Source organism: Amblyomma americanum, chromosome 3 (assembly GCF_052857255.1).
Source record: "Amblyomma americanum isolate KBUSLIRL-KWMA chromosome 3, ASM5285725v1, whole genome shotgun sequence".
NCBI classification, from domain to species: Eukaryota; Metazoa; Arthropoda; class Arachnida; order Ixodida; family Ixodidae; genus Amblyomma; species Amblyomma americanum.
In genome coordinates this window covers 182964517-183030886 of record NC_135499.1, presented here as the reverse complement: position 1 = coordinate 183030886, position 66370 = coordinate 182964517, and the positions used below count along the sequence as shown (strand labels likewise).

The 66370-nt window shown below is 47.7% G+C and overlaps 4 protein-coding genes and 1 non-coding gene across 9 annotated transcripts; 2 read left to right on the top strand and 3 right to left on the bottom strand.

Moving 5' to 3' along the window:
• Window positions 1-11385: 11385 nt before the first annotated feature.
• On the bottom strand, window positions 11386-22889 carry LOC144125599 (dTTP/UTP pyrophosphatase). The gene is made up of 6 exons (XM_077659111.1): window positions 22669-22889; window positions 22326-22460; window positions 21665-21768; window positions 20650-20711; window positions 19670-19766; window positions 11386-11592 (listed from the first exon to the last, which is right to left on the bottom strand). The coding sequence occupies exons 1-6, from the start codon at window positions 22756-22758 to the stop codon at window positions 11442-11444; spliced, it is 639 nt and encodes a 212-aa protein (XP_077515237.1). The 5' UTR covers window positions 22759-22889; the 3' UTR covers window positions 11386-11441.
• Window positions 22890-27480: 4591 nt separating this feature from the next.
• TRNAD-GUC (transfer RNA aspartic acid (anticodon GUC)) lies at window positions 27481-27552 on the bottom strand. The gene has a single exon. It is a non-coding gene; the product is annotated as a tRNA-Asp (tRNA).
• Window positions 27553-30551: 2999 nt separating this feature from the next.
• Window positions 30552-32509, bottom strand: LOC144125598 (protein KRTCAP2 homolog). The gene is made up of 5 exons (XM_077659110.1): window positions 32358-32509; window positions 32024-32178; window positions 31709-31772; window positions 31560-31626; window positions 30552-30712 (listed from the first exon to the last, which is right to left on the bottom strand). Exons 1-5 carry the CDS (start codon window positions 32359-32361, stop codon window positions 30595-30597), a joined length of 408 nt encoding a protein of 135 aa, XP_077515236.1. The 5' UTR covers window positions 32362-32509; the 3' UTR covers window positions 30552-30594.
• A 91-nt stretch (window positions 32510-32600) lies between these two features.
• Window positions 32601-52614, top strand: LOC144125597 (uncharacterized). 5 transcript variants are annotated; one of them, XM_077659107.1, is made up of 8 exons: window positions 32602-32739; window positions 32831-32903; window positions 33007-33125; window positions 36696-37088; window positions 39971-40216; window positions 40525-40674; window positions 43603-43704; window positions 52423-52614. In XM_077659107.1, the coding sequence occupies exons 2-8, from the start codon at window positions 32882-32884 to the stop codon at window positions 52546-52548; spliced, it is 1158 nt and encodes a 385-aa protein (XP_077515233.1). In that variant the 5' UTR covers window positions 32602-32739; window positions 32831-32881; the 3' UTR covers window positions 52549-52614. The 5 variants fall into 5 exon arrangements, 3 of the variants coding, with proteins under 3 accessions (XP_077515233.1, XP_077515232.1, XP_077515235.1); XM_077659106.1 differs by having other exon boundaries at window positions 32607-32903; XR_013313393.1 differs by having other exon boundaries at window positions 32618-32903; window positions 40525-42428; window positions 43318-43704.
• A 5442-nt stretch (window positions 52615-58056) lies between these two features.
• On the top strand, window positions 58057-60615 carry LOC144123525 (uncharacterized). Its single transcript, XM_077656342.1, has 2 exons — window positions 58057-58364; window positions 59824-60615. The coding sequence occupies exons 1-2, from the start codon at window positions 58104-58106 to the stop codon at window positions 60229-60231; spliced, it is 669 nt and encodes a 222-aa protein (XP_077512468.1). The 5' UTR covers window positions 58057-58103; the 3' UTR covers window positions 60232-60615.
• Window positions 60616-66370: the final 5755 nt, after the last annotated feature.

Here is a 66370-nt window from a genome sequence, read left to right as displayed (position 1 = left end):
CAGAAACTTCTGTTCCCTTTCTCGTTTAATCGAATAGCCATTGTAGATTATATGAATTTCGGCCGCAGCGGTGGCTCAGTGGTTATGGCGCTCGGCTGCTAACCCGAAAGACGCGAGTTCATCCCGGCCACGGCAGCCAAATTTCGATGGAGGCGAAATTCTAGAGGCCCGTGTGCTGTGCGATGTCAGCGCACGTTAAAGAACCTCAGGTGGTCGAAATTTCCGGAGCCCTTCACTACGGCGTCTCTCACAGCCTGAGTCGCTTTGGGACGTTAAACAACCATAAACCGATATGAATTTCTTTTTCGACTGTTTTATGTTTTGACTTAAATAATATTTATATTGTCTTATCTGTATTCAGTTGCAACATGTTTTCTTCTAACCACTCCGATAACAAATTTAAGTAGCTATTTACGCTAGCCTCTAAGATATTAATGTCATGAGAAGCAAAAAATGCGTTGGTGTCGCCTGCATACGTTATTATTTCTTGAGCGCCTTGTATGTTTACAGTATCATTGACGCAAAACAAGAAAAGCAAATGGCCTAGATTCGAACCTTGCGGGACACGTTTCTGAGACCGCATTGTATCGGAGGACACATCTCGGATTTTTACAGAGTGGCTTCTACCACTTCGGTAGCTACGTATTAGCTCACAAGCTACTCCATGTATACCATACCTTTGTAGTTTTATGAGCAAAATTTTGTGATCTATAGAATCAAAAGCCTTTCTTAAATCTAAAAATAAGACGATTGTGAGCATTCGTTCCTCAATATTTTCAATTATTTCGTCCTTACTGCATATAATTGCTTGCTCGGTTGATTTATTTTCCTGAAAACCATACTGACATGAAGATATTATGCCTTGCTTAACAAGAAACACTGATAGCCTTTGATAAACCACTTCAGCAAAGATTTTCGAGAACACGTTCAAAACGGATATCGGCCTGTAGTTTTTAATTTGATCCCCGCCACCACCTCTATATACGAGCGTCACGCGTGCAGTTATCAGTTTGTCAGGAAAAAATACAGGGAGAAAGTGTTAAATTGGTAATATAAGCTAGCACACTACTGATCTCAGACACGGCGTGTTAGTTGGCTTTCTCGCATTGCATATTTATACAATGTTGAACATCCGAGTATTATCATCTCCTAAATCATGTTAACTGCTTTTACGTCTGTATTTGCTGCTACAGAAATGCGAGCGACGCCATTTCATAAATGTGCAAGGCGGGAAAGTCAATTCAACCAGCTTTCAAACGGGTTTTTTGACGTGCGATATTTCGAACCGCATTACTTACTAGGAAAATTTAAAAAACTCGGCTCACTTTTGGTGTTCAAGGCCTTCGATTTCGCTATATAATCTTTATAACTCAGATGAAAAATGAGAAGTTCGCTAGGTAATTTTGGTTAATTAACCGTGCATTTATTCATCTCTCTCGCGTACTTAATGCAACAACTTATCTCTCACAGTTTCTAAAATAAAAATCTGTATATGTGAAAAAAAAAATCGCACAGTATTCTGCATACTCGATGACCCGCAATAGTTCACTTCCGAGACGTTTGGGCCAGTTCAGTACTACACAGGCATGCAAAAAGTGTCTCTGCTGTAAAACAGTTTACTATGTTCTTCATCAAATTGCATTCACGGCGTATAAGACACTCCAAACGTTGTGCCTAGCATTGAGACGATTATGTCAGTGCTCAAAGTTTCATTTAACTGAGACTACAGGCAATGGCAAGATATGTAACGAAATTGGCTTTGAAGCTAACTGTTGGTACATCTTTACATTCAACTGCTTACAGATTCTCTCCGGTCTTGCAGTTTGTTATGTCACCTAAACAGAGGTAACGGGGACTTCTGAGGCAAGGATTCAATTCAATTCAAAGCTTTTATATCCAAAGACTTGTTGGGGGTCATCAGGCGGAAGAGCTGCCATTGGCAGCTTGAGGGTGTCTGATGCCCGTACGGATTCTCATAGATTACGCTATGATCGATGCAATAAATACAAAGTAGTGCTCATTACTGCCACGTCACGTCGGCGTTGCGGAAAGAACTGAGTCAAAGCTTAACGCCACCGCTTGTTGCATTTTCTTCCTTTTCACTATCCTGTCCTCGGGGTTGTGATCAATTCCACCTACATCGGCGTTGGAGGGCGTACCGAAATTCATAAGCAAAAAATAGTTTTAACCGGTGGTTTGTCTTCAAATCGGTATGCGAAGGCACCCAAAAGGTCCGCGACACGTTTTAGCAGTGCAGGATGCCTATGCGAGTGACAAACAGTGACACTGACACCAAAGATCTTAATTTTTTATTTGAAAGTATTTTTGTAATCTGATTTAATCTCCTGACTAAGTTAGTTTATTTCATGAATGCACCCTTTGTTAGTCCCCCCCCCCCCCCCCCCACCTATTATGTGCCATGAGGTCACTCATCACCTCCACTGGCCCAAGTGTGCCAAATATGCTTGAGAACCACTGAAGCAAAGACCTGAATATTACGCAGTCGTTTATTCCTCAAAGGAAGCATGCAAGCCGCCCTGTGCTGTTCGAGAGTGATAAGTATACGTAAAACTTGTACTTGTGACCGAAAAGAGCTGCGTTTATGTTATTCTTGAACCCGCGATCGAGTATAGGCTACGCACGGCGGCTGTTATGTGCACGTCCTTAAAAACGCCATCGGTGTTCAGCAAGAAATATCGATCGCATCATCTGGTGGTCAGCAGCGCGCAGCTCCCACCTCTTTCGTGCTGCAGCACAGCAGTACACATACCGCGGAAATGGCGAGAACACGTGGACACGTATCTGCTGAGTGCGATATGAGGCGCAGGTTGGCTTCTGCAGAGCGTTAACAGCGAAGGAAAACAGTGCTGCACAGAGCAGCCTTCGCCGCAATGGGTGCCAGGGGCCGCGCAACAGGTATGCCGCAGGTTCTTCCCTCTATTGACAGCCTGCAGCGGGTATTGGCTTGTCCGTTGCGGGTGCATGAGACAAAACTAATAGATGTGCGCGGATAGTACTTTTTTCCAAACAGATTCGAATACGAGTAGGCTGGCTACGTTTGCTTCTTAACCGAATACGATGTTGGATGTGGGGTTCGAGGTCGTGGCTTGACAGAACCTCGGCAAAGTCGACGCACGTTCCAACCAATACAGGAGAGCCGTCGTGTTTAGGAGTCGGGTGATGGGCGAAAGAAGATCAAAACAAGATCAAACGGGAAAGCCTCTCTCGCCATATTCGTTGTCGAGTTTTATAAGGCTGTCATTTCATAAAGTCCCTAGACGGAGGAAGGCCTGCCGAGAAGGAAGTGTTCGTTCAAGTTCACTTTGGCGCACGATTACACACACTCGCCTTTGGACACGCTTGAGGGAGGTCTTGTTCAGCTTGAGAAAGAGGAGGATGCAATCGACGTAACGTAGACTGCGGCAGGTCAACATGTGGTGTTCTCTGTCTGCAGCTGGTGGTCCACACGTGTTTCCGACAACTGATCTTCATAACAGCCGACGCGTAAAGCAGGCATGCGAGGTCGGGGAAACCGGCGGAAACTGGTCCTTTGTCCTTAAACATGATCGCGACGTTTGGGGGCAATGCCTGCCAGCCCGCTGCGGCGCTCGGCACGCCGTAAGAGCCTCCGGAAATGAGGCCCTTTAACGCGATAGCGTTTAAAGGCCCCGTTCACCAGAAAATCCGCTTTCTGCTTTGTCGGCATTGTGGGCGAAAAATCACGAGCATGTCTCTGGCAGGTGGTTCCCACAAAGCAACCTAGGAGGCAGGTGGGCCACATAGGTCACGTGACCTTGCGGCGTCATCACAACCTGCCCACCGGTTAGTGGGCAAACTGCCGACAGTGGCAGGTGGCAGTTAAATTAATGACTGGTGGCTCCGGAATAGCAACCTGGGCGCTACAGTGTCTCAGCTGTCAAGGCGTTCTGCGGCTGGGCATGAGGTGGCCAGATTCGATACCCCACCGCAGCGACCGCATTTCGATGGAGGCGAAAAGCAAGAACGTTTCTGAACAGCAAATGCGGCGCAAGCTGAAGAATCCCAGCTGGTTTAAGTTATTCTGCTGCGGTACTGTATATCGACAGCGCACCTGAGGAAACGGACAAGGTAAGACGCTGGACGGACGCTGACAATATTTGCAGCTAATTATTCCGAAGAAGATACGAATCTTTAAGGAAAAACGCGACGTATGAACTTCGGGTGCCGCAAAATATGGTGCCTGCTTCACAAAGAAACGCCGCAGGTGTGCATACACTCGCGCACCATTTCGTAGACGACCCGGATCGTGCAGATAACGATGCCACTCTGAGCTGTACAGCACCGTGGCTTCCTGTCACATTGCAAAAATTCCATTTGCACTCATGTCTGCTTATCAGCGGAAATGCGAAAGCCTTTCTCTGCCTCTCTTTCTCCCTTCTTTTTCTTTTTTACTTTCTTTTTTGTTTTCATTTTTAATTTTTAATTTTAATTGTTATTTACTTTGTTTTAGTCATTTATTTAACATTTATTTCATTTTTTATTTATTACTTTTGTTTGTTTGTTTCTTAATTTTCTCATTTCGTTTGACAGGTGGAGCGGACACTTCTCGTACACGTTTCCTGCGGACAGGTCTTGCGCACACTCATGAGGCAAGAAAGGCTTTCGCCGTAAAAGTGCAGACAGCAATCGAACTCCGACAGCGCGAGGTACTAAACTGCTGGGCGCAGCCCAACGCACCAGAGTGGACGCTGTGGACACTCACTGTTTTGCCTCCAGAGTTTGCTTCAGTCTTGCTTACATCCGCCGTGGGTCGGTGATCTGGGTACCTAATCCTGCCGTGCCGGCCGTCAAAAGACGCCGGTACCATAGAAGCGCCACAAGCTCGAAGTCACACGTTCTCACGAACGAACTGGATCACTCCACCACCTTCCTTTTCCTGCTTGCCAAGCAACTGTGGCAGCGCAAGTTAGAGCTATTCTGCACCTGTGGTTTCGCTAGAGACTCTTTGTCACTCTTCTTTTCTTATACTCTCCTTCTGTCCGAGTATTCAGATACATTCATCTATCCTGAGTCTCATGCACTGTCCTGGTAGGCGCGACAACTCGTTTGCCCTGCCCCTACCTGGCCTCCCTCACGCTTCCGTGCTCTTCGAACGATGACTGTTCCGGGACACCCACGCTCATGAAGCTACGTCAAGCCAATCCTCAGTCGTACTTGCTCTCAACGTCTGTGTAAACACAACACGCGACAACACACCGTGCCGCGTGCTTCGCAGCGCACTTAATTGCCTGGTACGGGTGCCTTTTGCGGAAGCACCGCTAAAATGGTGCGCTGCATTTATTTTTTCCCGTTCCTTTAACGCGGAACATCCTGATGCTCTCAGTAAAAATATTCTCTGGCTCCTCATGGGTAAGTGAACGCTTGTCCGGTAGCAAAAAGAAAAAGAAAAGAACAATATTTGAGAAAACTGAATTCAAAAATTTTCGCGCCACTCGATTCAAACTAGTGACGTCCACACCGACCAAGACTCCATGACCACCGGTGTTAAGTGAAAGGCGATGTAGCATAGCTTTTGAGATCAGCGGTTCAAGAATTCGGTGTCGACGTAGAATGCGCGTCCTGCCCTGACATTAGAACTGCTCAGCGCTGGGCGCTGGGTGCGAGACCATTCTGCACGGTGTGTTTGTGACGGTTGGAGACAGCTGTTGCCCTGCTTCCACCCTTAAACTGTCTCACACCCAGCGGCCGATGCCCAACGGCGGTAATGTCAGTGAAAGACATGCGCCTGAGCGTTCGTGTTAAGCGTGCTGCCGGCTGTGCGCAGTTCACTTGAGACGTCGGGCGGTGGTGGCGACACCTATGTTTCGTTTTGAAGCGAAAGCTTCGCTACGCTAGGTAAAGCCGTTTTCGCCGTGCGTTGCCAGTTGACCTTCAAGTGAGCCAGAGGTCAAGTGTGGCACAAGCCTTATTATATGTGGTCCACCAAGGTGTCGCACCACTTGACCCTTGAACTTTGACCTTGACCTTTGACCTTTAGATTCGCCGGTAGAGGGCGGTAGAATAGACCGCAGCGTTCATTGGGTGACCAACCTCTCGCGATGAACCATTAATTTAAATGCTACCAGCCATGGTGGCAGGGTGGGCGCGCTGCTTATCCAGTGTGCGGAAGGCACTCAACATTACACACGCCAAGCCGCGTTTACTTGCCTGACACAGCGACACACCACAGCTTTCGCTCTCTAAACAGGTTCAGGAGTAGTTAAAACGCAGCTAATTTTTAGTCTTTTCCAGGAAAATGAAAATTGAAATGAAAATTGGTTTTTTGGGGAAAGAAAATTGCGCAGTATCTGTCTGGCATATCGGCGGACACCTGAACCGCGCCGTAATTGGAAAGGGATAAAGGAGGAAGTGAAGAAGAAAGGAAGAAAGAGTTGCCTTAGTGGGGGCTCCGGAATAATTTCGACTACCTGGGGATCTTTAACGTGCACTGACATCGCACAGCACACGGGCGCCTTTGCGTTTCGCCTCCATCGAAACGCAGCCGCCGCGGTCGGGTTACGAACCTGAGTACTCCGGATCAGTAGCTAGAAGCCCCGTTTTGGGTTAGAGTCATTTATTTGTCGTTAGAAGGCTGTAGTCTATCGACACATGCCAGTTTCAATTTGACTTCAGTGTCTCTTTGACCAAGCTCCCATAGAGAGGGCCATGAATTATCCAAGGCTCTCATCTACGCTTGCAAATATATGCGTGCTCCTCTCCCAGATGAAAATTCCTAATTAACCAAACTGGCTCACGGAACTATTCACAATTGATTCCAGCTGAAACCGTTGATTAATCCTGTGCACGTGTACAGTCATCCACAGAGCTGTCTAGAGCGCTCGAACTCCGTGCCGCCTGTGCTCCGCAGCGCGAAGAGCGACGCCTAGCAGCGGCGCGTGGTACGAGATTGCGCATCTGCCACCTCTGAGCATGGTCTGAGCCATAGAGTTTCTATTAACTAGAGGGAAAGCTGGCACCCCGCCTGTGGGAGTTTGCATGGAGCTTCCTCGAGACCACCTGTACCACCATGGGCGCTGTAAGCATCATGGGGCGGAGAGCTACCAACTGCAGAACTGCAACTTTTGGCCAAAAAATAATGAAAAAACAAACGTTGTTCGATAATTAAGAATGTCCTATCATTCAATATCCTCTCTATAAATCGTAACAAACAAGCAGAGAATCATTTACATGCAAATTTTGCTCAAAATAAGCAATGGCTTGCTCTCCTATTGGCCAAGCATTGCAGACCACGAGAGCCAATATTTCGTGCTTAACAGGCGCACTTTTAAAATAACTATGTTTTTGAAAAAAATGGTGTTGCTTCAACATTTTAAAAGGTTTTTGCACAGCATTTTAGCAAACAAAAACTTTTTATAGGCGTCGTGTGCTGTTGCGTTTTCGCTACTATGGCTTTTTCACATTACATTTACGCCGAAGTCGTCTGCGCGCGGAGCGCGCCGTGGATACGCAATGGGACACCTCAGTAACGCCACTCTGTGTTCCAGAAAAAACCTACGGTCTCGCACCAAGTAGCTCATCGCCCCATGATGCTTTGCGCGCCCATGGAGGTCCAGGTGCAGCGCCGCCAGCTTTCCCTCTAGTTAATAGTAAGAAACTCTATGGTCTGAGCATCAGACATTCGCTATCTCGATCCTGGCGCTGCCGCTATACGTTGCTCTGCATGCTGCGGAGCGCAGACGGCACGGAGTTCGAGCGCTCTAGACAGCTCTGTGGACGACTGTACACAGGATAAACGCCGGTGCAGAGCAGGTGCAGATTGTTGTTTGTACACGATCAGCTGTGCTGACAGAGACAAAAAAAAAATGAGCCGACACGAGAGACCGGACCACAGGAAACCGGAGACAGGACAGCGAAAAACTAACCGCATAATGCATTTCAAGCATTAATACCGGGAAAGATAACATTATATTGCGAACCGTGGATGCACAGTTGAGGCAAACAACCGTTTCCGTTTTCCGTCACCGTTATCACGAGAATAGGCCAGAAATTGCTCGTACATGTGTAGTTGCTTTGAATGCAGCTATTTTTGCGCTAGAATATAGCGTTGACCTCTGCAGTCGACGATAATGATGGTGATGATTTGATTATAATGTTCAAAGGGCAGCTTGTGTAAGAGCGCCATGACTAAAGTTTTTTTTCTGTTCAGCAGGAGCTTGACCCATTCTAACATGCATTTCACCCCAGCGAAGCCGGCCAGCATGCCAGGGGAAGACGTGTACTCACCGGAAAACAGGCGAGTACCCGGCGTGAATGTGTACCGAACCCCCTGCACTACCTGCATTCGAGGTGCTCGTCCAGACGACTAGGCCGCTACTAAAGGAGACAGTAATGGAACAGCAAGTTAATAATAATTACAATTATAAAACTGTAGTCATAAACCAAGAAAGGCCTCGTTTCTGGCTAAACGCGAAACTGCAGCTCGGCCAAGCGCCATGCTAGAAGCTATCGCCAACAAAATCTTACATAGACACAAGCCGCCAGAACGAAAACAGAACTTCAAAAATAAGATGGAGCTGGACCTGCCTGTGGAAATTCTACGAATAATATTTTGACCCCGCTGCACAAAAAAAAAAAAACATCATCCACGTTTCGCATACCTACCGAGCTCCTGAAGAAATAAATTGCGCTCGTTCAGCCAATGTTAATTCGATTGGTTTGCATTACGGCGTTTAACGTCCCATAGCTACTCAGGGTATGAGGAACGCCGCAGTGAAGGGCTCCGGAAATTTCGACCACCCAGGCATCTTTAACGTCCGCTGACATCGCACCGTACACGGGCCTATAGGAAATGCAACTGCCGAAGCCGATATCTAACCTGCGTGTTTCGGGTCAGCAGCCGAGCGTCATATAACCACTGAGGCACCGCGGCGGCTAATATTAATTCGAAGTGAGTGAATGTGCGGCTAGGCCATTCGTCTATGCTTTTATTCGTGTATATTTGGCGTTGATGACAAATCCGGGGCTATAAATACATGACAGCGAGGCAGCGATGGCGTAGAGGCACTCCATCCAGAAGGCAATAGAATGGAAGCATGGGAGAAAAAAAAGGAATTTGAGGACACCTAAAGAGGGATGAAACATAGCAAATGCTTTAAAATCAAATGTATAACACCCTCTGATCCGCACATGGTATCAAGGAGAGGCGAAAATGCAGCCAATGTCAATGCATCCTGAATTAAAACCACTGTCAGCCAGCTTCGTGTTCGTCCCTTCTTCCTTCTTTCACTCCCTCCATCTCTTCCTTCACGGCGCGGTTGAGGTGTCCATCGAGAACTGAAGTAGCTACTGCGTCTTTCCATGGCAAACCTTGACCGCTTTAAAAGCACCGTTCACCAGAAAATCCGCTGTCGGCGTTGTCGGCACTGTGAGCGAAAAATGACAAGCATGACTGGAAGTGGTGCCCAAAGAGCAACCTAGAAGGCAGATGGGCCACCTAGGCAACGTGACCTTGCGGCGTCATCACAATCTGCCCACAGGATAGTGAGAAAACTGCCCACCGTGGCAGGTAGCAGTTAATGATTGGCCGCTCGAGAAGCGCAGCCTGTGCCTTTCAAGGCCCACCGTTGGGAGCACCTGCCATCGTAGGGCGTGGCGCATCGCTTAACCGCCGCACCATTGCATCAGGAGGGGTGTGAGGGCTACCAGGGTTCTATGAATATAAAGTAGAGAATGACCGTCTGCATATATGGGAATCAACTGATTACGCTATCGCGTTATAGCTTTAGTGTCGCCTCCAATTTTTATCACTGTTTGCTACATGGTCAATCTTTTCAAATGTCGGGTTGCTCGATAAGTCGCTATGCCACGTACAGTCGCCACCTTTTGTCTTCTGAGATCCGCCAAAGGCTACCGCTACAAGCGTAAAGATTGTTCTCAAAAAGCATCAGCCTCGCGTCTCGGAACCAGTGAATTGTGGAGTTTGCAGCTCGAAAGTTGGTGCTTTGATCATGACGATGATGTGATAAACCTTATTTCCATCGATGTAGAAGGCCCCCTACTCCCCGCCCCTGGCACGCAGGCCTATAGGGGGACGGGACCTCCGCGACTATAAACTGGCGAAGATACATTGGTTCAGCCGCCAGGCGGACAGATCGTTGCCGGTCGGCGAGGTCCTCAGGGCCTCCCAGGCTTCTCTACTTTCAATAATGTCCCCAGCGCCCGGGGATCCGGGGTATTCCCAAATTATGTGATTGAGGGTCCCTCTCGCTCCGCAGGTATTACATTTATCGTCTTTCCTATCGTCTACAAGGGTGCGAAACAACCAGACTGGGTTTGCAAAATTTTCGGCCTGTAATCGTCGCCAGCCGACTGCCTCTTTTATTGTTTAAGCTTGGGTCCGGTGGTGGCAACAAACGTCTTCCTAACCTATAGTTCTCGACGATTTCCGCGTATGCTTGCAAACGTTCGTTCATCCCCTGGCGGTCGCCTCCATCTCCACGCGTGGGAAATAATGTACGAATGCGGCAATGGGCGCTCGGTGTCGTGCGTCACTCTGTACTGAGGGCGCCCACGTTAGTTTCAGTGTTAGAGCAGCGCGCTATGGCCTTGCGAGAAACTTGCGCGTGCGCCCCAGCATCTGTGAACAAACTACTCACTCCCGGCAAGGCTTTTACGAGATCATCAGAGGCCGGAGAGCACCGCGCATCGTTCTCTTCATGTCCAGCGTGCTCTTTCAAGTCCAAATATTTCTTGCTTAGTTGCGACTGTGTCTGCAAACCCCTACTTGCACCGGGTTTCAAGTAAAAGTCGATGCACACTGCGGACATAACCGCAGTTCCAAATCGCAAACCACCCGCCAGATGGCCGACCGACCTGAAAGACGTCACAGTTGGGCCGACGCAACACCCAGTCGCTTTGCAGGAAGTCTTGCAGACGACTAGCTGCACACGGTTCGTGTCTATGCAGCAGTCAGGTGACCCCCGTCCGGCGCTGCATCCCCCTAGTTCTAAATACATACCTGTTCTTATTTGAATCTTCAGGCTGAAATGATGTATCGGGCGTTGCATTGCTCCCGGATTGCACGCAAGAGTAAACAGTGAGGCCAGCATTCGGCAGCGCTTCAACTCATTACTGTAACGAAACACAGGGCCTTATAACATAAGAGTAGCAGCTGGACGTGAGAGAGCCTACACAAAGCCTCAGAATGCAGAACGATTAATTCAAAGCATGCGGCTTTTTATACTGCTTCATATTCTTACCGCTCTCAAAAAGCCACAGCTTATCAACTGCGCTGTTCACTTACAACACGAACGTAGAATACACCAGCACAATCGAGGCACAATAATTGTGCTTGACTGCATTTGCCTACAAGGAAATAATCAGCTGCGGGAGAACACAAATGAGCAATTTATGGAAAATCCTACAGTATTTTGCGCCAGTTAAAAATGCCTTAATTGAGCGCTTTATTTCACTTCACCAAGTTTAGTGTACAGGTCGCCAAGCTCTTTGCAGAACCTGTGCAGAGGGAAGCCCATAACATTGTAGAAGTCGCCCACAATCTTTTCCACAAGGCTTCCTCCTTTGCCTTGGATCGCATAGGCTCCAGCCTTGTCCCTGCACGAAAGCAGAAGCGAGTTGTAAACAATTAAAACCTTAAAATCACGGCCTGTGGAGCTATATATAGATGGCGCTCCGTTTCTTTAGACCACGAACGAAAGCGCGCAACCGACGACTAGGGTAGACATACCTCTTGTGTTGTCTTCCCTCGTCCTCGTTTGGCGCGCTCTTTTGTGGTATAAAGAAATCCAACACCTATGCCACACAAGTCACTTCCACTGCAATGGCAATACGATAAAACGCGTATTTTGTACGCACTCGCTCTTTATGCGTCAAACAAAAAAGTCAATGCCTTTTTCTCTTTTGCTTACTTCAAAAGGAGTAGAAATTGGAAAATTGGTTTTTGGAGAAAGGAAATGGCGCAGTCAAAAGGAGTACTCTGAAGGTCAAATTATGCAGGACATCTCAACTAAAATGAGCCAAGCCTTTATGAAGACGGAATGTCCTGAACGGAGAGTGAAACTAAAGATGAGGGTTAGCAGTCGTGCGACGTAGTCTCCATCATATTTTGTACTTTGGGTCCAGTTGACAAATTAGTTATTCGCTAACGTTTGAAACACTGCCTTAAGGGACAAAGCATCAATTTTAAAGTTGCACATGACCTTGAGAAAAAGCTAGCCGGATTTTTTTCAGCAAGGCTGAACATTTGTACAACTTTCTGCACCCGCCTAAAAGAAATAAATATACCTGCAAAATAGAAAAATTACCAACCACGTGATAGCGCCGGCGACTGCTGATTCACGTCATGGAGAGCGAGCGCGTATGAACATGAGCGAACGGAAGATTGCGTTTGGATTTGGGTTCATACAGAAACATCTTCGCAAGCGTAAACATCTGCTCATGTTCTAGATTCTTTTTTTTTCATCTGGTCTTGTGTGTTCAGGCTTAATTTCAAAAGAGGGGCATATCTCAAACAAGAAGTATATCAATTATGCCACGTCAAGAAGTGCGACTCACCGTCATCGCAGACGCTGTGCGCCCGACGATGATGCGGTATGCGAGCAATTTAAAACGAAAATTGGTTTTGGGGGAAAGGAAATGGCGCAGTATCTGTCTCATATATCGTTGGACAGCTGAACCGCGCCGTAAGGGAATGGATAAAGGAGGAACTGAAAGAAGAAAGGAAGAAAGAGGTGCCGTAGAAAATTTCTACCACCTGGAGATCAATTTAAAACGAAAATTGGTTTTGGGGGAAAGGAAATAGCGCAGTATCTGTCTCATATCTCGGTGGACACCCCTACGGCGCCGTAAGAGAAGGGTAGTAGTAATAGGGCCCCTAGAAATATTTCTAGGGACCCTAGTAGTAGTAAGTGGTTCTTATTAAAATAAGGGAAGGGATAAAGGAAGGAGTGAAAGAAGAAAGGAAGAGGTGCCGCAGTGGTCTCCGGAATAATTTCGACCACCTGGGAATCTTTAACGTGCACTGACATCGCACAGCACACGGGAGCCGTTTGCGTTTCGCCTCCATCGAAACGCTGCCGCCGCGGTCGGGTTCGAACCCGGGTACTCCGGATTTCCACAGTAAAAGGAATCAAGACGAGCAACGAAAGCAGAACTGGCTGAAGCGCACTCCAAGCACTGACTCCTACTCTCAGAGGTCAGTTAAAAAGAAGGCCGGAGCCGGGAAGTTTAATCCCATTCAATAGAAAAATCGGCCACACAGGACAATCTTAATTTGAAGTTTCCAAGAATGCTCGAAGCGTGTAGATCGATCTCCCGCGGTGAAAAGACGAGCTCAGAATCATCTTCAGTGCACCTTTAAGCCCCGTCGATTTCTTTCGGAGCACCATCGGTAGGTTGAAATCGTGAACATGCACTGACGGAAATGTTTTGACATGCGAGGTATAGCTCCGGCTTTAAAGAGAAGCCGCAGCTAAACTTCCTCGGTACGTGCCACACATGTTACTGGATGCACGCCGGTACCGGCTGCGGATGTAGTTACACTTCTCCGTAAAGTTCAATACACACTCCGAACTCAGTGCGCATCTGGCGACTACTGATTGCTAGCACTGCATACGTTGAATCGCGCAGGAAACACGTGTTTTTCGTTTCTCAAAAAGCACCTCTGCGGCCATGCGGTCACCGATGAAAAATGTTGCCCCCAACTGTCGTTCGCAGTTAACGCCGGTCAAGATCGCTGCCCACCGGCGGTAGAAGTACGTACTCATTAGCAGACATCATTAGTACAGAATTGTTTATGGTTTATGGGGGTTTAACGTCCCAAAGCGACTCAGGCTATGAGAGACGCCGTAGTGGAGAACTCCGGAAATTTCGACCACCTGGGGTTCTTTAACGTGCACTGACATCGCACAGCACACGGGCCTCTAGAATTTCGCCTCCATCGAAATTCGACCGCCGCGGCCGGGACCGAACCCGCGTCTTTCGGGCCAGCAGCCGAGCGCCATAGCCATTCAGCCACCGCGGCGGCCATTGGGACAGAAATGCGCACTGCAACTCGTCATAGTCTTGCTCACAGGCTTTTGAGTGCGAACCTTGATTACAAAGCAGGGCGGGAAAACGGGGACAGTAAACGCGTACAGAAACAGGACAGCTGCAGCGACAGTGCTGTCGTTTGCGTGTTTCTTTGTCGTCCCAGTTTTGTCACGCTACTTTAAATTTTCACAAGTGACCAACTTGCCCGTGCGGAGATTTTAATTAACTCGATTACCGACTCCTTCTTGACTACAGAATATAGAGGGAACGTAAGCAGGTTTTCCCGCCTTTGACCGCATAGTTGGAGCACTGCGGTGGACGAAAAATGCGACTGATGTTTTTCAGCCCATATTGTGTGTTTTACACGCGCACATGGACATGACATTATCCTGTTGCCTTGGGTGCGTGCAAAACGCAAACTGAAACTCAACATATGCCCTAAAAAAAAATGCGCGACTGATAATTGTACCAGGTGTCTCAGTTAGGTGTAACGATGATTTAGAAACAGACAGAGTGTGAGAAAAAGTGGGAAAAAAACTCAGTGTCAAGGGGGGGAAAACTCGGTGGAAGTGGGAAAAAAAAACTCAGTGTTGTTGAGAGTCATGTACGTGACCTATTCTGCAGTATTCTTTCATTCGGCAATGCTAATTATTTCGGACTGACCAACTAACTTTTTAAATATCCCCTTCGGGAAGAAAGTGTCAATCCCACAGCTGTAGATCATCCTGAAAAACAGCCAGTTGAAGAGTATGGAGCACAGTACATTATACGGTAGTTCTTTTTTTTTTATCAGTCTTAAATGAAAGCGCGCGGAACTAAAAAATCTACCACATCTGAGAAAGGAAAATCCGCTTTCCTCATATCCCGCGCCCAGCGTATACACAAAGCCCCGTCGAGCCGCCGCGGTGGTTCGGTGGTTATGGTGGCTGCTGACCCGAAAGACGCGTGTTCGATCCCGGCCGCGGCGGTCGAATTTCGATGGAGGCGAATTTCTAGAGGCCCGTGTACTGCGCGATGCCAGTGCACGTTAAAGAACCCCAGGTGGTCGGAATTTCCGGAGCCCTTCACTACGGCGTCCCTCAGAGCCTGAGTCGCTTTGGGACGTTAAACCCCCACAAACAAAACCAAGAAGCAACGCGGTATTGTGGTCTATGCCACGGGTCGCGTGCTCACCTCGCAATTTGAAGGCCCTGGGTTCAATTCCCCACACCTTCGGAAGAAATTTCATATTTGATACCACGGTGACGACGTCTGAGATTTTTGGGTCCACTACTGCTGATCAAAGCCGATGCCGGGTTTCGTTGGCGATGAGTCATCTAATACTTCCACATTAATAAAATACCCACCACCAACGCAGCCTTCTGAGTCGCATTAATTTTAGGGCCTTGCAAAACGCATTTCGGTGAAAATATTGAAGATTTCTTTTATGCTAAATGGCGAAGATAAGCCCTTGTTAAGATAGCAGAGCCAGATCACGCGACCAGAATTAAAGGGGCTCTAATAAAGTTGCGGTATGCCTCTCATGTTAAAGGACGCCGCTTCACGAATATCCTCAAGCAAGATTTTCTTTTTTCCATGCGCTTTGTAGAAGCCGAGTTATATGTAGTCAAAATTTGAATTTCATCGTCTTCGCGCATTCTTCTCGTCACTTTCTCTTCTCGTCACTTTTTGCACGCTCAAAGGTCGGCGCTCCTCCGCCGGCCCCACCACCGGAGGCGGAGCTTCCAGACTTGCCGGACCTTCGCCGCTTACTGGCCGCCGCCATGATAGTTGCCTCGCGTCTGAAAAAATCTAACCAATAGCCATCTCTGAACTAGTATACCCAGGAGCGGTGCGACGGAGGGCGGGAGCATGAAAAAGTCGCCGGAAAGGGCTCGCCAACTTTCGTGCGTGATTGTGGGTTCTCTGCTGCGTGTAGAAGTGTATTATTTGGCTCAACTGTTCACGACAACACAATGCAGTGATTGAGAAAGTTAACGTGCTCTCCTCGGAAGGTTTTTCAGAGCCCCTTTAAGTTGCAATGAAAGTGACAGCAGACAGTGTCGATCGCGACAAAGCGTGCAGTCAAGAGCGACTTCCGACTGGTCTGAAAAAGTTCAGCCTTAGTGGCCCGAAAATGTGAGCTGAAAGCAGCTTACAGCTGTACGAGCTCGGTGCACAAACCCATAACGTGCTGTTCAGCTTGCCAGGCTCGCAAACAAGCACTTGGCAATCTCCAGATATAGCACCATTCAGATCGTCAATATTTTAACCATGGCCAACTCTATATTATCCTTAATTATAATTAATGTGGTGGACGTCAGGCCCTTTCTATGTTAAAAATCGCCAGGATTTGCATTTTTGGGGTTCGTAATTTTTGCCGACGGATGGGCACGAGTGATGCAGGGCACTTCACTAACAGTACGTTGTGTTGGGCAAGTTGGAAACATCGACTCATATTGTGGACCAGCGCGAAACGGGCAACGAACCTAGGAAAGAGAAGACGACACGGGAGCTGACACAGCTAGCGCCCGTGTCGTCTTCCCTTTCCTAGTTCCGTTTTGCGCTAGTCCACAATATGAAGCACTTCACTACTTCACAAATGGGCAAGGGAGTCAAGAAAACAATCAAATGCATTAAAGTGGAACATATTGTAAACGATTTATTTTTGAAAGCTCAACATTTCGCAATTTCATCTAACGTCGCAGTTTATGAATATTTAGCGAGTACTAAATTTCGCGAAGTAGTCGCGGCAAGACTCCTCTCCTCTTCTCAGACGTCTACACAAGTTTTTGACGCTTTTGATACAATCTCGCAGAACACCTTAGGAGGAACATACCCCTCGAGGAACACATTGAGAGCTGTTGTTTTTGGAAGAAAACATTTTAGAAATAATTCTATCTTCCGAATTTCGTGGCCTCAGCCAGGACGTAAGCATCCTCTCTCTTAATAAAGTCACTTCACTCAAGTGGTGAGTACAGGGTAATAGCGAAAGCCTTCAAAAATTAAGGAAGATCACAACTTAACCCCTTAAGCACCTAGCCGTAGGAAGCGAAAAGAGCCGCTTCTAGAAACGATGGCGCGTTCCCTTCGGCAAGACAACCTGCCAGCGGGAAGTTACCACTGCTGCAGATAGGAACAACGTGCTGACCTCGCGTACACATTTGCAGCACGATAAGTGGAAAATTTTGCGAAATTATTCGTGGGACCTATTTTTCGCGAGCTGTATGCGAATTTTGAAGAACGCGAAAATTCAACTGTTTGCAGTCGGCTGTTTCTGGCGAGCCCTATCCTGATACATTTCGGAGTCTTGACTTTCATATATAAATCACCAGCCGAGCTGGGCTGGAAATGAAACTGAAAACCACTCGAGTGTTATTTTAAATCATTCCGTGATCGATCCGAAAACGCTGCATCAAGACGTGGTCATGCGGTCCACACGCAGTATGACCCCTTATGTTGCACGACTTATAAAACGCGTACTTTCACTAATCCCGTGAACGTGTGGCATACCCGACATGTCTGAGCAACGACCACGCAGTTCCAGTTGTTTTATACGATCTATACAAGCAGGAAAAACAGTAGTGGCCCGAGGGGCGCCGGGCCTGCGCTCCATGCGCTTGACTCTTCCCTTAAACGCAGCAAACGCAGATCAGGCGCTGTTCAACAGCGAGCATGATGCAAGTGATCGCGACAGCAGCGCCATCACGGACTGGTGCCCTCGTGCGACGTGAGAGGCTTTACGTCGGGCAACCATCAGTTCAGATTCGGCAACCGCCACTAGGGGTGCCCCTCCACCATGAAAAAGGCCTATTTAATGTACTCAATGTTGGGTTAGAAATAAGCTACATATTTTACGCCTGTAATTTGTATGCAGTTTGAACTGTGCTTGATAAAGAACAAAACTGAACAACCGAGCTCATCATAATCGGGTAGGAATTCCGCATGCACCAAACACTTTAATGATGCACTAAGAAACAATCATGCCTCTGTGCCCGAATTGTCTGCAAAAGTTTTTAGCCTCATTCATTTTGCAAAAAGTCAGCATAAATGCCCTGTGTTATCTGCTGAGTAAAACAGAGTGTACTTATATTAATTTTAGCACACAAGCCAGCTAATTAACAATGTACCAAACCATGACCTTCCAGCTTGCCCCTTCAACCCACCCGCTGACTTGATTGTCCTCCTTTAAGTTGTGGGAGACTTAATACACATGTAGCTGGATATACAGCTCTGTGCAGTTACAGACATTGATTCTAGAACTCACACCCTGAATAGCCCTTTAAAACAGGGTCTGAATGCAGAAAATTCTGAGGCCTTAGCATGAACAGTAAATTGTAGGTGCTGGATATATGAATACTGGGTTAAACAAGTCAATAATTTCAAAACTACAAGAAAGGTTTGCTTCCCACCTCAACACAGCAAAAGAAATAATCCCTGAAGATGCATAGCTGCACCAAAACCACAGTGAGGATAGTTGTCACTTGCAACTGCATTACAAAATTATAGGTAAAAACTAGCAAACACAGGCTAAGATCCTGGCTTTGGTGAGTAAGAAAATTATGCACCGAAGAAAGCCCACAAACCATCCCCTGCCACATAGACAATGGTATCCAAGGCATTACAATAATGTATATATTAAAACACACTAGAAAACTAAGGGAGGGGCGAGTGAACAAGGAAAACCAACTGCACAAACACAGAAATTTTTATTGAGGCATTTTTTGTACTTTGCTTCAGAATAATTTACATGCCACTGTTCTATGCAAAGTAGAGCACACTTTTTACAACACAAGCACAGCCCAATGCACAGGGGATAGTACAGCACAATAGTAAAACTGCAACAATGCTAAAATAACTTCTGCAATTTGCTGAGAGGTGAAGGTCAGGAACATATTGTAGTGTCCCATCCCAATGTATGACGCGACAGTCATTTCTACCCCACACCACCCAAATGCAGCGCTGCTTCCTAGCAGCATAAGGCCCGGCTTCAACCCGGCAGACATCAAAGGATTTGTCACAGAGTCACATGCCATTTGTGCACTTAACTGCTCCAAATGTTATCTTGTTTAGTTTTTTCCTCTTCCTCATTCCTTCCTTCCCTTTTTATTTTATGTTTTAGTTTGGTTCACTAGGCCTCCTGGTACAGACCTTCAGTCTTTCCAGTACACTTCAGCCCTCCAAGTCCGATATAAATATAATTAATCACTGAATAATGATAACAAGTGGACATTTCAAAGTATTAGTCTAGCTGAACACAAAAATGGTAAGGATCCCGGCAAGGCAAAAAAAATATTGGCGGTGGTTTACCTCTGGATAAACCTGGGGTGACGCGATAGCTACAGCTGGCCGAGTGGTACGTACTTGGTCACGTAACCAACCACGTGACCAACCACGTGATCAGCCACGGTGCCACGCCGCCGGCAGCTGCTCTACATCACGTGACCAACCACGTGACAGCATGGCGGCACAACCACAAGGTGGCGGCGCCGCCACGCCAAAGGCTCGGAATGCTACCGTAATGTAGATACAAAACAACCATCTAGCCACTGTCATGCTCCGACCTCAACACGAAGAATGACTGGAATGAACAATGAATTTTAACCATTTATGATTAAAAAATAACAATGCAAGATCGTGGAATATAAAAAAAAGTACTCACAGTGGCTCTCCAGTCTTCACATAGGCTTTAATAATTTCTTGGGTCATAGGAGCCATGAAGACCTCAGTTGTTTCATGAAAAGTCGTGCTTCTAAAATCTTAATGAACAGAAGCACAAAGGAAAACCAAACAGATCATATCACAATAGGAATAAAAAGATGTTCCCAAAAGCTTCTCATAAACCTAACAGGTTATAGAACAACAATAAAAGCATGTTACCAGTGCCTTCTCATATGAATAGAAATCAACCCAGCATAGCATGGTATACACGAAGCACTCATGAGAAAGTTAACCCTATTTAAGTGCCCTGTACACGTGTGTACATTGTGGACTCTAAGCTCTATCTCAGAGTTGGCTCTACCTGACACCAATTTCTGTGGTTCAGGTGAATTTATAATCCTTCAGCTTGCTAACAGCACGCCTTTTTATGACAATTCGTGAACATAGCAAAGCATATTTCACAAAACAGTCCACTTACTAGCACATCTCGTGGCTTTATCTTGCTGTCAGATTTTGCCACGAGTACTAATTTCTACTTTTTTCTGTATTTCTTGGGTCATGAGCATCTTCGAAATGCAAAATGAATCCACGATTTCTACGATGTTGATTTCATATATCCTGGTCGTTTAATATTGCTGTTTCCACATACTTTGACAGTTTGTAAGAAATTTTGTATGTGTGTAAAAAATTAGCTACTGCTGTTTTCTGTTGGAAGTCTAACACATTGCCATCCTTGAGGCCTGGATGTGCTATTGAGGCCTAAAAATACTTGCTTTCTATTGAAATCATAAATGACATTTGAAGGCGTTAACATAAGACAAAAAAATGCTAACAACAATCCAGTTCAGGAAGAATACGCCATGAAAATGAAACTTTTTAACAGTTCAAATGATAGCAGTTACCACTATGGCTGTGTTACTTGCATCCTTCAAAAAGCCTCATCTGTATATTTCATAGCACAAGCTTATGCCTGGAACTTACCATCTTGACAACGATAGTAGAGAGCTACACCAGTCTGCACAATGTGTCCTTGTCCACTGAGCCTAAAGGGAGCAGATGACGTCAGATGTTACTCAACAGTGACTATTAAAAAATGAGAAAGCAAAGAGCTGCATAAAATACACTGAAGTACACATTACACATTTTCTGTAAGGTATTGAGACACAGGAAGCAGTAAGTATTTGTTTTTTGGAAGTTCTAAATGGAAGTGGCAGTTACTAAATGACAGGAAGCCTAATACTGACGCTGAATTCTTGAGCACGTCACCATTTCGCCATTCGATATTGCAGCTTACAACTGGGTTCATTAATGATCAAAAAGCAAAATCTGACAACTTTCTTTATAAAAAAAAGCACACCTACATCAACCTTGACTGTGTTGTCAGATTACTACAGCCCTATATTGACAGGCAGCAGTCACTTTCTACAAAAATTAATGGTACAGGCACAGCAGCATGGATCACATTAGCCAGTCAGCACTGCTAAATGCACCAGCTTCACTCTGGCCACCCAACATATCTGACTGTACATCATACTGGTGACCTATCGTTCATTTTTTCTTTGCCAGCCTTTTAGATATTTTCCTAACAACATTCAAGTGTTACAACTGTTTTGAAATATTTAGTTAAATGTCACAAAACCGAACCAGTGGTTTATGAAGCAATTCCTAGTTGGTTCCAACTGGAACCAATTGGTACCAGCTGGCACAAGCTGGGAATTGCTCCAGAAACCAGTTGGACCAGTTCGGAATGTTCACGGGGGGCAACATATCAGCTGCACTGAAGAAAGTCTTACAAGAATGATTTAAGATGAGGTTGTAGAGGTACATGATTATGCTTTTGCTTCAATACTCTTACAATTTTGTCCCGTGACTCTCTGATCTTTCTGCAAGTTTCATTCGTGATTACTAAATATGTAGGACTACATGTTTCTATATCAAAATAAACAAGTGAGACCAACACTGTGTTACAGGCACATAATAAAAGAAGAAAACATACTCAGTCAACATACGTTCCGCATCATTGCTGTCTCTCGGTTTCTCATAAAGAGTGTTCCCTTTCACAACAACAGTATCAGCACCTATGACCAGGTCAACTATTTCCTTCAAGCCAAAAAACAAGAAGCAATTGATTAACATTTTGCAGGAAGCACAAATACATACCTCCTGTCAGCACACATTACGGCATTTACTAAAGCGGACATCAGTTGACAGCAAGCATAATGTAAGCACTAAGTCACAACACCCTATGACCGAATCAAGACTTAACTAAACAAGCACTTTCTTTAAGCTACAAAAGCTGCGTTACTTGGGACACAGGAACATAACGCTACTCTTTTAATTTCTATAAAAACAACGATTACACAGACTAGAATCTAAAATCGGATTCTCAGCTGAGGATAGAACTTAATTTGACGAACATTCTGTAGCACTAAGGCAATTTTCGCCCTAGTGAACCATTCATATCTATAATGGGCAACAGCAAAGCAAAAATATTTCGCTCGGATTAAATGCCAATCATTCAATGGCAAACGCATGTATGCTAATTTCAGGCTAGTAAAGGAAGGAATTTCAAGGTGGGAAGTCGGTAAATAGGAGGCGTAAACCACCCTTGTGTATTTTTTTTTCCTTTACTTCCCTCCAAGTCGGAGAAAACTCACTTTCTTCTCTTGAAGGGATTTGGCGACATCTCTGGCCTTGCCTTCAGCAGTCCGAATGCAGTATTGAGCCGGAGAGAACGCATTTTTGTCCAGGTTCTCCTCGAAACTGGAGGCCACCACGTCGTAACGGAAACCCTACAACAGTACCAGTTTAGTTCGCACACAAAACCGTGCGACTGATGACAACTTAACAGACTGATGACAACTTAACAGACAACAGTCGTATTCATAATGTTTCATTTAAAGTGTCCCTAGATTATGCGATATTTGAGCAATATGCAAATAATTAGCTTGCTAGATAAAGTGGGTCATATACATTCGGCATCTCATGTGCTGCACTCACCAGCATATCGAGGATTTCTTTTCGACGCGGTGACGCACTGGCAAGGATGATTCTCTTCTTTTCTAACGCGCAGAGGAGAGGTTCCAACATTGTGTATTTTTTCACGCTGTTCCTACACCGGCGTGATATAAGGAAACGATATACAAACTAGGCGCGACAATCCGCAGTACTACGGAACTCCTGCGTCTGTGGCTTTCCAACAGCACGACACTGACAGATTGGATTGGATTGATAGGCTCCCTTGCATACTTGAGCTAAAAATGTGCGAAAGAATTTGGGTCATAATTAATGATAATATTAATCACATTTAATAAGCCATTAAGCCACATGTTAGCTGGCAGCTGGGCCAGTCCATTTATTAGTCATGATCTTCTATACGACGTGGTACACATGGTTGTACAGCACAACGTTTTTAGATCTAAAAACGTTGGTACAGCACAAAAAGATCATAGCGCCACTGCGATAAAGTCATGATGAAACAAGCCAGGACCAAGCTATTATCCGGCGCGCGAATTTTAAAGTTAAATGTTTGTTCTTCGGAATGGGCTCATCACGTACACGGAAATCACGGCTGAATACAGGGGTGGCAGACTAGACCTCCCACCACCAGATCGATCTCTCACACCTAAAGACTGCAGAGACTGGAGGATACTACAAACCAACCTATTCTTTCCCCCTTATCTATACGGGAAGGGAGGGGAACCTCCAAAGTTCTGCACCAAACGCGGGATAACAGCTAAGCAGGATCATCTCCTTTGGAAATTCCCTGATTCTCCCGGGCATATTGATAGAATCTCAGAGAAAGAAACCTGGGATGTTCGAGAAATCCGTCTGGCACGGGACGCTTTGCGAAAGGCGTCCCCCTGCGGGGCTCCCTCTCCCTTGGAGGACCCCTGGGTCTTACTGAGGGAGCGGAGGGGCCTCTACATCGACGACAATAAAGTTAACTTGAACTTGAAATGGCGCGCGTCTAATTATTGCTTTGCCCTCGAATGCCACCGAATAGCATATACCGTATACGCGTGTAAGAACCACGCTCTGGTAAAGGCCGCTCCTCCCAATTTAGAAGCCGATAATTTGAAAATAAATAGGCAAAGAACACTTTAGTTTCACGTGCTTTTCTTCGCGCAGCACGTTTCGCGGGGCGGGGAGCTACCGGATAGAGACCACAGACCCCTATCACACGCTACTTATCTACACAACGTTTTCGACAGCGAAGCGAGAGAAAAAGCAGACAAGGCGAAAGTCGCTTCCGCGGGTCTCCGCGGGTCGGACCAGTGTATAGGTCCTGGTCGGACGCGCGAAGTGCCGTTATCCACCATAGTACCGTTTAAAACTGCCAGCCCAAAATATTACGGTCGAGAGCCGACTCGCAACGTTATACTCCGCCAAATTCGGCATAACTTGGGTTGACGTAGCGTCTTCCATTAAAGTGATCTGCTATAGTAGGACAAAACTTAATAAACAGCAGTCAGTAACTACGGTCCATGGTCCGCAGCGTCCGGTGTTACTCCGCTGACTAATCAAAACAGTAAACAGAATCAGTTTTTTCATCTTTGAATGCGTTAAACAAGTCAAAGGCATCAAAATTATTGAGCTTATAATTTCGTCTGTTGGTTCGCTTCATGTTTAGGTGACAAGAAAACTTTTAACAACGCACTATTTTTTTTTTCGTGGCGAAATTTTGCCCAGAGGTCCTATCCGACTAGAGGGAGTAAGCAACACCGTCACAGCGGCAGCCATTTTGTTGTCTGTGAAGCACTGCGAAAGGTCGCGCACGTGTCTAATGAGATTATCGCCTCCTGCTCTGGCCGGAACTACTGAAGCCGCGCCCTGGACAACAAAATGGCTCCCGTGACGTCGGGTCAATAGCACTTATGTTTTTCATTGCGGAGAGTTCTCGCCGATCGTCGCAACATCCAGGTTGTTAGCTCCATCAATGGTCCGCCAGGCCCTCGCTAATTCTTTTTAAACCACGTGTCACCGCAGACAGATAGGGTAAGAGTATGCATACTCTATGTTCCACTGTAGTCGAAAAATTAGACGGGAAAACGCCCCGTTCGTGCGAGGGCCGCACCCTCTCAAATGCTCGGAAGGGAAATGCTGCCCTTACAAAAGTGCATACGGTATACAGTCATGCCTGCTTGCAGGTTCGCCGTGTTCTTGCCCTGTATAATGAACCTGACGGTCACGCGGATTCTGTTCGTTATCTCCGGTGTTCGTACTGTGCGGACTCTCCGTACAACAGCCAAAAATATAAAGACCGCCAACAGTAGCATTTATTTGTTTAAAAAACTGTGTTATGCGCCTCTGCTTGTTCTAAGCAGACCCGATAGTGGCTCTTTCCAGGCTCGCCAAGGCGGTCATGACCGCCTCGTTGACATCCTTGTTGCCACTTTAAGGGCGGCGTATAACTAACCCTGGTAGAAGCGTCCGCCGCCTCCCGCGCCAGCGTTTGATAGAGGTAGTGAGCACTATACCAGAAAGAAGGACCATGGCTGCCTCGCAGAGCTGACGTGTCCGTCAGCTGGCCACCGTGTTCCTGCCCAGTCATCGTGATGCTCCTTCAGTCAGTGTGGACCTCTCCACACGTCCATGGCAGCTAGTGGTTGGTCGGCCACATTACATTCTTAGCTATAGGGAAGCGCTCGTACTTGGCGTACAGCGGCTTCGTCAGGGAACACGGCTCTGCAGTGTTGTGGTCCGCAGGTACGTAGTCATCCGAGGAAGCATCTGGTCAGCTATGCATCAACGACGCGTCGCCACAAATCTCAGTGCGTCTGATCACATATGTTTGCAAAAGCTTCGTATACTTTCCCAAGCCCATGCAGCGACGAAAGTAGCGCAACGCTTGTGGCACAGAATGTATCAGCGGCACTGCCTACTGTCTGCCAACGCTGCCTGCACGTGGTAACAGCAATAAAGATAGAGCCGACGGGGCAGGGTGACGGGGTGACCAACATGGCCAGCAAGGCATTCAAACTTCTTATATCGCCGCCGTTAGTTGACTCACGACTATGGGCAGTAGCTTAATTCACTTGTCAGTGACTGACAAGTGTACCCATTGTGGTTCTGCGCCTGAACTGTGTGACACAAAATACTTGTTGGGGACTTGCCCTGCTAGAGCCTCCGTGAAAAGACGCTTCAAAAGGAAGGTAGGCCTGCGATGGGACGTTGAAGGCGACTATCTCAAGTGGACTTGATAATCGCTTTATCGAGAACTTTTGCCACTTTTGAGCGAGGCTTGTCTACACTAGTTCTTCTAACTTTCTTCCATATCCCCTCTCCCTTCCTCATTATGCGTAATGGCAAACGTCTCGAATAATAAAAAAGCTTCGCTTTCGACAATGCCCCTGTCACGCAGCCACCGCACTTCACCCACTTGGGTGCTTTTAACTAAAATAGTTAAAAACATGTAGCTAAAAAGCTTGCTAGTTAACACTTCTTAGCTATTTTATGATGTGCGCTATCGGTGATATGTCCAGCAAACTGGCACATAAGCTCAAAAAACCTATTTTAAATATTACTAACCTTCTCCAGTGAACGTAAAAGCGCAAAAAACACAAGGACACAGACTAAGGCAGACAACACGAGCGCTTACTTCCAACTGATTTTGCTCCAAGTGCTCCATCAATTCTGCTGTCACAAAAAGAGATGGCATATCTGACATCTTTCATATGTGTTACATGATAACTGGTATCAGTCATAACTCTGCGGTAATTGCCCTGTAAGCATGTGCAGACACTTATCAAGAGTATAAATTTCGCTTCTTGCATGAAATAAAATCAGTTGGAAGTAAGCGCTCGTGTTGTCTGCCTTAGTCTGTGTCCTTGTGTTTTTTGCGCTTTTACGTTCAGAATGGAAAACCAACTCGCCCAAATGCAGCCATTATTCTCCAGTGAAACAGCTAGCGTGCATGAGTGAGACAATGTGAAGCAAACCAGGAAATGCTGGCGCGGGAAATACTTAAAACGAATTTGATATATAATCAGATGTTCGTAAACGTCCAAACTGGAGAATTGCTATCAAACAAACATGTTTGACGGCAGTTTTAAATCAGACTTGTCGAAGTATAATAGTTCACAGTTAGGCTCGCTGAGAAGCGTATACACGTCAGCACGGCAGCAGAGCGACTGCATCATTTCGAGCAGCTGTTTATCTTTGCGCCGTCTCTCATTTCACGATGGCGATATTTTTATCTGTATCTCCAGCTTCGTGCAAGGCCGCGGGGAAACCAAGAGCACTGGTTAAATCCAGCAGCGCTAACTTATATGTATCGCTAAGGCTCTGCCTTCGAGCAGGGAAGCCCTTGCATTTCTGGCACGTGGTTCCATGACCATCTCGTGCATACATCTAGATATACAGGCTTTTTAATTAAGAGCACCTTTCGATGGTGAAGATAACCGCGCCAAAGCTGTCAGCAGCACATTTGGTGAACTCGCTTACGGTTCGATCACCGCAATGTTACTTTCACTTCTCAGCGGGGTAGATTTTGAGTTTGGCGCTTTCAGTGTTCTTTCCTTGCCCCCCCCCCCCCCACCCCACCCCTTTTTTTGTCACATTCTTGCCTGGTTCATTCTTTTGGAACCCTCTTTCAGGAACGAAAAGGGGGAGGAGGGGTGAGAACCTGATCAGACGCTTCACTCGAAATGAACCAGTATGCTGTTTTATTTCATGTCAGCTGAAACACCCTGCAGATAGAATTTGAGCACCACACCGCAAAGCCTCGCACTTCGCCTCCTGTCGGCGAGAAGACACAATGACCACGTTCTTATGCAGTCGCAAAACTGAAAAAAAAAAAAAATAAATATGCTCCCCGTCGGGGAATCGAACCCCGGTCTCCCGCGTGACAGGCGGGGATACTGACCACTATACTAACGAGGAACTACGGACTTCGACGAGGTTGATGTCGTCACATAGCATAGACGTACAAAAATCGGTGTACAAATACGCTTTTTTTTTTCAATAAACATAGATTTTATTTCGTCCTGTAATGACCGTGAGAAAAATGGGTGTAGGTTTTAGAATTAACGTATTTAGTGTTTTTTTTTACTGCACAAAACAAGTAGCATCGCAAAACGCTAACGTTTTGAGTCCACCTATTTATGCTCTTTTCGTTACTGTCGCTCGTTTTTTTTTTTTTTAAATTGTGGCGCATATTCTCGGCATTTTCGCTTGAAGGCCTGCCTGCCCCCTTCGACATTTCAGGCACCATTTGGAGTGCGCAACGGAGAGCACACCCTGGCCCTACTCAGCTGATCGCCGGGTTTTCAATGTTTGGTGCACTGAAAATAGTTGTGCTTAAAGTTCAGAAAGTGTCACCAAGCACCTTCACACAGTCATTCTGATAGGGAGAGTGACGCAAGACGTTTTTTTTTTCCCCGTCCCCCCACCCCTTCCACAAGTCAGCTGGAATTCAGCTGAAGCAAGCTTAAGCGTCTGAGGCTCGTCCATGGCAGCTGAGCGTGTAGCTCGCGACAGCCGTGGCTATGACGTCGTATCACATGGTCTTACGACACCCCCATCGGATGTCATCACATGGGGATGTCATCACGTGGGCTCACATCACCCCGTCGGATGTTTTTAAGGCCAAAGGTCAACTAAAGGTCATGGGTTCGACACCATAACTGTATCAAATATGGTCATTCACGGCTAGCGTGTCTGGGCTGAAGGTCGTTCAAGGTCATTCTCCAGCCTACGCGATAACTTCTTTACCTAGCGCAATGATGCTTTTCGCCTCAAAACCCATCGTCGCAGGGTGTCATCCTTTCCGCACCAGTGCCTGCGGCTGCGGACCCCAGCAGGAAAGGGACAACGGGTGCTTTTTTTTTTTTGCAGTAGTGGCAGTCCGGACTCTTGACTCTTGCTGCCCGAGTGATGTCCAACACTCTTGGACAAAAATTTTGAATATTGAAAAACTGTAAGGTACTGGTATAGGAAACATTGAAGGTACTGGTTCATTCTTCCAATATGTAGCAAAATCTTTCTTTTATAGTGTTTCCATCGCTCGCAACGAGCATTTAAGACTGCCACAGAGAACCAATGGGGCCGCTTTTGACGATAGCAAAAACGTTAATAGCAAAAAAGTTCAAGCCCGTCGACGGGCGATCTACCCATATATATTGATTGTTATAGTGAAATCTTACAATATATATGACAAAATTTCACTCATAAACTTTTTACCGTTCAAACATGCATGATTTTGTCCAGAATTGTTGGGACAAGAGGAAGAAATCCATCCCTCCCGATGGTTCAGTGAAGTCAATTCCCCTCCGCCAGGCCCACGATCGAAGGTCCCCGTGTGAGTCCTGCCTTACGCCGTCGGATTCGACTCCCACTGCCGGCCGGTTACCGACCGGATTCCTCAAAAGGGGTGCAAGGTATGGTCCGGCGTGGTGCTCGGCTTGCTAGAGCTACATGGCTTTGCAAAGGAGCCTGCGCCTTCAAATTCCGTCCTTGTGGGCTTGGAAGAGAAACAGCGCCAAGAGTCGGAGCCGACCACGTTGTCTAAGCCTAGCGCTTCGAGGCGTTAGACCCAACCGCGGGCTCAGGAAAACGCCCTAAAAAGGGCGGAAAACGCCGAGTCTTCCAAAAACCGATGACAGGTGGTGACGGACACCTTCACTGACCCCTGGAAACGTGGTCCCGGACCACTGGCTTCGCAAAAACGCCAGAAATTGGCCAAAGAGCGGGAGCCCGTGCGGAGCACGTCTGCACCGCACGACGTCCAGATGGCGTGTCCCCGAACTCACGTGAAGTAGCGAAATTCTACCACGGTCTCACTGCGTCCCGCAGGAAAGCCTGTTTTAGGTTTCAGCGCCTAATGAGCGCGACCATACAAGCAGGACGCAACCTTGGCCCCGACACGCCCGCTTACAGGGTCAATCACACTTAGAGGGAACATGGCTGAACGCCTGGTGGTGTTGAAAGGCTTATTGACTCAAAAATAGCACGCATAGGGAGGCATGACTGGACCCCCCCCCCCCCCCAAGTGCCTAAGTGCAGCGCCCGAGCGATTGGCGGGCGGCATCTTACGACCGCGCGTACCACCCGATTACGACGAAGGCTGCGCAAGGCGCGAGAAATGGGTAGCGGTGGTCACGTGATCGCGTAAGAGGGCGCGCCCCACCCGATGAGGTCGGAAGGTTGGACGATCCATGCGTGCGTGGCCTCCGCAGTGTGTTTGTGCTGTCCGCCGACAGTGAAACATTTAATGCACCTTTCTTTATCTCAAAATCAATTTGCCGATTGACCGCCGCCCACACACAAATTCCTTTGGACACTGGAGTGTGCTACACAGAGCTCTCGCCAGTTTCATCCTCCTTTCGTCATTCCTACCGCCGCGCTGAAGCTACGCGTTGTCGCCGGCAATGCGACGTTCCGTTCAAGGCTGTGCTTTACTTTTTTTTTTTGTGCCCTATCACTGCTGGCGCACGGCTTGCCAGACCAGCTTTTTCTACCGCTCTCCCATTGCCATCTGCCACTGGTGGTACTGAACAAATACATCCGGCTACCCGATGCCATTGCTAGGCCACGACATAATAACAGTGAAGGCGATATGCCATAGCAATAAATGGGCGGGGATTAAACAGGTGCAGGGAATATATATGCAGTATATGTACAGAAACATTTTATATGCAACAGTTATATTTAGCTCAGTGTACCTACCAGTGGTGCAGTCGGTGTTTGTTTTTACAGTGGGAAAGAGGAACTCGGCTGTGTTTGAGTTTTGAATGCGCAAGTGAGATGAGGCAGCAACTGCTTTCCATTTCGATAACTTCTGTCACTATGTCGCTACACCTGGCTTGGTACATAGAACGATTTTAGTTCTGCCATGTAATATTGTGATGCAATACAGAAACAAGCAGACGAACACAACTTAATATGAATGAGCATGAGTTTATTGACAATGGGTAGCATGAGAAGCTATTTGGCCTTCTTGCCTTTGGGGAAAGAGTTAGCAGTCACTGGCGCGACACCAGTTCCATGGACCTTGATCGATATTCGGGAGATGTAGTAGAGTGCCACAAGGGAAAAGATGAGGCTGCAAAGTAGATAAAACAGCTACAATGAAGGGCAAGAAATATTTTGCAAATGAGTTCAGATGCTTCTACTCAAACAATTTTCCTATATGCTAACTCATTGAACTCACTCTTAATCAATCAGCAGTACTTGCACTCGGTTATGAAAGAACTCACCTCAAGATATGGAATGGACAATTATCAGAAAATGTACTGAACAGGCAACAAACAGACACAAATGCAACAGACAGAAACCTGTTTCTTACTGCCGTTTTAGAATCCCGGCAGGGGTGGAGCCCATACCACTCACCTATTCGCACATACTCCAACATTACTGCGTCTTCTGCAGAACATAGTCATCACAATTTCCTCCATCTTGCACTAAGGCACACAGTTTACCCCACACACTGCCCCACAAGTTGCCTTTTTGTGACATACATCCAGCCCTCTACCACTGTACATGCGAATGCCCCAATCCTCCCTCAGTATCTTCCATACCCCATCCCATCTAGTCTAGCACAGCCCTAGACAACCGGCATGAACTGATCTCCCGGGCAACCCAAATAGCTATGGCAAATGCAGCCCTGGACTAAAAAGGCCCCACCCTCTGGGAGCCTCCCTCCTTACATTTGCTCATATTGCACAATTATTTGCACAACAGTCGCATGCATCAATGATGAGCTGCTGGCAGGGTCTGATCATAATAAAAAGTGCAAGGCAGAGTCCATGTACCTTGGCCCAATGACATCCGTATGGATCTCCATAAATGTTTTTAAATTTTAATGAAAATTCTCATGATCTCAACACGGCACAGGGAGGAGGACTTGATAGGGGCCGAGTAGTACAAGGTTGACCATCGCTTATACTTACCAAGTGGTAACGCAGACTCTGTGAACCATGCCAGACGCTACCATGGCAATCACCAAGCAGATGAGCACTAAAAAAAAAAAAAGAAACACAGTAGGTCGCTCTTGTACAGCACAATCTCACCAAGACAGACCAAGAAGAAACTTGCGTACCTTCAGGTATGAGCTTCGTTTGGAAGTTCTTCCCGAAGAAGTGGGTTTCCGTGTTAGAAACAGCCTGGGACGTAACTGTTAAGGATTCCTACCGCTCAGACAATTCACTCTTGTTAACTTCGGTATGCACCAAAATAACACATTACCTGTCCGGCACCTGCTAAGCTCAGATATCGAATCACTTTAGTTATAACAATGCTGACCTCTTGCTAGCCACGGAAAAAGCGCTAAAGGCATATAAATTCCATTAGTTTATGTACTCAAATTAAGAGTTCTTAATGGGCGTTGCCGAGGCCAGATTTGTTGCAAGGATACAGTGAGGATGAGCATAAACAGTACTGATCCAAGGAAGCCGCCGAGTATAGTCATTGGTTGGCTCGACGCCAGATGAGCTTTGTAGATTTGCATAGCCGCGAACAGCAACATGAAGAGGCACGATGACAGCACAGCTGACGTTCCCGTAGACACCGCTGAAAACGTAGGACAAACATTAGGCGTACGTACGAGGCAAGAAACGTTCAGGCGGCCAAGAGCGTCGGGCTGCCGGCAAAAAAAGACCGCGAACGGAACCGCTATCCCGCCCTAGTGCCGGTTATCAGATTCGAGCCCACACGAAAAACATTTGACGGCACTAAAATGCAAGACTAACCCATTGTTAGACTTGAATATCCGTTGCGTGTACAAGCAGGAGCCTTTCAGCCCGCTGAGAGAGGCTTGCTTTGAAGCTGTATCAAATCTTCACTCTTGAAACAGCTCAGATCAGCATGACACGGTGGCACAAACACCGCAGAGCGTTGACTCAACCGGCGTCGACGAAGCTGATTGGGCTTGACTTGGATTCGTTTTCTCTTAGGACAACATATGAACCAACGTGATCCAGTGCGATCCAATTACTTGCACTTCGGCGGTGACTTTATTATTGCATCAAAACAGACTGCTCTGCTTTCTAGCTCTGGTGTTTTGAAGCACATCTAGCTATGTTTTCCCTGTGATATATGACTGTCGGCGTTTTTTGAGACAGTTGCTACAGTGTACAGTTACTTCTTCCATCTATCCAAACGGTCCAGGCATTGTACAGGAGGTTTGCATTACAATAGTTGCGCCTGTCTTCATGTTTTACAGAGCGCTTGATCTAGGCTATCTAGACGACCTCCTGCAGGTTTTTCGGCTTGAATGGCCTCATCAAGGAAAGATGGTGAGCCATGTCGAAAAAGTCCGCTACTGCTGCTTAACAAACTCAATTGCTTTAGCTGGGTAGGTATCGTTTATTATTTACTTTTGTTGTTGCGTTGTCATAGGGTTGTGCTACCTGGATGGGGTCCACGTCAAGGTTTCGGAAAAATTCAGGCCTCCCCGAAGGATTGTGCTCCCGATGGGGCTGACGAGGAACTTCTACCCTCAGACATTGCATGAAAACGTAAGTATCGGTGGTGGCGCATGTGTATGGGTATTTATGTTCCAAGAAAGCGCTTACATTCACAGCGCAAAGACGAACACGGACACGAGGGGAGACACTACAAAGCGCCGACTTCAACAACGTTTATTGCTGCGCGCAGCGAATACATATTGAGTACAGTGGGCATGCGCAGCAACGAAAAGGAAAGTCATGTAAGACTCGTAGCAGCGCCAAACCGCAAGGGAAACACATCATCGTAGGTACAAGAAAAAAACATAAAGCTAAAACCTAAAAGTCAGGACGCAAACAAGAACAAAAAACATAATACCCGTATTTAGTTAGAAATTCCTAAGACACAGCGCTCCTTATCACTTAACAACACCGACAGGGTGCTGACACAGTAATCTCCTTTTTCTGCAATCTCACCAGCCTCGGCTATCTCCCTGGCTGTTTTGCTGGCATACTTATGAAGGATTGTTGTTCTTTTCAAAAAGGACCACATTCCTTACACTGTTGGCAATCACGGCAGTGTACGCCTAGATGAGCGGATGCCCTGATGACACTATTGCTGTGTTCCATGAGCCTCTCGTTGAGACATCTTCCAGTTTGGCCAATGTAGGCTCGGCCACAGGAAAGCGAGCATGTGCCGATTGCTTAAAAGCTGCACCACGTTGGAGCTGTTTTATTGGATGTCAGATATTCAGAGTTGCATATGCTTGAATAGAGACGAAGCAGTTTTTTAACAAATTGATTGTCGTGCATGGGCAGTTGCTAATAATATGCTGATTAATGCCGGCTCCATTAGATTTGATTACTGTAGAGTGAAATACGTAAAGTGTATCACGGAGCGAAGTACACTCGCTCTAGAAGCTCTAGAAGAGCTCAATATATCTGTAAGGCCTTCCTTTCTCGCTCACAGGTGTATACGCATGGTATGTATAAACGACTTTTGTATAGGTGACCAGTCAGCTCGGCACAAAAAAATCGTGCTTTTTTTTAGATGGCATGTAGATATCCTGAAAAGCAATGGAGTACTCCTATGACTGCCTGCCTACTTTGGACAATGGTGCACAAAAACCTGGGGAAGAGACAACTCAGCATTGTAGCACATGGTACATAGTCAACATAGTCAAATGTATATATGAGCTCTGCTAGAGAAATTGAGTATTTCTGTTGTCATGAATTTCACATATATTTCAACGTATTGCAACTTTGTGAGCACGAGTGTACGAGTGTACATTCGATCTGGGTGCATGTGGAAGGCAAGCTTTGGGGCATATTTGGCAAAGCCCTAAAATGGCCATCAAGCAATGTGGCTGCACATATGCTGCTGTAGTGTGAAAATAGCAATGGCACTTGACTCAGGTTCAGAAGTTTCAAAGGCTGTCACCAGCAATTCGTGCACTACTAACCTCATTCACTGTGCGTGTTTGGCTAAAGCTGGCAATATTTGGAAGTGGTCGTGGTGTTCAGTATCTGCCAAAAACCAAACCTTTTTTGTATTTGTGAGAGCAAGTACTTACCTTGCGTGCCAAATGTCACCAGGCAACGTGATTTGCTTCTGTATAGTGTAGCACTTACGGCTTCCCTTCAGCTCTTAATCTCTGTATGGCTAGAAGAACCCGTGACCTCACTTTTGAAGACCTTTTGATCTTTACTAAAGCTGTAAGAGAGAAGCAAACCGTTAGTGCCAAGTTACTTTTGGCAAAGACTGTACATTATGCATAAACATACTGTCATAATAATAATAATAATAATTGGTTTTTTGGGGAAAGGAAATGGCGCAGTATCTGTCTCATATATTGTTGGACACCTGAACTGGACACCTGAACTGCGCCATAAGGGAAGGGATAAAGGAGGGAGTGAAAGAAGAAAGAAAGGAATAAAGAGGTGCCGTAGTGGAGGGCTCCGGAATAATTTTGACCACCTGGGGATCTTTAACATGCACTGACATCGCACAGCACACGGGTGCCTTAGCGTTTTTCCTCCATAAAAACGCAGCCGCCGCGGTCGAGTTCGAACCCGGGAACTCCAGATCAGTAGTCGAGCGCCCTAACCACTGAGCCACCGTGGCGGGTCTAAACATACTGTCACAATCACACTATTGCGGGACGTAGGAAAGCGTGGCAAAACTGCATTCTGCACCCCCTAACGATGCATTCCCGCTCTTCGCCCCTTGCAAGCATCACTGTACCGTCACTCCTACCTTACACATGCCATACGTAGATCAGAACTAGCGCCAAGTGCTGCTTTGATGTCTAGCCTAAGCCGCTGACGGGGGAAGCAGATACTGTGTCGCCTTTCTTGGCGCAGTGACTCTTAGTAAAAGAGGAGAGGGGGCGTGCATTTATGTTTCCTCAGTTTATTTTCATGCTGCTTGCAGGCATGGCCATCAATTTTCAATGCGCAAGTGCTGAGCAAACGGTCCACAAGGCTCCGAATGCTGGAATGACCACCTGCTCCTGATCACAAAGAATGTTGGTATACCAGCTGTCCGCAAAAAATGCGGTTACGCTGGACATAGATGAAAAGAAAATGTGATTTATTTTGTGTATGATAGAAAAAGTAAAATCATAACAACGCTCGGCAACAATTCTCTCAGATGTGTTTTGTGCGTCCAGCCCTTTGTGAAGCTAATGCCCTGTGAACTTGGCGTCCCCGGCCCTTACCGGTTGCAGTTCATCTGTGGAGGGGGTGAAGGCTTCACAAGTCACCATTTTGGGGAAATGTTGCCCATACTGCTAGCGCAATAAAACAAACAAAGAACACGTCATTGCGGGCCCCCTCCCCTTTACGCAAAGTCTCTGCTCCGCAAAAAGGCAGCTACTATCTGCTTTACCCATCACAGCGGCTAGGGCAGACGCTAGCCAAATATCGAAGCAGCACCTGGTGCCAGTTCCAATCTACGTCCGCCGCGCGTAACTTAAGAATGAGTTTACAGAGATGCCTGCGAAGGAAGAACAAGAAGGTGTGTGCTATTAGGTGGTGCAGAACAAAGTTTTTGCCATGTTTTCCCTCGTCCCGCAATATTGTGATCGTGACAGTACATCATCCGCATCATCTGAGCGATTTACACATGGACTTTTTCTCTGGAATATTGTCCGCCTTCCCGCGTTCAACGGGAACATATGCTTGTAGTGTTACACGCTCTTAATTTTTTCTCATAATATGAGTCATAACTACGTTAGTATTTTCTTTAATGTGTACAGAGAAAACACTGTGTTCTGTCTGGCATTATTGTTCTGCATTGTGTCACTCATTTCTTGTAAACAAACTTCACTGTGCCTGTGACACTAGCATTGTTTAATCACCTCATTTACATTTCATGAAAGTAATGGTTGATATTTTAGCTGATATTTTTAAACTTTCGTTTTAGACCTTGACATTTATCAACGATAACTTGTATCACCTTGTGTTATGGCCTACAGCCCCTCTTGCTTCAGTGTCTAACTTCCAAATACTACTACTACTACTATCTGGGCGTTTTGTATGCGCATGGTCACCTGTGGTCAATTCATAGTTTTCTGTAGGTACAGTGTATGATCTTGACGTGACAAATCTCACTGCTTATTGCACCTTTCCAATTTTCAGTACAACTTTGACCTCGAACTGAAAACTATTGAGTTTGCCGAGCGCTACCGCCAAGAACAGGAGTCCAAGCGGCAGGCCCGGACAGACCGTGTGGCAGCAGACATTGAGCAGTTCACTCAGCTGCACGCACAAGAGCGGTCAGGTGTGGGTGATGTAAGCCCTGGTACAACAAACTCGGTGCCTGTAGCCGTCGTCACCGCTGCCACTGTCACGTCTGCCAGTATACTGCAGCCCGCGCCAGCTCCGGAGACGGTCAGCACTGCTGCTGCTCAGCCAGCAACAACACAAAAGTCATTCAGCTTGGCAGAGTTTGAGAATGAAAGTTCAAGCCCGTTTGATTATGTTGAGCTGCAGACAATCAACGACCTCGAAGAACTCAGCTCTGTCTTTCAGGTGGGAAATGCACTTATTGTAACCTCCTGCTATGTGAAACACCATAACACTGCGGGTGCTGATTATTATCTTTAAGAAGCTTAGACACCGGAAACATTTTGTCATGGCCAGACAAGGCAGGTGTTTGGGTGTTCGCTTTTTATGTGCCAAGAAATGTGCCATGCTTGTCAGTTAGGTTTGTTCATAAAAGCAGTTAATAAAACTGAGCTCGACTAGCAAGAGCCACTTTGTTTAATTCTTTAATGTTGTCATTGTAGTGTTGTTTTATTATTTGCATCTGAAGTGGCGTCATGAATTTGTTGGCCACCGCTTGTGGGTCATTTGTACAGATGGCACACATTAACATGGTGTCTAGCGACCTGTGAAGTCTGGAATTGTCAGGGAAATTTTGTGCACCTGGAGAAACCAGGAAATCATCAAAGATACCATCCGGAATTTGGCAGAATCAGGGAAATTAACCGGCTGAAATAATGCAGTTGTTTGCTGTGAATTTCAGAGGTGCAGTGCAGCACCCAGCATGCTATCCCTACATTCTGGTGACATCTTTTAACTTTACACACATGAAAATTGTTAACATCAAAATTGTTGATCTGGAAACTTGGCTCTGTGAGCCGCACAGAACTTATAGATCACACAGTAACTGCAACAAATGAGTACAGGCTAGTTGCTCTGTGGTTCAAGCTGTGATGGCAAAGTCACAAAAAGCTGCTACTTTTTATGAAAAAGATCTTGTGCTTGTCCCACGGCAGTGCTGTTGTACGTGTCTTAGCATAGGGTGCCTTTTGGAAGTCCTGAATTAATTTGGGTAGAATCAGTCTTTTCTTTATCACAGTGTTTTGTGGAATCGCATTTTCCTGTTAATATACACCATATGTTTTGATATCTGAACTTCTTGAGAATATTCGATTCTTTCAATTTTATTGCTTTTATCTTCTTCAAAACCGAATTCATGTGTGATACTCGCTTACACTTACTGGAAACATCACATGCTTGTAAAAAAAAGATAGAGTGGCCTTATTAAAGAAGAGGACCAAAAGTCGCTTGATAAGTCGGATTGAAGATGGACCACCTTAAGAAAAAAATCAGCTATTTTAGACAAGAAGAGCATATCTACTTTCATTGCAGCACTTGCAATTTCCATAAATAGTTTGGATCATATATAGTTGGGGCTCTTTGTTTTTGGGTAAAACCCGGCCAGATTTCTTAAATATCGGGTCAAACCCGCTTTCTCCCCGAAAATGAGCTTCTAGAAAAGTGAGTTTCCCTGTGTGGACAGAGCTGAAGAAGCCACTGCAGGGAAATTAGTGGACTTTTTATGCAGACATCCATAGAAGTGTTTTTAAAAAAGTACACTGATAATTTTAAACTTCTTTTAATGCTTTTTATTTACGACGATGCTTATTTGAGGCCAAGTTAGAACAGTACTTTTCAGAAGCGAGTAGCAAAAGCATAGGCACTCACTAGATGCCTCATTGGCATCACTGTATCAAGTGCTGCCCACGCTAACAGGATCCCGCTGAAAGGCCCTTCTGCATTTAAAGTGATCGCGTTTACATTGAATGAATGTCACAGTGTGCAAACAAGGGTAGGTCATTGTTTCACAGATGCTGAGGTTCTGCGTAATAGTTGAGAAATGTGCAGTGAAATAATTAAAATAAATGAGAAAAAATATCTGGTTTAATAGAAGGCTTACAGCTCAACCTGCCATTACATATTGTTTAGAAAACAATGTTCAAAAATAGAGCATTTTATGTCCCACAAAAGACAAGTGCTTATAGCAAATAGCTTTTGCTCCAAAATATGACCCGATATAATCTGAATTATGGAACCTTTTGCTGAATAATCTGATTTGTACCCGATTTCAGCTCACAAAATATCGCCCGATTTTTACACCCCGAATTCTAGAAAAAATAAAACCTGAAAACGAAGGGACCTGTGTATAATATCGACTGTCTTGACCACTCCATTCTTCTGGCTTTTCAGTGGTCAAAGAGTCTTGACTCAAATAGTTAAGGAAAGCATGGAAAAACCAAGGGATTTGAAAACAGCAGCTTGCTAGACATCCTGATTAAGGAAAGCTGTGGGGTAAATTGCTTGCGTTATGGTAAGAAGTGAGCAGTGCAGTTAATTTTTCATGTGAATGTAACTGTTTATTATGCGCACATCAAAAAGGCTTCAAAGAGAATTTGTATTGCTGCAATTTGCTATTTCATCAATGCATGCTTCTGTCAATGCAAGTTTTAAGTAATGCTAGATTTTCAAATGTCGGGACCTTGACGAGAGCCTCTGTCTCTGTCTAAGCGAGCCAGTTATAAGCACAGTGGTCTTCAGTGAAGACAGGGATTCGTGTTCCCTAGAAATGCTTTTGGAGGATTCAGAGCTGCAGAAAACATCCATTGGTGATTATTATTGTAAGAAAAATTTATGATTTTTCAAACCAAGACCTTTGCACCAATTTTTTTGGTGAAAATGCACCACAGAAGGCTTTCATAGGCAAGAGCTGCTATGAGAAAAACAGTCATTGATGGCAGCTCCACTGTCTTTCAGGTAAGGACCGACTCTGATAAGCATAAACAAGTCACCAAGTCACTGTTTAGTGTTAACGCTTTGTTTCTCACTGTTGAAACCACACTGAATCGAATAAGCATAAAAAGTCCCTGTTTAGTGTTAATTCTTTGTTTCTCACTGTTGAAGCCACCACGTCTGTATCTGTTTGTTATGCTGGACCACTGGAATGCTCTACTTGATAAGTGAGATGTTAAAGGGTCTGGATAGAGTGCGGCATATTCCGGAATTCCCAAAAGCAGCTCCTAAACTCAAAAGCTGGTTGCACTGGCAATTATAATGCAAACTATGGAATTACATTGTAGAACCTTATGCAGGGCATGACAGTGCAGTCGCCACAGGCTGCACCAGGGAAACCAGAGGACCCCGCCAGTGTGCCAGCATGGCAGGACCCACCAGACACCGAGGTGCCACCAGCAAAGGAAGGAGACATCAAGGCTCCTCTTCATGTCTCAAGGAGTGCTTCAGATATCCGCTGCTCCGTAGACGCGGATGCCAACCGACGCACTGTGACGCCACCTGCGCAGCCTTCACCTCAGAGTGAACTAGCCCAAGTTGTGGCGGTGGGTGATGTCTGTTCGTTCTCACTCCTGCTCATGACCTTGTAGGTCCAGCTGAGCAGCAAATAGGCTTAATCATATGGTTACAGTAACGTGCTCTGAACTGTGTGAAGTTTTGCATTTTACTGGGACAAGCTTCATTATGCAATGGCTGCAAACAGCAGAATCAGCCTCGCACACAGTTAAAGCTGTACAGTACATTACAGTAAACATATATAACTATTTCCACTGTAGCCCTTTTCATTCTTTCAATTCTCATTTATTATTATCAATGTCATCCAAAGAATTTACTGTGTGTCCTGCTCCTGCAGCAGCCCCAGCAGGAGCACGATCAGGCAGCCAGCAAAGAGGCAGCAGTTGAAATGGACTCTCCCCTTCTGCGCTCCCTCATGGACATGGGTTTCGACAGGCATAGGTCACAGCGTGCCTTGCAATCCCAGGGAAGCACCGATGACAAAAAGGTATATTGCAGCTACTAGTTGTTTCTGCACCATGGCTGGCTACACTGAATACCGTATTTACACGATTGTAAGTCGGCCTATTTTTCAAATTTTGAAAATCCGAAGTGGGGGTGGTCGACTTACAGTCAAAACCAAAACATGGCACCATAAATAAAGGCGAGACAAATGAGATATCAGGCATGCTACAGCGTGGTTGCATTTTTCCTCCACGGCTCCGTTGCACCGCTCTTGATGCTGGCCCTAAGCAGCTGCTATGTCAACGTGCAGAACCGGCATTCCCACCCCGCGCAAGGCAGCCGATGGTGGCAGTCGATAAGCAGCAAACCGGCACCAGCCCACTCCCCATGTGTAGCCGCAGATTGCATCTGCTGATAAGCAGTGGCGGCCCGATAATGCATTCGCATTCTACTCTTAATAGACGTCGTCCACATTTTTTTTTTTTTTACTTTCAACCGCGCACTCGGTGCTCAAGGGAGCGTCGATAGTTGATGGAAAGGCCGCTGTTCCAATCACGGCGGCACCCCCACATGGAACCGCAGCAACGCCGGGGAGTGTTGGTAGTCGACGGAAGAGCCGACATCGCTCACACGTAGTTTCTCCTTGGCTCTGACACATTTGACTACTGCCGGCCGCGTTTCACAAGTTTTTAACGTAGTGCTTTGTCATTCGTCATTTGTGCTCCGGGTCCAGTCAGCGACTGGCGCTCGTTCACAGCTACATTTAAGATTGTCATTCTTTATGCCGAAGTAACAAACTGCGCGCCGGGCCGCAAGTTCGATGTTCGCAACGGCTGATACAGGTGTGGCAGCTGCAGTGAGGCAAAATTTTCACCCGTTCCACACGATGTCATGATGCGGCTGTTTGCAAAGTGCTGGACTTCACTGCACTACGATGTTAGAACGACCAGCTGTGGAACCGCATCAGTGATCACGACGGCAGCGCTAGTGAGTACAATGGGGCAAGTGTGGACGAGTAGTCCAGTGACTAATACATTTTCGTTTTGGAATGTACCCAAGGGGGCTTCCGCGCACAGCAGCTGATAGCGACTGGCGGTAAGCAGAGGTCCCAGGATAGTACTATTGCATGCTATTATTAAAGGCCAAGTGTAAACGACCTCCAAGTTTGTTTGTTTTTTTTTTTTTCAGAAATGGGATATGGGGGGGTCGACTTACATTGGAGTCGATTTACAATCGTGTAAATACAATAACTATGGTGAAAATTTATGCTATACCTAGCCCACCAGAACAATACCTTAATTTTTATATTTTTATTTGTCTGCATGCCACTTGCACATATTTAAAAAGATACCAAGTGCACATGTTTAGATGAATCTTCTTACCTGATGTGAGAGGTTAACATGCTCAATGACAGTGCTAAAAGACTGAAGCTACTGGAATATATGACCCATAAGAAGTAACAAACATCATTCAAAAACATTTAGCAGCAGCCAGGTCACTTTCTTGCACATCTTGCAGATTGTTTGCTATACTTGACGGCAGCTTTTCTGAGCAGTGGAAGGAAAGAAGGTACAGGAGTGGAGCCTCTGCGACTATGTCGCTCCACCAATAATTCGGCCACAGGACAGCCACCTCATACACTGTCTGCTGCGTGTTTTATCACTCTGTCACTGGAGCAGCTGGCACCATCTATGGAAGATTCTCGGAACCAGACACACCTAAACAACTCATTGTAATCAAAGAAACTGCTTTTTCCATTACCCTGTAACTTTTAAAATTGGCAGTTGTGTCTGAAATGCACATTAAAGGGACTATGCAATAAATTAATTTAGATTACGTAAAACAAGAGATAGGCATTCGATCACTCGTCACCCGAGTGCAAGAATTTTTGAGCTAGCATCAATAACAGCGAAGATATAGACGATTAAAAATTACGCTCCTCCTCTCCCCCCTCAACTCGTACACGAGGAGCACCAGAAAAAAATAAAGAGAACAGCTCTGGGACTGGGCCCCGCCCATGAATACGTCATCCGCTGACGTTTATTTTGCAACTTCCGGTTGTCGCTCCTAGCCCCCCAGCAGCAGCGTCGGCGGCGTGGCGGCATCTCTCCGGTCTCTTCTCCTTCCTGGATTGCGGCGCACGTCGGGTTTCTTTGCTTGTCATCTGTGGTAATTAGCAGTAATAAACCCGGACCTCGATTTGCGACTGCTCGCTTTTACGGTAGCGATGGGCATCGAGCCCTATGCGTGTGCACGAAGAGCCGTGCGAGTGGCTCCGGAACTCCCGACAGAAGGAGGCGGCAGAAGAAAATTGAAACCATATGCGCGAAGGCAATGCCCTGGCTCGCGCTTGCCCGAAAGGGTCGCGCGGCGGCACGAGCAGACGATTTTCACGACTACCGGAAGTGTGTCCGTGACGTCGTGGCTGCCGTGGCTCCAGCGAATGACAGCGTGTGGTGGCCTGGCGACGTCATGGTACAGTTACGTCTTTGTTCGACGATTTTAGTTCCAAAATCGGTCACTACGAGCACACCAATCGGCCCGCGAATTTTGAAAAACACGGTTTTTTAAAGTTCATAATAAATTGCCGGCTCAGTTCTGAAGACTCATACTTGGTGTGAATGCTTCTTAGCATCATTTCTAAGCATTGAAAACATTTACAAGTGACTTTTTATTCGTTGCATAGTCCCTTTAACGAATATTGGCAATATACATACTGGGTTTTAAAAGAAGACTGATAGCTGCAACCTGGTACTATATTTCACTCCGTAGGTAAAGAGGGCGTGTTTCGACTGTGTAGCTTCTGCTCCATTGCCAGAAAAAGTTGTTGCAGAGTATAGATACATGCATTCGACATTACGATGTAACAAGCTTGGCTCAGTGTTAGCGTGACAAAACTGAAAAGTTTATCTGATGTTCTGCAGTGCGTGTCTTTGGATTGCGATGAATGCAAAATGAGACTTTGTTTCAGGTTGTTGAGTACCTTTGTCAGGTGCAATCTCTTGTTGATGCTGGGTTCAGTGATGTGGATGCTGAGGAGGCCCTGCAGATCACCACAGGAAACTATGAACAGGTCAGTTACAAAGGTAACGTGAGGACGTCATTAGCTTGTACTGTTTCTGTAAAACCTAACGATGTCCTGTATTACTGTTCTCACACCAGAGACAGTGAAGTTGCCATGGCTGCCTTTTCATGAATCAGCTTTAGCTCGTCCATGTATGCCAAGTTTGCTATCCTCTAATTTTATCTTAGTTTTGAGCAGTCTGCAGTAATCGCCATACTGCATGTGCAGTATGCGTGTACTTATTCTGGAAATTCAGGATCTTTAGCACATTCATTTGTGCAACCAGCTATCCTTATTATGAGCACCATGACATTTGGCCAATTTTAGTGATTGGCATGCTAGTGAGTGATCCTTTGGGGTGTCATTATTGAACAAACGAACACCTCTTTGGTTCTAAGACTCGACAGTTGGAATTACTGGTCATGCACTGAATATCCTTAAACACATCAAAGTTTTCCGAGTTGGAAAACAACAGAAAGTATTATGGGGTCACTCTGCGTCCAGTTGGCCGTGAAGGCGAGCTTCCGTGCAAGCTACACGCAGGCGTTATTCCAGTACGCAACACGTTTCCCCAACCCGTGGCGCAGAGTCGCAGCCACGGCAGGTCCGGACGAAATAGGCAACGGCAGGGCACGATAGGAAATTGTTTATTATCCTAACGCGAGGTAAAGCACACTGCGGAAGAATGTTCTATCCGTAAAATAGATGTTCAGCAGCTCACCAGGTCGTCTGGCGTTGGTGTTCGGGGGCCGGCGGGCAGCGGAAGGGGTCCGTGGGGCAGTTAGGTAAGGTCCGGCAGCGAGAGTCGCTTCCCGCCGCGCGTTCCCCCCTTTAATCCCTTCGGGCATTGCCTCCCTGGCAGCAAATCGTTGCCGTCAAGCTTAGGCGTGCTGCCCTCTCCGCAGAAGGCAGCGCGCTGCCATGACGTCACGTCAGTGCTGGGGCGGAAATGAGCAGAGTCACGGGGGTACCTTCTCTCCACATTCCTGGTGGCCAGCGCGCCCGTGTAAGTCACGGTCGCCGCTGGCGCGGGGGACGAGGAGGGGATACCAGTGTATCCCACATCCTCCCCTCCTTAAGAAGCCTCCCGAACACAGAAACAGGGGCAACATTACTTGATCTTCTCCGCCATCCTGGGATCGAAGTTCTTCAGCTCCCGCAGGTGCATCGGTTGAAGGCCGCGCCACGCCCCCGCGGATTAGCTGCTTCGCTGCGAGGGCTTGGCCTCCTGCACAATGACGCTTGGCATCTTGCTCCCTGTCACGGTCTTCCGAGTGCGCGCGGCTGCGCCGTTCCGGTTAATTCGGTCGACCGCCTCCTTGGCGCCGGCTGCGATGGCTTGGAGGCCAGGTCCATGGCTGCGCCCCTGAGGTACTGGGTCAGGTGGCTTCAGGGGCCAGGGCTGTGGCGCTTTATGGTTGAGGCCGCGGTTGGGCTGCCCTGGCATACCTGGTCAGCAGGCGAGGGCCCAGGGTTGCGGTGGTAATGGGGCTCCGCAGGCGGTAGCGCACAGTCGGCGGCTGGGCAGCTCCGATGCGATGTGGCAGGTAGCCGGGGTGGCCAGGGTGGTGACTGCAGGTCGCGGGCAGGGCGTAGCATCGGGCCTTGGCGCGGCGCGTTGCCGAAGCTGGATGGTGGCTGGTAGTTGGTAGTGGAACAGTGTCGTTTTGATGTGCCCTGCTTCTTTTCCATCTGCGCTGAAAAAGGTCAACACAGATGCAGCCAACTCCCGCAGCGCGTGCTGCGTGGCTGTTCGACCCTCACGAGAGTCATGAGGGTTAACGCAGGTCAGTCCTGCGTGACACTGATCGGCATGAGCGGCCCGTACGTTCATGCATCTAACGTGACTGCCTGCCGGCTCGCGCCCTCGCTCTAGGCTGCGCAGGCAGATTTTGTTTCTGCTTAGGGCGCAAGTTACAGTGGGATGCGGGTTTCGCCGGCTGATCGCAGCGCTCGTTATCCGACTGCGGCGTGGGTCGGGCCGTGTCCTCTACCCACTCATCTCGCAGCACGTAGCGTTTCAGGTCTCATATGTGCACCGGTACGCCTGTCGGTTTCGACCACAAGTCCTCGAGCCTGTAAACGAGCGAGGAAAGTTTCTCTCGCACACGGAACGGCCCGATCCATTTCGGCGCCAGCGAGGCCGCAAACTGTTTGCTGGCGTCGCTGAGAACGTGCTGGCGTCGAAGCACCAGATCGCCCACTTCTTAGTGAACATCCCGGTGCGAGCGGTCGTACTGTGCTTTTTGCTGCGCCCTAGCAGTGCCCAGGTTGCGGTGAGCCTTGCGTAAGGCCTCCGTCATCTTAGCGCGCAGCTGCGTCGCGTATTCAGCTCGTGCTGACGAAGCGACTGGCGTCTTCCTGCTGTCCGATAGAATCCGGTCCATCGGATTTAGCAGCTCTCTGCCCAGATTGAGAGAAGACGGCGCATACCCAGTCGAGCGGTTAACGGTCGAACGCAAAGCAAACGCGATCTCCGGCAGATAGGAGTCCCAATCTTTGTGCCTCTCAGAGTACGCGACAAGCAAGTGCTTAACGTTGCGATTGACTCGTTCCGTGGGGTTCGACTGAGCATGATAGATGGTCGTTTTCTTGTGCTTAATGCCAAGTGCAGCGCACGAATCAACGAACACCTTCGCAGTGAAGTAGGACGCGTTGTCCGTTATCAGCTGCTCTGGGAAACCGAACCTGGTGAATACGTCCATCAGCTTCTCCATGATCACTCGTGCCGTCAGCTTTCTAAGGGGGAAAAGTTCAACCCACTTGCTGAAGTGATCCGTGACCACCAGCAAGAACTTGTTCCTACTCGGTGTCATAGGATACGGTCCCATGATGTCACACGCTGCGATTTGCCAGGAAGTCTGGCTGTTAATCGGGTGCATGAGGCCGGGTGGTCGTCCGTCTCGGGGCTTCACACTTTGGCACATGTGGCACGAGCGGGCGTAGCGTGTTACGTCCCTTTTCATGCCAATCCAGGTAGCAAAGCGACACAACTTAGTGTAAGTCTTGGACGCCTCGTTTGTGTCGTTCTCGGAGGGGGTATACTTCAGCAGGACGCCGTCGAAATCCAGCAGATACAAATCCATCGCGCTCACAGCACTACCAGCTGTTTCCGAGCGCTCCGCACCGACAGCAAAACCAGCTGTCTCCGTGTGCACGGCGGCCCTGCCGCCCGGCTCCCGGAGCCCGTTGAACACCTTTCGACAAAACGGATCCTTCTGCTGAGCTTCAAGCAGCTCCTTTCTGCTGAACACAATCCCCACGGAACACGCGTAGTCCACGTGGTTCACGCTCTCGCCCTGGATCAACGGTTGGTCCGCGTTCCTTACATGGGCTACGAATCGGGTCTGTCCCTCGCTCTCTCCGGCTGTCGGGCGGTCGGTCGCGTGACCTTCCTCGCACTGCACAGGCGCTCGCGAGAGTGCGTCAGCCACAGCGTTGTTTTTCCCTTTGCGGTAGCGCACGGTGAAGTCGTAACGCTGCAGCAACAGGGACCAACGCGCTAGGCGGCCGCTCGGCTCGCTGAGTCGTCTCAGCCAGGTGAGCGCCATGTGATCCGTCTCGATCACAAATGCCACCCCATCGACGTAGTAGTCGAACTTACGCAGAGCAAAAACTATCGCGAGACATTCCTTCTCTGTCACCGAGTAGTTTCTCTCTGCCGGCGTCAACGAACGGCTCACGAAAGCTACCGGACGGAGAACGCCTTCATGCTCCTGAAGCAACACTACTCCTAAGCCCAGGTCGCTTGCGTCGGTTTGAATCACAAACTCCCTGTTTAGGTCGGGTAGCTGCAACTCAGCCGTGTCAGCGAGCACTTTGGTGAGGTTGCGCAGTGCATCCTCTTACTCTTGACCCCAACTCCAGCGCTCACCTTTCTTCAAAAGCTTTGTCAAAGGCACCTGCAGCGCTGCGCAGTCTGGGATGAACTGACGATAAAAGTTCGCCATTCCCAGGAAGCGCCTGAGACCGGCTATATCTGTGGGCGACGGCAACTTAAGCAAAGCCTCAGGCTTATCGTCGCACGGCAGAATGCGGCCTCTGTCGATCGTGAACCCCAACAGTGTTATTCGGGTCGCGGCGATCTGTGCCTTCTTCGGGTTCAAAGTGATTCCCGCGGACCTCAGCCTCTCTAGGATGTCCCTCAAGTGGCGGAGGTGTTTCTCGAACGTTTTCGAGTAGACCACGATGTCGTCTAGGTACGCGAGCGCATGTTGCCGCTTCGCATCTCCCAGAACACGGTCCATTAGGCGCTGATAAGTAGCGGGTGCTCCTACCAAACCAAAAGACATTCTCTTGAACTGGAAAAGGCCTCTGTGACAAGTGAAAGCAGTTTTCTCCTTGTCCCGCTCATTCATTTCAACCTGAAAGTATCCGCGGCTAGCATCGAGCGTTGTGAAGTACTTCGCCCCACCTAGGTTGGACACTAGGGAAGAAATGGTTGGTAGAGGGTACGCGTCTTTCCTCGTAACCTCATTCAGCTTGCAGTAGTCCACGCAAAGTCGATATGTATCGTCTTTCTTTGGAACCAAGACTACCGGGAAGCCCCAAGGGCTGTTAGACCTCTCAACAACGCCAGTTTCGATAAGTTCGTCTAAGGCGCTGTCCAGTGCTTTTCTCTTGGCCAAGCTAATTGGTCTAGGATTGCACTTCCAAGGAAGTGCGTCACCCGTGTCTATTCGGTGCCTGACTAGGGTAGTGAGGCCCGGGCGGTCAGTGAATGTCGCGTTGTACTCGTAGAGGAGTGATGACAAACGTGCCTTCTCCCTCTCCGTCACGCTGTTCACTTCCGACAACAAGGGGTGCGCTGACCTTCCCTGCGCGGCAGAGCAGCTTTCTACCGCGGCGACCTTCTCCCTGCCCTCTCCCTCAGCGGCGATGGTCCGCTCGCCTCCTGGCTCTCGGGCTGGCGGGGTGGATTTGTCACGGTCTCCCCCCCGCTAGCGCTGCGTTCGGAGTCTGAATGGTCTGCGACGCCGCGGGCGCTTTCGCGAAAGGCTTCAAGGCGCCTGACGTGCCTCCGCTGCTGATGTCTATCACAATACCTGTCTTGGCTAGGAAGTCTCGTCCAAGAATTACAGGAACGGATAAACAGGGAAGATGAACGAGGCGTTGTTGCCGCACGCGTCTTTCCCAGCGAACCACTATCCTAGCTGCACCGCTTGATTGCGCTGTGCCGCTCGCGAGGCGAACAGAGGTATTGCACTCTCTCAACCCGATTTTTATTCTCGCGGAGACCTCGTCACCGAACAAAGAAGCACTTGCTCCTGTATCGAGTAACGCGATGAATTTCTCTCGAGCTTTCGTTAGCTGAATTAACGGCGCCGACAAGTCAACAGAACTTCCTACGCGACATACCAAAGGCGCTAGCAAACCAGGGTTTTCTGTGTACGCCGCGCGGGATCGAAGGTCGATCACCGGTGGCTTTGGCCGTTTCCCGACCGTGTTTGGTCACGGGCGGGAGGGCGGCCACACTCGCGGGTGAAGTGCCCCGGCTGGTCGCACCGGTAGCAACAATTGCCCGGGCCCCGACAGGCTAGGCGCTGGTCGCCCCGTTCCGGTCGGTCATCTCGAACTCGCGGCGTGGATGGTGGGGGCCGCGTGTCGGCCTCGCGATCTCGCCTCGGTTCGTTCCACTCTGCGGCAGCGTGTGCTGTTCGCGACGCGTAGCTGAACGGGTCCAAAGCGCGGTCGGACAACTCCCAACCCCTTGGGACACGCTCGTCCGCAAACCGTGCTGACGCTTCAGCTCTGGACAGACTGCGCGCTGAGCTGCCATTCCACGCGCAGCGCGGCTCAAGTGACAGCGATGCGGGTGGGGGCGGCCGATACGCTCGCGCAGAGAGGATGTCTCCCTGAATGCGCTTCGCCTCAGCTGCCATCTCATCCAAATCTATGAACCTGACTCCTCTCAGGTAAGCCGTGAAAGTCGGGTGTGCTTGTCCCGTGACACGCTCAACTTTCTCCGTGTTCGTGGCACGAGGGTCAGTGAGGCGATAAAGTTCGTCCATCGCTCGGACGTACTCTAACAGAGGCTCGTCGGGATGCTGGGTTCGGAGCTCCAGCTCTCTCCTCAAACGCCACTCATAGTTTGCGGGAAGGAATTCGTCGCGGAAAATTGTGCAAAACTCCTCCATTGTCCTCGCTCGGTTGCCGGCTAGTCGGTACCAGCGGGCCGCTTGCTCCGTCAAAGAAACAGGCACAACACGCGCGAGCATTTCGGCGTCTGCGATTCCTGTCACTTGCTGATAATGCAGCAGACGGTCGAGGTACTCATTTGCTCCCGTAGTGTCGTGGTACCCCGTGTAGGTAGGCAAGTCTATCCTAACACATGGTGACTGGGCCGGGGCTTGCAAATTGTTTTGCAAAATACCCGCTAGACTCTGCATAACCTGCATTGCGTTCTGCAAGAGCACCTCGGATGATTGCGGACTAACGCCCCCGGAGTTGGGCGCAGCTGCTGATGGCGTCGAATGATGAGGCCTAGGTGCCTCATTGTTCGCACCGCGGAGCGGCGAGGCGCCCGATGTGGAGTCCCCCATGCCAGGCCTAAGTCCTACCAACGCGTCAGGGGATGTTCCTCGGCTATTCCGCGTGGAACGCCCAAGATTCACAAATTCAAACCCTTCCAACGGCGCGTCAAGTAGGGAGCCCTGGTTATGTGCCGCTGGCTCTGACAGCATAAACAAAGACTGCAAGTCACTCTCTTGTCGGCTGCCATCCTTTGTTAGGGCGACGGTAGTCGTTCGCTCCAACAAAGGTTACTGCTCGATTGCCTAGTTCGCCCCACGTTCGGGCGACAAGATATGGGGTCACTCTGCGTCCAGCTGGCCGGGAAGGCGAGCTTCCGTGCAAGCTACACGCAGGCGTTATTCCAGTACGCAACACGTTTCCCCAACCCGTGGTGCAGAGTCGCAGCCACGGTAGGTCCGGACGAAATAGGCAACGGCAGGGCACGATAGGAAATAGTTTATTATCCTAACGCGAGGTAAAGCACACTGCGGAAGAATGTTCTATCCGTAAAATAGATGTTCAGCAGCTCACCAGGTCGTTGACGTCGTCTGGTGTTGGTGTTCGGGGGCCGGCGGGCAGCGGAAGGGGTCCGTGGGGCAGTTAGGTAAGGTCCGGCAGCGAGAGTCGCTTCCCGCCGCGCGTTCCCCCCTTTTATCCCTTCGGGCATTGCCTCCCTGGCAGCAAATCGTTGCCGTCAAGCTTAGGCGTGCTACCCTTTCTGCAGAAGGCAGCGCGCTGCCGTGACGTCACGTCAGTGCTGGGGCGGAAATGAGCAGAGTCGCGGGGGTGCCTTCTCTCCACATTCCTGGTGGCCAGCGCGCCCGTGTAAGTCACGGTCGGCGGGGGACGAGGAGGGGATACCAGTGTATCCCACAGTATCTAGTTTCCTTTATCTAAAGCATGAGCATTGCCATGTACCATTAGCCCACTTAATTTGACTTTCGTCACACCATCTTCTCATCACGCGCAAAACTGCATCCAGTATCAGCTATTTAAGGCAATGTATAAATGTAATACTAAACACGACTGGGACCTAACCAGGCAGCAGAATCAGGACATATGCTGCAGGGGATTGCATTCATCAGTACAGCTTAGTAAAATAAAGCCAATTCGCAATTGGTTGCAAAAGGTACCTCAAAACGATTTCACAGTTGCAGGATGCTATGGTCTGAAAACTTCACAGCTCACCATATAAATATGCAAGTCATGTCACAGTCACTGGAGGTTAACATAAGACACCACCATATTAGATATCGCTTCAAATATACATTTTTAGTTGATCTCATCATCATCATCATCATCATCAGCCTAACTACACCTACTGCTGGGCAAAGGCCTCTCCCATATCCCTGCAATGATTACAGTCCTGTGCTAGCTGCGGCCAACTTATCTCCGCGAAATCCTAGTCTTACCAGCTTACCTGATCCGCTGATGCTTCCTGGCTTCCTGCTATGGGCAGGCTTCCTGCTATGCCTGCCCACTCTTCGAAACCACTCCATTGCCTTAAGGGACCACCGGTTATTTTGCCCTTGCATTGCATGTTCTGCCCATGCCCATTTCTTCTTCTAGATTTTGACAAGCATATCATTAACTCACATTTGTTCTTTGACCTATTCTGCTCTCTTCCTGTCTCTTAATGTTATACACTATCATTTTCCTTTCCATAGCTCGCTATGCTGCCCTCAGTTTAAGATGATTTCAAATCCCACCAAATCCCAATCACACACCTAGTGCATGTTCACATAAAACAATGCCGCATGTTTAAAAGCTGGTGCATGTTCATCTTGAAAAACATTGTAAAAGTGGTGTCAACACAGCATGCAGACAATGCATGAGTGCTGATTTACTACAACCTCTATTCACATAAAACCAGCCTCGAAATTTGTATGTCTTATGTGTTGCCTGTGTGTAATTTTTGCAGTGTTCTGCAAGTTGATTACTTACGTACAAACTTACATACAAAGTGTATGTAAGTTAATGCATATTCCTACTGGTTTCAATAAAGGTGTCAACATTTATGTTAAACTAGAATGCTAGTGGTTATAAAATTGGCAACTTTGTACACATGTAGGTGTTTTCCATGTGCTGTGCACTGGCACATTTTATGACGGGCTTGCACCTTGCTTCAGTTTTACTGGTAATATCTTTAGCAAATTTTTTTTCTCTGTTAGCCTTTCTGCATAGGGGGCATGATCTTTTTCTGTATATCCGCAGGCACTCGAGTTTTTGCAGCTCCAGCAGCAGTTCTTGGCTCTTGGATTCAAGAGAGACTCTATTTCTAAAGCCCTCGTTGAAGCTCAGAATGACCGGGACAAGGCATTGGACTTGCTCTTAGGGTGATGCAATTATTTATAATATTGCCACAGTCACTTAAGTAATAAAATAATTGTGTCATGCTTTCCTTGATTTTGCCTCAAAGCAAGTGCATGAAGCTGCCACGGTGGTTGAGTGGTTATGGTGCCCGGCTGCTGACCTGAAAGACGCGGGTTCAATCCTGGCCATGGTGGTTGCATTTTCATGGAGGCGAAATGCTAGAGGCCTGTGTACTGTGTGATGTCAATGGACGTTAAAGAACCCCAGGTGGTCGAAATTATCTGGTGCCCTCCACTATGGCGCCCTTCATAGCCTGAGTCATTTTGGGATATTAAACCTCCTTAAACCAAACCAAGCCACCATAATGGGGAATAAAATGAAAAAACAATGTCTTAGTGCCACAAGCTCTCACCGCGAGTTGTTTTGCCCAAATAGTAATGTGGAGAACAGAAAAGCATTGTATGAAATTCTTGATGGTAGAATGCTTTTTAGGCTCATATTAATGAATAATGGCTCCTCTAGAAGAAACCCAGGCATTATGTAGTCGTTTCAATCATTATTTGATCATGTCTTTACAGAGGCTGCATTTAAAGGAGGGAGACTGCGAAGGTTTAATTTTAATGTTGAACTTCGTTACACAGATTAAATCTTCTAATATTAATAGAATACAAATATGAAGAAAAAATGCCTTCACAAGTCTTTTTACAATCACAAGTCTATTCAGTATGGAAAGATATCTCGGAAATATATACAGGCAAATGTGGTTTCCCTTACTTTATTTTTTCAAAAACGTGTATGGCCTTTGCAAATGATATAAGGAAAACTACACTTGATTTAGAACCATATAAAAAACATGATATGCACAGAAATGTATACTACTTAATTAGACAGCATAACAGTATGTGTCCTGTTATGTGGTTATGCAGAACAAGCAACAAAATGACATGACACATGGCTTGCAACTAAAGATAACATGATGGCTACTGAAAACTCATTAATTCAAATTTTATAGGACTGGTAGAAATGCCCGAATGATATAAATATCAATTTATAAATTGCCCCGTGCCCCCGAAGTTAAAAGAAAACTGCCAAAAATGCAAAAATGCGGTGAAGCCTTATGAGGAGGCACCGTTGGCATTGCAAAATCCAAAAAGCCTGTGACGAGCACACAGTTTCGACATGCTGGAAAAACAACGCGTATGTAAGTGAGGGGAACGCACATTGCCGTCGGAACGGCTTGACTGTGCATACGTAAGCGAGGGGAGCACACATTGGCATGGACCAGCTTGACTGTTTCGAAAAAGCAATGACCAGCAAAGCACTAGCCGGCTTCCGAAAGTGGCACGCAGCTGGTTTCTGGCAACTGGCAAATGCGTGGGTTGACAGCTGCTATTGCTGCAGGCAAGTGGCAAAGCTCAGAAACCAAAGCTACACGGCGAGGTTATTTTTCGCCTGGCGACAGGGGCCCGTCGGTCGATCGTTGTCACACGTGCCATTGCGCGCACTTAAGAAGTGGGCTGGTTACAGTGCACAATACAATAGGCGGGATTTTTACATGATCACTTACCCTACTGGGACACTCGCGCGCCCCTTTGGGAGCCCCATGCGAAATTCAGCAAGTGGGCTTTCTCGCATATCATAGCTGACAAAAATGGGGAGGAAAGTTTTGAAGATGACAGGACGAAGGCCATGAGTATATGTAACCCATTATGGAAAACCATGCACTTTCTCATTGTGATTGTTCAAAACGGTGATCAGTCATCTTTTTCTATAGGTGTCATGTCAGGGATAGCCCACTTGCGGAATGTTGCGTGAGGTCCAAGCCTGGCAAAATCCAAATGTGATCGGCCCACGCAATAAATTATGGCGAAGAAAGCAAAGAGGATGCCTTTGTGCTGTTTTGCTGGCATTTTAAACCCGTCAGATAATTTTGCTAGATATTGAGGTTGCACAGTCAAATTAAAGTCAACACAGGATTCGATCGCTTGCTGGTTTGTTTGTGGTTACACAAATGCTGTAATCTCTGTAATCTATCGATACAGGTCAACTTCCATTTGCCTTCAGGGTCCCTTTAATCTCATCTCATCCGCAGATATGTGGGATACTATAGGCCATTACTGGCCATCCTGAAGCATCACTATGGGAGCCTCCTTAGGAAGTTTAGCAAGCCTTAATTATACCCTTAACCACATCATCTGGACCGCAGCGGTGGCCAAGTGGTTGAGCATCCGCCTCGCATGTGGGAGGTGCGGGGTTCAATCTCCAGTGCCGCTGTGTACCCATCGGTGATACAATGGGTACAAGCTTTCCCCTGACCTGGTGCTTGGCTTATGAGGGTGAAAGGCTTGGGAAATGGGTCTTTGACCCTACCTTGAGTAATAGAAAAATATCTTGTGCCATGGTGCTCTTTGGCCATAGATGCCCTTTCGCCATAGAAATCCATAATCACCAATCATCTTTAACCGCATCAGCTCACAGCGGACATTGCTCATTCAAGTGTACTGCTCGCACTTTGTTTTATACCTTGACGTCGTCTGTAGATGGACTTTCAATTTCATTGACTCGGCCTGGATGCCAGTGGGTATAGCTGCCTCTCAATAAGGCCAAGGGTAATGTAGTTCTCAATGGGCCTCAAGCTGAAGCAGGTCTTCAATGAGCTCTCCCTCAGCTTGCCTGCGGCCAGGATTCAGTAAATACCGTTTTTGAATCCTACAGTGTACATTAATGCCGAATGAGCATTCAGGACCGATTCCCCTAGTGCGAGCAGAGCTACAAGAGAGCACACTGATGCTGGTGGTACATGACCCCACAATGAACATAGCCGTGCTTCCAGTGACGAAACACTAAGTTTTTCAAAAATCGCCACTACAGAGAGATCTGCTGTTGTGACCCTCTATTATTAGAGCACAGGAAGTCTTGCATAGCCTCTGCTGTTGTGACCAGTGGTTCTCAGCAACACAGCAGGTCCTGCATGGCCTCATATGGCAGTGTGCTTCCAAAGGCTTAAGACAATGTGGCTGTCTCCCAAATTTGAACAAAGCTTTCAGAGTTTTTATGCGACAGCTTGTCACATTTCTATATAGCAACCAACAGACCAGACAGTCTGCACTAATGCCGAGACAAAGTGCAATTAAAAGAACCTTGTAAAGAACCTTTGCAGATCTATTCTGTCTCATGGAACTTGCAGTGACTTGTGCCATCAACCGCTGCAGTGGCTCAATATATGTATCATTCTGCTTCTGAACGAGAAGATGCCGGTTCAGTCCCTGAGGTGACAGCCACATTTTAGGGGAGTAAGAAAACAAAAATGTTTGTATACCAAGGTTTCTGTCTCAAGGTGGCCTAAAATTAATTCAGGGTCCTCCACTGTGGCTTGCCTGTCAGCTACTCTCGTGGCTTCGGCTTGTAATAATTAAACTGCGTCAGTATATCTTGTAGGAGGCGCCACCTCATTCATCGGAATACTTGGCAGACCACAGTTGACAAAAATCTCAGTTTTTGGCCTTGGTGTGTGTGCTCTTGTTTCTGAGCTTTGCAGGGGACACTGCATGTAGTCATTGAAACTTGAAGGGCAAAGTATAAGCTTTGTTCTTATAAACATATATGCATTCTGCAATACACGAGTGTGGAAAAGCATCTACGTTTCTAAAGATTGAATAGCATTAATAGAGCAAACAATATTTTCTTTATGCAAGGTGATAACAGTAAGAGTTCGAAATTGATAGTTTTAAACACGCACTAAATTACTGATCTGTGCTTAGGAATTGCTCCTTGCAAAATTCTTGCAGGAGAGCAAAGTTTGGCACTTAACGCATGCTGTCCCCTAGCTGCCATCCCTGTTCTTTTTGTTCGACTTCTTCTTCATGATATCGTCGAGTAATCCTTTGAGCTGCTCTAAGGTGACCTGATCCGAACTGATGGCTTCCTGGTGCCTGCCGATGTCTTCAATGGGTGTGGTTGCGCGGCTGCCAAATTGAGGAGTTGCAGAGGCCCGCCGCGGAGAATCGCTCCTGCCATGTGAGCGGCCCGCTTTCTTGGTCCTGATGTCTTGATGCACCTCCGAGGCATTGATCTCGCCGAAGAAGTTTTCGTCTATTTCGCTGATTTGGCTGTCTTTGGAATTTGAAGGCCGAGCGGCGCTGCTTTCTTTTCCTCGGTGCGCCTTGACATCTCTGAGAGAGGCTTTGCTGTCGCGGTCCTTGGCCTTCTTATCCGCGTTGAGACAGAACAGCATCGGTCGCGCTTTTGACGCATTGCCCCCGTCAGCAACTTCGCCGCTCGAGTACGAAGAGCCTGACTTGCTCTCCGGCGTCTGGTACTTAAAACCTTTGGCAGCGTTTCTGTTCCTACGGCCACGATCCTGGTTGATGCGTAAGTCCAGTCGCAGGTTAGAGAGCGCCTTCTGGCATTCGTGCTCATCGACGTCCTCCTCATCACTGTCTCGTTCTCGCCTAAACTGTGGTTTAGCCGGCCTTTTGTGCGCAGGCCTGTTGCGGTTCCTTTCTGGTGCGTATTGCGGTTGCCGGTACTCTGGAGCTGGTGGCCCATATTGCGGCTGCCAGTGCTCCTGGAGTGGAGCGCTGTGCGCCACGCCGCGGTCTTTGGCTACCAAGGGAGTCTCCGTGACCGTCCGGACGGAAGGTCGCTGCTTGAACATGGCGTCGGCCACTGGCCTTGCGCGGCTCTCGACCACGCAGAAGTTGTCATCCTTCTGCTCCAGCGACCGGTACGCGATCTGTCCGTTAAAGGCCTTCAGGAGGCATAGGACGCACAGCAACAAAAGCACGGCACCTGCAAATAGGCCCGTGATGAACAGGAAGAGGATTAGGAACAGCGACGGCCGGTGCTTGGCCGGCTGCTCCAGAGTCTCGACGATGATCTGGTCGAAGGCTGGCGAGTCGTCGCGCCGTCGCTTGGCCGCGCCGCTGGCATCGTCATCGTGCCACGGCTGCGCCACAGCGCTGGGCTCGCCACGAAACGCTGCCGACGCCACCCAGCCGTCCTTGACGATCGCACTCGGCGCCGACGCTGCGACCGTCAGTACCGCGAGCAGGACCGCGGCCCTCATGCCGCCCGGCCGAGCGCCCGCTGCGGGCTCGACCTTAACTACGGTCTGCCGCGCGTGTCGTGCGTGTCGCAGTGGCTGTTCGACTGCTCATGATGATACCTGTGTGTCGGCGTCGATCGCTGGTTCTGCCATGCCTCGCCGCGATGATTCAAGCCGCCGTCGAGCTGCAACGCCGTCAGTATATGGCACCAAGAACGTGCCGTCAAAGTCGTAGGGGGACTTATGAAGAATTCTTGAAACGAGTGCGTCGCGCAGTGCTGGCATGACAGTGTCGTAGACTATGGTCTGATAGTTGTGTCGTGTGAACACTGACCTTGTTCTCGTGCGCTGTTTCTTTAGCTCAATCAGCCCACCTCTGGAACTCGGCCTTTTTCTCCTTTCATTAGAGTTTCCTTTTGTCATCGCTTGTGCGCGCGCGGTTTCGTGGAATGGCTATGTACGATGATGATCATAATGTGCTCAGAAGAAACCGCACCGCCATCAGCTGGCGCGCCGCAGCGCGGTGCAAGCGGCCATGGCGGCGGCGGCGGCCCTGTACGCCGTGCTCCTAGCCGCCCAGCTTGGTCACGCTGCCGCGTCCGCCGAGCCCGGGCAGCCCACCCCGCTGCTGCTCGTGGAGGGCCGCCGGGTGCTGCTGCCCATCAGCCGCGCCTCTGACGACCAGGGCGGCATGCTAAACATCAATGGGACCGTGGTGGGCGTGCATGATAGCCGCCTGCCAGCGATGCTGCTCAGCCTCTACGAGAACGTGTCCCGCCTGATACTCGCAGAGAAGGCAAGGCGCGTAGTATCCTGACGCACTCGCGGGAGGGAGAGCGGCCGGCGGTGCGCCGGGAATCTTATGCTGGCGCGCCGTTGTTACTGCAAGTACACATAGCGGCTTAACTGACTGCGCTCACTAAATAGTTCTACGATCGTTCTCGCGTCGCCTGTGTCAAAAGCTGATGCGGCTTTTAAAAGTGACCACTTTTGTGTTAGAATTCACAGAGAGCAATCCCGACTGCGGCGGGCGCATTTTGATGGAGGAGAAATGCAAAAACGCCCTTGTGCTTTGCGATGTCGATGTACGTAAAGGAACCACTGCGGCGTCTGTTGTAGCCCATGTGCAACTTTGGGAGGTTAAGTCCCGATATATCGTAACACGTTCAGTCGCGGACAGAGTTATATGAACTACGCTTCCGCGTTAAAATGCTTCTGTCGCGTTGTGTAACGGAAATAAAAATATTTGCGGCCTGTATGTGCAAGGCCAAAAGTAAACATTACTTGCTTATGCATCAACGATATTACTGCGTTTTTGGTAACGCATCAGAAGACTGACCACTGAAGCGTGGTTCATATTCTTCTGTCCGCGACTGTACATGGGATACCTGCAATCCCGACCCGCATATTTAGACGGGCGTCAGTGTGGACGTCCAGAAGCTTGCAGTATTCATGCAGTTCATTGTGAACTGAATGCCTAAGTTGTAATTCGAGTTCTATAGTATAGCGACTCGGCATAAGCGCCATTACTTTATTGGAAAATATACCTCCTTTGCCAAAAGTAACCGAGCAACAGGTTTTTACTTCTCAACCGTATAAGTGCTTCGCTACGCGGCTAAGAAACAAGCCGCCGTTGCCTGGCTACTTTTGGCAAAGACGGTACATATTCTTATGAAAGTGGAATCATTGTTTCAGAACTGTAATTCCTTCCGGCTAATTGTTAGGCACAAAGTCATGCCTTTTGCGCGTGATGGGCTTCAAGGCAACCGCTTAAAGGAACCCTGAAATGGTTTTGAGTGCCGTATTTTAGAGCAACAAATTCGAGTCAAATTTAAAAGCTCCTTGTGAATTCTCTAACTTACGAATCTTTAAAAATTGCTGCTGGCAGTAGCCCGCTACCGATTAGGGCGACGCCTCACCTCGCGTTCTTAGCCGACCCTACCCCTATGACGTGAGTGGGCAGTTTAGGCGAGCCTTCTCATTGGACATGCCCAGGTGGCGTGGGCGGCATGGAGCGCGGAGGGTTGCAGTCCCGACCTGTTTGTTTTTTATCTGCCGCGTCGGCGTGTATATGCTGAGGGGGCGAGGATCGAGTGGCATCATTTTTGATCGCCGATATCTTCGTTGTTAATGAAGCCATGCTACAGCATAAAATTGTTTGCGGTGCGGTGACGAGTGATGAAATACCGATAGCTAGTGCGCTTTTCCTAAACTCAGTGTATACGATTTCATGGCCCTTTTAATTCTCCTAGCAGGATCCCGAACTAAGGGTCGCCTTTCGAGATTCCTTGAAAGACACCATGCTCAAGAACATTGAGAAGTTCGTAGTGCCAGGCATGGACGACAAGAAGCGGGCGAAGATACGCCGGCTCAAATTCGGCTCCGTCTCGGACGAATTCTACAACGCCGAGCGGTACGTCTTGGTCGGCATCATCGTCGTCGTGGTCACGCTGTCGCTGGTCGTTCTCGTCTACTGGTTCGTCGCGTACGTGATCAGCGGAGCCATGCGGCGCAGCCCCTCCGACATCGGCATCACTGAGCTCGAGGACCTGGACGTCTACTCGACCGACGACGATGGCTCGTCGGCCGGCCGCTACAACCGGGCCCGGAGGATTGGCCTCGTACCAGGAAGGGCACTCCTCGGCTACAGGAGGCTGCCCTAAGCGCACGAATATTTGAACGCTTCCGTCTCTCGACTTGCAGTATGCAATGAACTTCTAAACGGCTGTAGTTACTGTGCGTAAGCGTTCCTTCATCGCTGCTTAATTCTTATGAGACCTTGCACGCTGGCGCATTTGCGAGCGCTCCTACGAGGCGGACCGCTAGTGTGAACCGCCGGTCCCGTCCTTGAAAGTTGACGAGCCACTGGGACAGAAACTTTTATTCTTCAACGTCTGTGTTCCCCGGAACTTCTTCCACGCTTCAGCTAAATGTATCGTTCCTGACTGTCTCAGTGAGACAGTGATGAATGGAATCAAAATACATATATTGGAAATATTAATCTATAGTTTTATTTAGGTTATGCTGCCTACCTATAGCCAGATACACGAGCGCTTTTTATTATAATACTGCGTACTCGTCGAAATAAAAAAGTGCGTCAAATCAGTACGTATACAAAAAACTTATCCAAGGCGGATCTCATTTTCAACAGGGTGAGTTGTTGGGCTAGTTGGTGTTCGGATTTTACAGGCATATTTTTAGCGCAAAGGACGGGACGAGATACAGACAAGACGAGCACGGGCGCTACTGACAACTGCTTTATTGAAGAAAGATCGAGGCATATAAATACATATCTGGCCTGCGCCAGCGCTACCTAACAAGGAACTTGGAATCACAGCAGATGACGCGATAGGAAATTGATCTCAGCATTATACAAAACGACAGACGTGTCACTAACGCCCCCCTTTCCTGATAAAGAAAGCTTCCAAAGTTTCACGGGCAGTTTTTTGACAACTTCTGCCAAGGATTGAAGCACTCCGGAACCGTGGCTCACAATTGGTGCAGGCAATGCAGTGGGCAACTAAATTCGTGCGTTCTTTATTGTAGATATCTTTAGCATGCTCCCGGAGTCGATCGTTTACGCAGCGCCCTGTCTGGCCGATGTACACCTTGCCACATGACAGGGGAATCCTGTACACGACGTTCATAGCGCACTGCACAAACCGTTTTTCGTGGTTCTTTTTACAGCCCCTTTTTTTTGTCTTCGCAAGTAATGCGGCGGCTCAGCTGAGCAAGTTTCTTAGGGGCCGAAAAAACCATAGGCACGTCAAACCTATTAGCCACCTTTTTCAGGTTGTGGGATACCTTGTGCAGGTACGGTACCACTTCCGGCTTTTGCTGACCATCCATAGTCTTTGCTGCAGATGTGCGCTTACCAGGATTCATTTTCTTGAGGAGCGTTTCCGCAACTGCCATCACGACCGACCCAGGGAAGCCGGCTGAAAACAGCCTACCCAATTGATGCTCAAAACTTGCCTGCATCTCATGGACACACGACTTCCTTAGCGCCAAATCCAAGCAGAGAGTTGCTATGCCTCTCTTTACTATTTTCGAATGAGAGGAGTCGTACGGCAAGAGCTCTTTTTGTGCTCGGGGAGAATACGCCCAGCAGACGTGCTTTTCCCTGAACATAAGCCTCAAGTCTAAAAACTGAAGAATCCCTTCGACTGGAAGTTCGTAGGTAAAACTGAGCCCTCTGCCATGTAGTTTAAAATCATCAAGAACACACTGTAGTGTTCGCTCATTAGAAATGGGGCAGAGGTTGTTTAAAACAATTAAAAAGTCGTCCATAAAACGAAAAACTTTAAGGACTTTGTCATTGTTAAAATGATTAAAATGATCGTGTAAAGAGCGATCAATATATGATAAAAAAATGTTGCACAAGCCAGGGGCGATGCATGAACCAATGCAAATGCCCTTCTTTTGTAGATAAAACTGGTCGTCAAATTTGATAAAAGTGGAACGAAGATAAAATTCTAAAAGGCCTAAAAAGTTGTCTACCGTCAAACCTGCAGCATTCTGGAAAGCCGCAGCACCATTTTCATCTATGCAATCTTTGACGGCAGCAAACAATTCAGGGTGAGGCACAGCATAAAAGAGCTCTTCTACATCGATAGAGAAGGCATACTTCACGTCACTATTCTCTTCAAAAAATCGAACTATATCGGTAGAGTTCTTCACGAGGAAGGGGTCATTTATCACAAGGCCATTCAACACCTTCAAAAGAAACTGACACAATGCTGCCATGTACCACCTTCGTTCACAATAGTGCGGAAAGGGGAATCCGGTTTATGGGTTTTAACACTAAAGAACACCTGCAACGCGGAACTTTCACTGACTGCAATATCCCTTGCGAGCCTCTCCAGATTTAAACGCTTGCAAAGTTCGGCTGCTTTAGTCTTAACTCTTGTTTGGCCTTTTTTCACTAGGACAAAGTTCTTGGTAACCGCCGAAGCTGCTTTTTCATTGTACATAGACCTAGGCAAGGCAACAAAGCCACCCACCTTATCTGCTTGCAAAAGACAGAGCTCATTATCCTTGAAAAAGTTCACAACATTCTGCAAACCATCCTTAGCACACTTGGGACCAGTCACTTTCACATTCTTGGCCAAGCAGTCGATTCCTTCCAAGAGGCATCGTTCCCAGTCTTCCTGCTGGGCCCTCTTAGCCATTTTCCTATTCAAGGCTACGAGTTCGTGTGGTGGAACCGAGGGCTCCAGTCCGAACTTGGGACCCTTGTCAAGAAGATTCGAAATGTTGGAGGGAATGGAAGCACCACCCATCACGATTAGGCCTCCCTTTCGGTGTTTAGAGACCTTCGGCTTCCCCAAGGTACCAAGGATCCATCGAAGGTTGTAGCTCCACCAAAATTCAGTCAGGCGCGCTGCTTCACGTTTCAAGGAGAAGAATCTCTTGTCAGCAATCCATTCCGGAAACTGAGCAGAAATGGCAGTCCTCAGCCAGTCGAAATATAAACGCACTTGGCGCCACAGTTCCGAGCGTAAGATCTTCAAAACTCTTTTTGCATGTCCCCATGAAGGCGAAACAGGACCAAACAAGGCACTTACTTCCGACGGTGTAATTGACTTCCTGATGCAGAATCCAAGAAACCGAGCACGGCACGTCGCTGACACAATGTAGGTCAAGATAAGATTGACGTCAAGAAATTCCTTTGAAGACACATAGAAAGAAGAGCCCGATGTAGAAGAAATATACTTCAACAGGGTGAGTTGTTGGGCTAGTTGGTGTTCGGATTTTACAGGCATATTTTTAGCGCAAAGGACGGGACGAGATACAGACAAGACGAGCACGGGCGCTACTGACAACTGCTTTATTGAAGAAAGATCGAGGCATATAAATACATATCTGGCCTGCGCCAGCGCTACCTAACAAGGAACTTGGAATCACAGCAGATGACGCGATAGGAAATTGATCTCAGCATTATACAAAACGACAGACGTGTCACTAACGCAGTTCTGACCACGGTTCCGGAGTGCTTCAATCCTTGGCAGAAGTTGTCAAAAAACTGCCCGTGAAACTTTGGAAGCTTTCTTTATCAGGAAAGGGGGTCAGAACTGCGTTAGTGACACGTCTGTCGTTTTGTATAATGCTGAGATCAATTTCCTATCGCGTCATCTGCTGTGATTCCAAGTTCCTTGTTAGGTAGCGCTGGCGCAGGCCAGATATGTATTTATATGCCTCGATCTTTCTTCAATAAAGCAGTTGTCAGTAGCGCCCGTGCTCGTCTTGTCTGTATCTCGTCCCGTCCTTTGCGCTAAAAATATGCCTGTAAAATCCGAACACCAACTAGCCCAACAACTCACCCTGTTGAAGTATATTTCTTCTACATCGGGCTCTTCTTTCTATGTGTCTTCAAAGGAATTTCTTGACGTCAATCTTATCTTGACCTACATTGTGTCAGCGACGTGCCGTGCTCGGTTTCTTGGATTCTGCATCAGGAAGTCAATTACACCGTCGGAAGTAAGTGCCTTGTTTGGTCCTGTTTCGCCTTCATGGGGACATGCAAAAAGAGTTTTGAAGATCTTACGCTCGGAACTGTGGCGCCAAGTGCGTTTATATTTCGACTGGCTGAGGACTGCCATTTCTGCTCAGTTTCCGGAATGGATTGCAGACAAGAGATTCTTCTCCTTGAAACCTGAAGCAGCGCGCCTGACTGAATTTTGGTGGAGCTACAACCTTCGATGGTTCCTTGGTACCTTGGGGAAGCCGAAGGTCTCTAAACACCGAAAGGGAGGCCTAATCGTGATGGGTGGTGCTTCCATTCCCTCCAACATTTCGAATCTTCTTGACAAGGGTCCCAAGTTCGGACTGGAGCCCTCGGTTCCACCACACGAACTCGTAGCCTTGAATAGGAAAATGGCTAAGAGGGCCCAGCAGGAAGACTGGGAACGATGCCTCTTGGAAGGAATCGACTGCTTGGCCAAGAATGTGAAAGTGACTGGTCCCAAGTGTGCTAAGGATGGTTTGCAGAATGTTGTGAACTTTTTCAAGGATAATGAGCTCTGTCTTTTGCAAGCAGATAAGGTGGGTGGCTTTGTTGCCTTGCCTAGGTCTATGTACAATGAAAAAGCAGCTTCGGCGGTTACCAAGAACTTTGTCCTAGTGAAAAAAGGCCAAACAAGAGTTAAGACTAAAGCAGCCGAACTTTGCAAGCGTTTAAATCTGGAGAGGCTCGCAAGGGATATTGCAGTCAGTGAAAGTTCCGCGTTGCAGGTGTTCTTTAGTGTTAAAACCCATAAACCGGATTCCCCTTTCCGCACTATTGTGAACGAAGGTGGTACATGGCAGCATTGTGTCAGTTTCTTTTGAAGGTGTTGAATGGCCTTGTGATAAATGACCCCTTCCTCGTGAAGAACTCTACCGATATAGTTCGATTTTTTGAAGAGAATAGTGACGTGAAGTATGCCTTCTCTATCGATGTAGAAGAGCTCCTTTATGCTGTGCCTCACCCTGAATTGTTTGCTGCCGTCAAAGATTGCATAGATGAAAATGGTGCTGCGGCTTTCCAGAATGCTGCAGGTTTGACGGTAGACAACTTTTTAGGCCTTTTAGAATTTTATCTTCGTTCCACTTTTATCAAATTTGACGACCAGTTTTATCTACAAAAGAAGGGCATTTGCATTGGTTCATGCATCGCCCCTGGCTTGTGCAACATTTTTTTATCATATATTGATCGCTCTTTACACGATCATTTTAATCATTTTAACAATGACAAAGTCCTTAAAGTTTTTCGTTTTATGGACGACTTTTTAATTGTTTTAAACAACCTCTGCCCCATTTCTAATGAGCGAACACTACAGTGTGTTCTTGATGATTTTAAACTACATGGCAGAGGGCTCAGTTTTACCTACGAACTTCCAGTCGAAGGGATTCTTCAGTTTTTAGACTTGAGGCTTATGTTCAGGGAAAAGCACGTCTGCTGGGCGTATTCTCCCCGAGCACAAAAAGAGCTCTTGCCGTACGACTCCTCTCATTCGAAAATAGTAAAGAGAGGCATAGCAACTCTCTGCTTGGATTTGGCGCTAAGGAAGTCGTGTGTCCATGAGATGCAGGCAAGTTTTGAGCATCAATTGGGTAGGCTGTTTTCAGCCGGCTTCCCTGGGTCGGTCGTGATGGCAGTCGCGGAAACGCTCCTCAAGAAAATGAATCCTGGTAAGCGCACATCTGCAGCAAAGACTATGGATGGTCAGCAAAAGCCGGAAGTGGTACCGTACCTGCACAAGGTATCCCACAACCTGAAAAAGGTGGCTAATAGGTTTGACGTGCCTATGGTTTTTTCAGCCCCTAAGAAACTTGCTCAGCTGAGCCGCCGCATTACTTGCGAAGACAAAAAAAGGGGCTGTAAAAAGAACCACGAAAAACGGTTTGTGCAGTGCGCTATGAACGTCGTGTACAGGATTCCCCTGTCATGTGGCAAGGTGTACATCGGCCAGACAGGGCGCTGCGTAAACGATCGACTCCGGGAGCATGCTAAAGATATCTACAATAAGGAACGCACGAATTTAGTTGCCCACTGCATTGCTTGCACCAAGTGTGAGCCACGGTTCCGGAGTGCTTCAATCCTTGGCAGAAGTTGTCAAAAAACTGCCCGTGAAACTTTGGAAGCTTTCTTTATCAGGAAAGGGGGTCAGAACTGCGTTAGTGACACGTCTGTCGTTTTGTATAATGCTGAGATCAATTTCCTATCGCGTCATCTGCTGTGATTCCAAGTTCCTTGTTAGGTAGCGCTGGCGCAGGCCAGATATGTATTTATATGCCTCGATCTTTCTTCAATAAAGCAGT

Coding starts and splice junctions, on each gene's coding strand:
- LOC144123525 (XM_077656342.1), top strand. CDS start 58,104: ATGGCGGCGGCGGCGGCCCTGTACGCCGTGCTCCTAGCCGCCCAGCTT. Junction 58,365..59,823: donor GCCTGATACTCGCAGAGAAG/GCAAGGCGCGTA, acceptor TTCTCCTAGCAG/GATCCCGAACTAAGGGTCGC.
- LOC144125599 (XM_077659111.1), bottom strand. CDS start 22,758: ATGTTGGAACCTCTCCTCTGCGCGTTAGAAAAGAAGAGAATCATCCTT. Junction 20,712..21,664: donor GCGGAACGTATGTTGACTGA/GTATGTTTTCTT, acceptor TGCTCCCTTTAG/GCTCAGTGGACAAGGACACA. Junction 11,593..19,669: donor GTGAAGACTGGAGAGCCACT/GTGAGTACTTTT, acceptor GCTTTCGTGCAG/GGACAAGGCTGGAGCCTATG.
- LOC144125598 (XM_077659110.1), bottom strand. Junction 31,627..31,708: donor AACGAAGCTCATACCTGAAG/GTACGCAAGTTT, acceptor TTTTTTTTTTAG/TGCTCATCTGCTTGGTGATT. Junction 30,713..31,559: donor AGAGTCTGCGTTACCACTTG/GTAAGTATAAGC, acceptor TCTACTTTGCAG/CCTCATCTTTTCCCTTGTGG.
- LOC144125597 (XM_077659107.1), top strand. CDS start 32,882: ATGGCCTCATCAAGGAAAGATG. Junction 40,217..40,524: donor AACTAGCCCAAGTTGTGGCG/GTGGGTGATGTC, acceptor CTGCTCCTGCAG/CAGCCCCAGCAGGAGCACGA. Junction 43,705..52,422: donor CCACAGGAAACTATGAACAG/GTCAGTTACAAA, acceptor GTATATCCGCAG/GCACTCGAGTTTTTGCAGCT.